Source organism: Nicotiana tabacum, chromosome 23 (genome assembly GCF_000715075.1).
Source record: "Nicotiana tabacum cultivar K326 chromosome 23, ASM71507v2, whole genome shotgun sequence".
Lineage (NCBI taxonomy): Eukaryota > Viridiplantae > Streptophyta > Magnoliopsida > Solanales > Solanaceae > Nicotiana > Nicotiana tabacum.
The window spans coordinates 91881846-91953934 of record NC_134102.1 but is presented as its reverse complement, the minus strand read 5'-3'; the positions used below and the strand labels follow the sequence as shown (position 1 = coordinate 91953934).

Genomic DNA, 72089 nt, shown 5'->3' with positions numbered 1-72089 from the left:
ATTATTGCTTATGGAGACTTGAGGTAGATCTGCTTACGTCCGCAGACCTTGGAGTCCCCTTCATCTCCCCTCTTTTACTGTTCATTTCATTCGAAACAGTTGTATTTATTTCAAATTCTATTTGTAGAACTTCTAGTAGCTCGTGTACTCGTGACTCCGGATCTTTGAGAGTAGATGTTATTACATGACTTATGCTGGTGTTGTGTTAGATTGAGTTCATATCTCTCGTTATTTATCATCACCTTGTTTAAACTGTTAAAATTTTGGCTATTTAACTATCTCACGTCAGCTTGCCTAGTAAATGGATGTTAGGTGCCATCACGACCTCGAGGTTGGGATTCCGGGTCGTGACATAGCAACATGCAAGTATTGTGAATAACAAACACCAGAAAACTTGCGCTTCGACTTTCCTGGAAAATAGGATTCATCCATCTTGGGAATTAAGATATTATGCATATCACAAAATGAGGAAACTACATCTAGCAAGGATTCCCATCCAATTTCCCTCATATCTTGCAATCTTTTCTTTGTAATATTAAGAAACTCTATTGTATTAACAATATATTGATCTCTCTTTTGTAGGATTTTGTTAATCACTCCAAGCACACGAATAATAGATGAGAAAATAACAATAAAATTATCTAATTTTTTAAAGTGTGATCCCCAATAAGTATCACCTGGTCTTTGAAGCCCGCATTCTTGATTTAATCCCCGTCCAGTATGAACTTCACCAGACTCAAGTAATTGGTCTAACTTTTCAGCTTGAAGATGACAAAACAAATCTCTACACTTAAAAGATCCTCCAACGTCATTCAATACGTTAGTAACATGGCAAAAGAAATCTTTAATATCCAAATGCTTTTTAGCAATAACTATAAGTGTTAATTGTAACTGATGAGCACAGCAATGAATGTAACATACCGATGGATTATCTTTCATAATCAAAGTCTTGAGACAATTTATCTCTCCTCTCATGCTACCAACTCCATCATAACCTTGTCCACGTATTTGTGATGGACTTAGTGAGAGCTCTGAAAGCAAAGAGTAGATTGTTTCCTTCAATGAGCATGCCGATGTATCACTAATATGGACAAGACCAACAAATCGATCTACCACTTTACCATTCTTATCAAAATAACGCAAAACAAGAGCCATTTGTTCTTTGTGTGAGATATCTTTGGACCATCAAGTAATATACCAAAGTAATCTCCATTCAAGTCTCCAATTATAGCCTTTAATATTTTTTGCACAAGCATTGATAAATCCTTTTGGATCATAGGGCAAGTCAAAGTATCATTTTGTGGAGCATTCTCTAATATTACTTTTCCCACATCCGGATGCTTATCCCCGTGCCATCATAAGAATCCTAGAAAGAGGAATTGATTTGCTAAAGATTTACTTTCGTCATGACCCCTAAAAGGTAATTCATACAACAATAGAAGTCTTGCCACATTAATTGATGCTTCTAAACGTATCTGATACCCACTTTTCAATTTCTCGGAGTGCTTATCAAAAACAACTTAGATTGATTGATGAAGATTTGATAAATCTAGCATCTCTTTGAAAATATTTATCATAGACGCTATTAACATTACCAACATGTAAACGGAATCTTACAAGACACTTATTCCAAACCCGAAAACCATTCTTTGTATAAATTTCACCCGCACTTCCATGAATAAATTCATTTTTGAACAAATAAAAACATAAGCAACATGCCGCATCTTTCTTCACACTATACTCCAGCCATTTAGAAAATTGACCATTGAACCAACTTGGAACAAATTGACGCATTCTTCCTCCTATTAGAGTTTATGGAAATTGATGCTGGAAAGGTTGACAAGGAACTTGTTGAATATAATGTTTCCTCACTTCATCTCATATTCGAGGGTTATATTTAGCAATAGGTATTCCTTCTCCTGGATCGCCTTTAAGTGACCCCAAATCAAGTTCATCTTGGTTCAAGAATTGACAACTAGGACTTGGTTGAGAATGGTCAAACCTCGTGACAAATTTATCCATTTTAATTCAATTCATATAAAATAAAATTTCATTCCAGTGAGAAAGCTTTCTCTGTAGCTTAGTAAATGAAAATAATTCAACTCCCTTCTATATAAATCTGTAATCTTTCAATATTTCTTTTGTGCTTTTTTCATTGAAAAGGATACTTCTTTTATGTTTTTCTGATCTGAGGAGTCATAAGCCCATATTATGAACTAAAAAATTATTTACAAAGATATGGATAACAAGATAAGACTAGGTCTTTCTACCACCCTCCCCCAAAACCAGGGAAATGAGGCAGCTTGATTTTTTCCCATCAAATCTGAATCATTCATCTTTCTTTTTTTGGCAATCTAGAAGCACATCCATGGAGGTTTGTTAACCATTGAATTAAAGTCTATATATATTATATACTACAATAGATTATGTATGTACTAAATTACCAATAATAAATCAAAAACAGTGACAACAAAGTTTACGAGATCACTAAAATCTAACTAAATACAACAAAAACAAAGCAAGAACATACATTTGATGGGGAAAAAAAGAAATAGCCATGTAGGGTTAAAGGGTAAACAAGAGGAAAAAACTGATGGATCTTACAATGGTGGACGTAGCAGCTAGAGCAATGAGCAATGAGGAGAGATGAAGCAGAAAAAGTGAGCAAAAGAGAAGGCGTCAAGCAAAAGCAAAAGCAACAAGCACGGCGAGCAGCAAGTAGGGAAAAGTGGTGAAAGGGATGGGTTTTTGTTTTATTGAGGTTTAGAGAGATTGGGAAAGATCCTAAAAGGATTCTAACTTTTTATTATTTAACAGAGAATATTCTATAAAAAATATTTTTACTATTATTTTATCCTAATACTAAAAGAAACAAAAAGTCAAACATTTAAAATAGAAGTCTGCCGTGTCAGTGTAAATCTCTTTAGATTGCAACTGAATGCAAGCCAAAAACAGTTTGCTCACGACCAGAGTCGAACTCTCGCCCAACGACCCAACTTTAGGAAAAGATGCACCTTTGCCACTAGCACTTTGGCCACTTTTATTCTACAGGTGGCATTTTAAATATATATACTATTTCTTATACATATTTACAGATACACATAAATTTTTTGCCGAAACTTGCGGGTGGCGTACCACCCCGAACTTGATGAATAGATCTGCCACTGACTCTAACTCTGCTTTGGGTAACTCTCCTGAAACCTCCATGGCACTACCATGTCTTAGGCTGCAATGGAACTAATTCGCCCCTTATTGCTTTGGATAGACTACAATTGCTCATATCACGCCATCTACTGGAAAAACAAGGGTGAAAATCGATCTTACCGGGCCAAAAATTTAATGAATTAGATGTGGCATTGATTGATTCACATAGGGAGGTGGAGAAGCTTAATCAAAATGTTGAATATCATAATATTTCAGACCTTTACTTCGAATGCAAAATGCAAGGTTGTTAGATGCTCAAAACAGGCTACAACAACATAAGGCAGACGGGCCTCACACTTTAGGAGTGACGAAGACTATCAAGGTTGGGAAGATGCTGGTGGAGAATAAAGAAGGTCGTATTAAGGTCAAAATAGAAAGAATAATAAGAAATGTTTTTAAGGAAAGGACTAAAGAAACAACTAGAGAACATAGAGCTTGAGCAAAAAAATAGTTCCAACACTTGGACTGCTTATTGCAGATAAGTTGGTATCCCCGCCACAAGACGATACCCAATGGAGGTTGTCCAATCTCAGACTCCAACAAAGTTAAAAGAGAAGGATGAGCGTTTGCACATAATGAAGATGGGATCCTATAAAGTTTCAACTAACAAGCTAGAAAAAGAAAAGCAAAAAAGAAAAAGGCTATTGTTATTACTTAGAAAAGGAAGACAACTAAGAAAATAATAGTGGCAGTCCCAAAATACTTGGAGGAACAGACCCTTCAAGTTGAGAAGGGATTGATCAATGTAACAAAATAAGAGAAGAAGAAAGTCCCTTCATCCTAAAGGAAGATGATTAATTCTAAAATTCCACCACAAACTTGTCCTCGTTGAGTGATAGTGCAGCAATCCCAGATGCACATCATTTTCAGTCCTGAACCTAAGACCTATGGAGGTTGTAGGGGATAAACGAAGCTAAATAATTTGGCAATAGAAGTTCAGGAGTTAATCCCTGGAAAGTCCCCAACCCAAAAACCAAAATTGTCACTGACCCAGCTATGGCAGAATGAGAACAACTAACAATAAGGATAGACAGAGCTCTAGAAACATATATATAGTGTCACCACCCCGATTTCACTTGTCGTGATGGCACCTAACCCAACCCGCTAGGTACCAACAATCACATAATATCAATTAAAATAGAATAATATGGTCTAATAACTCAACAACGGAAGAATATCATAAAGATATCTGAGATTAAAGAAAAAATGCTACTACAACCAACCCCAAAATCTGGTGTCAACAAGTACATGAGCACTACTGAATAACAAGGTACAAGTAAACTCCTCTAATACAACTGTCTGAATATAAGAACAGTAAAGATAAAGATAATAAGAAGAGTACTCCAAGGACTGCGGACGATATGGCAGCTACCTCGTAGTCTCCCAAAAGCTGGCACAACTCAAGTCTAAAAATCACCTCGACCGGATGTATGTATGAGTACAACCGACCCAATGTACTTAATAAGTAACAACACTAACCTTGGGTTGAAAGCAGTGAGGAGCTCAGAACAACAATCCAATGCCAATACCAATAATTGATAACAATTCAGAATATAAAGGATAAATTGTAGAAACAGTAGCTCAATAATATCAAGTTCAGCTTGTCCACATTTCAGTAATTTAGGCATACTTTCAAGTACAACAGTTAAAGCCCAAAACAGATAAAGCAGGTCAATTATCAGTTAGCATGAGGAAAGTACATCTCTATGCCTACATGTCTGGTATACATGTCAATCAACAGTATCACAGTGGATCCATCAAGAATATTTACACTTAGCACTGTATGGATGCTTGGCATAACTACCCATCATCAAGTACGTATACGGAATACTGTGCATGCACCCACTGATGGCATATCAGACTCCGGATGGGCGGATCTTGCCCAAGCGCTGATCATAATCATTTGGCCTAATAGTGAGGCTTGGGGCACACGTCGCCCCAAAACAATAACACTTAGCCCAATATGGGCATGGCGTACGCGTCACCTCAAAATCAGTACTAAACCGTCTCTTAGGCCCAGACTCAGGCATTTGCCGTTCAAGTCTCAGATAAACACATCTCAAATACTTATTTTAACAGAGTTACCCTTAAGCGGTATCAACATCATGTGAGGAATCAAATAAGAAGTACTGAGACAGAGATATCATACACGGATATAGTATCATGACTGAGAACATGTATGCAAATAAGGTGTATAACTCAGAACAACAAGGATAGTGGTATCAAGTCTCAAATTGTCACGACCCAAAATCCATTGTAGGCCATGATGGCGCCCAACGTCGCTGTTAGGCAAGCCAACACTTAATTATTTATTTTGTATTTTCATAAAATCATGAATCTTATTAAGATAGAGAGGTCAGTGCATAAAATAAATTGTAGTTATGTACTATTTAATTAAAATAATAAGTAAAAGCGTATCAATGTAAAACAATCAATAAAAAAATTCTAGAATACCCCCAAAACCTCGTGTCACAAGTGCATGAATATCTACTAGAAGGTACAATAACAATACAACATCTGTTTGGAATACAAGTTAGACAGAAAAATATAAATAATTTTGATAGAGATTCTATATGCTGCGGATCGTAACATAGGATGTAGCTTACCGTAAAGTCCCCGCAATAGTCGTGCCTTTGCGCCCCAAAAGTCCACCAAATATATATATATATATATATATATATATATATATATATATATATATATATATATACCTGCACAATAAGTGCAGAAGTATAGCATGAGTACGTAAATCAATGCGTACCCAATAAGTATCTAGCCTAACCCCAGAGAAGTAGTGACGAGGGGTCGACATCGACACTTACTAGTGGTCCAATAAATCAAATACAGTAGAAAGTAAACAAGTATGAGGCATGGTAAATAAACAGTGTGAACAAATATAGGTACGTGGTATGATCCTCCTCTGAACAGTAAACACAAGCTCTCAATTATCGGTTACCTCCTCAACCAGAGTATATAAAAAATGGTCACCACCAGATAGGTCGTCTGTCATGCCCCGACATTGGGGAGCGCGACCGGCGCTCAACCGAGATAACTCGGTCGAGCAAGCCTGTTAGATTTCCTTCTACCCAACTCATTTGTGAATAAAGAGGAGATATATTCTATTAATTAAACACTAAGATGATTTCATAAACAACCCCAACTCCATTACCATTAGTTACTCCATTTTTAAATCTCAGAATACAAACACTTTCATAGTTGAAAGTGGAACATGTGATACACAAACAACATTACTAGCTTGACTTTCCCAACACCAATACATAACCCACACTATGTCTACAGATCCTCTAACATATACAAAAGAGTACAATGATCGTACCGGCAATAGGCTACGGTTATACCTCAAAACATAATACACACGAAACAAAAGATACACCACCCCGAAATGAAGTGGGGCTCACCAAGTCAGCTGGGAAGAGAGTGTACCGCTATCACTGGTCAATGGCTCCCACTGTGAAACCACCTGCATCCATTAAAGATGCAGTGCCCCGGGAAAAAGAGATATTAGAACATGTCGAATAGTACTAGTATGAAAACCAAAACATATATTCAAGGACTTGGAAATACAACATGAATATGATGAATCATGGTAACAATAATAGTGTTAGATAGCCGTTAAAGTCAAAACAAATTTATTAAGAACATCCAATAACATTCATAAATTTCAAGTCGGGGATCCTCTGCAGCCACCTTTACACAAAGCGGCCCTACAGCCTCACCCCAATGTGTGCGGGTGGAGGTGTAATCACACTACCACAACTCTACACAAAGCGGCCCTGCCGCCTCACCCCAATGTATGCGGGTGGAGGTGTAACCACAATACCACAACTCTACACAAAGAGGCCCTGCCGCCTCACCCCAATGTATGCGAGTGGAGGTCCAACCACAATACCACAACTCTACACAAAGCGGCCTTGCCGCCTCACCCCAATGTATGCGGGTGAAGGTGTAACCACAATACCACAACTCTGCACAAAGCAGCCATGTTGCCTCACCCCAATGTATGCGGGTAGAGGTGTAACCACAACTTGGATTCTCAAAACGATAACAGTTTGTACAAAACATTTCCTTTCAAATCAATCCCTTTGGCACCTTTGGCCTTAAAAAAAATATGAGTTCATAAATTTTCATCATATAAGAAATAAATGTTTGATGATATTGATTTCATACAAGGTTTTCTTCCCAAAAGGGGTATAACATAATTAAGTCATAATAACACATGAGGGTTCGGACATGTTATGCAATTTCGGAATCAATTTACTAGCTTGAACATCCCACCTCAACAGTGTTTCAAGTTTGACTGTACATGATGGAGTTTTGCAGGGATTCGAGAATTCCGATACTAGAAAAAGAATTTAGCCTTCATACCTCAAAATAGCTTTCCTTGGTGTAACAATAACGTCCCGACACTTCTAACGATGTTAATCTATAAAAGAAGGGAGAATTACAAGCATGATTAGAGGAATTCGTATGGCAAGAGCTACTACACTAATGACCCATTCAACAACTTCCCCACAGTCTCTATTAGCTCATGCATGTGAAAAATCTACCCTCATCACCCATATTCAACCCAAGCCTGAAATTGAAGAATTGGGGGAAGTAATTCTTACCTTTTTGAAGCCCTAGCAAGTTCCTTTTGATGGAATTCCAAAGTATGATCGAAGTAGAGTAGTGAAATCCTTAGTCCTTCCTTTCCTCTCTCTAGAATAGATCTCTCCTCTCTATAAAATGTCAGGTAATCCCCAAAAATGAACCCTCGGGCTAGATAAACGAAATGGGGGTCGGGTTATAAAATTGGAAAAATGAAGCCCAGATGCAGATCTGCGGTCGCATATGTGACCGCATAACACTTTTGTTGTCTGCAAAATGGACCGCACAATGGCTCTCCAGAGCTGGGCATTTTTGCTTCACTCTACGACAGGTCTGCAGTCCGCAGACCAATTTTGCGGTCAAATAATGGACCGCAAAACCTCCTTCCGAAATTCCCATGTGAGATCCGTGATGGGATCTGCGGCCCGCATATCGGTTCTGCGGCCGCATAATGGGCTGCATAATGGTCATCAAAATTGGCAAATCTTTTTGCTTCATTTCGCGGCCAATCTGCGGCCCGCAAACTAGTTTTGTGGTCGCATAGTGGACCGCAGAACGTCCATGTTTTGCAAACTTTTTCCTTCAACACATAGATGCACTGAGCAACCCCATTGTTCCGTATCGCGGCGGTCTTGAAGAATTTCTACAATCCTCTAACACATTAGCTTACATCGGTACCACAAAACCTCAGATTCTAGGTGAAATTTTGTAGGGCCTTACATCCTTCCCCACTTAAGATCATTTGTCCTCGAATGAGGTTCTAAATCTGCCATTAGCATTTAATATGACCAGATTGTTACTTCACACACCAGCAGTTCCAAATTTTGACTAACTCCCCAAATTCCCAAAACTTTTGGCATAGTTTCCCTTGTAACTGGGCCTATCCACCTGCCAGAGAATCTAAAAAACCAATCCTAACAACATAACCATAACACAACGGTGTAAAACAATATGGAAACAGCACCGACAATAACGCCATAAATATTGCATTACCGAGAGGGAGTATCCTTAACATAAGTTGTACACGGGGAACATAATTTGAAAAGAAAATTAGCTCTTAACATCATTGATACAATTACATAGATATTCAAATAAATTTGGGTACTTCTTCTTCATCTCTTCCTCGGCCTCCCAGGTGGCCTCTTCAACCTGTTGGTTTCACCATAGTACTTTCACGGAGGAAATTTCTTTATTTCTTAGCTTTCGGACTTGCCTATCAAGAATGGCAACTGGAATTTCTTCATAGGCCAATTCTTCATTAACCTCAATAGTCTCAACTGGCACAATAAGCGACGGATCTCCAACCACCTACTTCAACATGGATACATAAAACACTGGATGCACTAAAGACATCTCTGGAGCTAGTTCAAGCATGTAAGCCAACTGACTTATCCTCTGAATAATTATGTGCGGTCCAACGTACCTCGGACTCAACTTCTCTTTCTTACCAAATCGTATTATGCCCTTCATGGGGAAAACCTTCAAGAATACCCAAGCATCCTCTTTGAACTCCAAATCCCTATGACATATATTCGAATAGGACTTTTGATGACTTTGAGCAGTTTCCAACCGATCCTTAATGATCTTAACCTTCTCCATAGCCTGATGCATGAGGTCTGGTCCTATCAATTCTGCTTCCCCAATCTCGAACCACCCAATGGGAGATCTACACATCCTACCATATAAAGCCTCGAACGGTGCCATCTGAATACTAGCATGATAACTGTTGCTGTAGGCAAATTCTATGAGTGGAAAATGATCATCCCAGCTACCCTTGAAGTCAAGAACACCAGTGCGCAAGATATCCTCAAGCGTCTGAATAGTCCGCTCTGCCAGCCCGTCAGTCTGCGGGAAAAAATTGTTCTAAGATTCACCTGAATACCCAAACCTTGCTGAAATTTCTTCCAAAAGTTAGTTGTGAATTGTGCCCCTCGATATGAGACAATAGAAACTGGAGTGCCATGCAACCTGACTATTTCCTTGATATACAACTGAGCATACTACTCCACGGTGTCGGTAGCCTTAACAGGTAAGAAGTGTGTTGGTTTCATGAGTCGATCCACAACCACCCAAATCGAGTCGAGCTTGCTAGGAGTGCGAGCTAATCCCACCATAAATTCAATATTGATCATCTCCCATTTCCACTCTATGTTCTGTGCTAACCCACACAGCCTTTGATGTTTGCCCTTTACTTGCTGACAATTTGGACACCTCACCACAAAGTCCGCTACAGTCTTCTTCATATCATTCCACCAGTAAACTTTCTTAAGATCATGATACATCTTTGTAGAGCCCGGGTGTACAAAATACCTAGAAATGTGAGCCTCGGTCATGATTCTTTCTCGGAGGCCATCCACATTTGGAACACATAGTCGCCCTTGGTACCTTAGTGTACCATCATCCATGCCGAGAAAAGGCCATAGTCCTATGTTTATGAACCGCCTCCTTCAATTGTACCAACAATGGGTCGTTGTACTACTTTTACTTGACTTCCATAACAAGCGATGATTCAGCCCTATTTTGCACAATCACTCCTCCTTTACTAGAATTCGCAAGACAAACTCCTAAACTAGATAACCGATGAACCTCCTTGGCTAACAGCCTTTGATATGCCTCCATGTGAGCCAAACTACCCATAGATTTCCAGGTAAGAGCATCCACTACAACGTTAGCCTTCCCCGGATGATACAGAATATCGATATCATAATCCTTGAGTAACTCAAGCCATCTTCTATGCCTCAGATTCAATTCCTTTTATTTGAAAATGTATTGAAGGCTCTTATGGTCCGGGAATATATCCACATGGACCCCATATAGATAATGACACCAAATCTTCAATGCAAATACCACTACTGCAAGCTCTAAGTCATGTGTTAGATAGTTCTTTTCATGATTCTTGAGTTGCCTAGAAGCATAAGCTATAACCTTGCCATGTTGCATTAATACCCACCCAAGTCCGATTTTTGAAGCATCACAATATACCACAAACCCATATATGCCCACTGGTAGGGTCAACACCGGTGCCATAGTCAATCTTGATTTTAACCCCTGGAACCCCCTTTCACAAGCATCTGGCCATTGGAACTTAACCTTTTTATGCGTAAATTTAGTCAACGGAGAGGAAAGAGTAGAGAGCCCCTCCACAAACTTCTTTTAATATCCAGCTAACCCCAAGAAACTACAAATCTCTGTTATGGTAGTAGGTCTAGGCCAATTATTCACCGCTGAAATCTTCTAAGGATCAACCTTAATTCCTTCTCTAGAGACAACATAACCTAAGAATGTGATAGATTCAAGCCAAAATTCACATTCCGAAAACTTCACATACAACTGGTGTTGATACAGGGTCTGTAAAACTACCCTGAGATGATCGGCATGGTCCTCTCGACTATGAAAATATACCAGAATATCGTCAATTAACACTATCACAAAGGATTCAAGAAAAGGCTTGAATACTCGATTCATAAGATCCATGAAAGCTGCCGGGGCATTTGTTAGCCAAAAGAACATTACCAGAAATTCAAAGTGCCCATACCGGGTCCTGAAAGTTGTTTTCAGAATATCCTGCTCCCTGATCTTCAATTAGTGATACCCGGATCTTAAATCGATCTTGGAGAAGTACTTAGCACTTTGAAATTGGTCAAACAAGTCATTTATCCTTGGCAGTGGGTACTTATTCTTGATTGTGACCTTGTTGAGTTGCAGATAGTCAATACACATTCTCATTGACCCATTTTTCTTCCTTACAAAAAGGACCGGTGTGCCCCAAGGCGACACACTCGGCCGGATGAAACCCTTCTCTAACAAATCCTTCAATTGCTTCTTAAGCTCCTTCAATTCTGCCGGTGTCATTTTGTAGAGTGGAATAGAAATAGGTTGCGTGTCTCGCATCACATCAATCCCAAAATCAATCTCCCTGTTTGGTGGGATCCCAGGGACCTCATCCGGAAAGACCCCTGAAAATTAATTCACAACAAGCACGGACTCAAGTGTAGGTGCCTCAGCATCGGTGTCCGTAACCCAGACCAAATGGTAGATACACCCCTTGTTAATCATCTTCGTGGCCTTAAGGTAAGAAATAAACCTACCATTCGGCACCACATCATCCCCCTTCCATTCGATCACTGACTCACTTGGAAATTCAAACCTAACGGTTCTGGTTCGACAATCAAGCTTAGAGAAACATGAATAAAGACAGTCCATCCCCATTATTACATCAAAACCAACCATCCCCAATTCAATGAGATCGGTCATGGTGTCCCGACCATGCACCGTGACAACAAAATCCCAATAAACCCATGCGGATACAATAGACTCTCCACCGGAGTAGATACAAAGAACGACTCATGGAGCTGTTCCGGTTCTATCCCAAATTCCATAGCAACATAAGGAGTGACATACGACAAAGTGGAGTCGGGATCAATAAGAGCATATACATCATGGGATTGGACAATCAATATACATGTGATAAGATCTGGAGAATCCACTGAATCCTGATGCCTCCGCATAGCATAAATTCTGTTGGGCCCTCCCGAGTTTTAGGTACCACCCCTAGCTGCACCACGCCCCGCGGGCGCTGGAGTGCCTCGAGCTGGAAGAGGTGTTGCGGATGTAGTAGTTGCAGAACTAGCTGCCTGTGCCGCACCCCTGCCCATGATCTGGCGGGACGAGCGGCAATCCCTCTGAATGTGACCCCTCATACCGCACTCGTAGCATATAGGTAGGTCCACGAAGAAGACCCCAATGTGCATCCTTCCACACTTAGGGCATAGGGGCCTCCGCTGCTGCTGGAATCTTCCTCTAGGCTGACTCTACTGGTGGGGTCCCATGTTGCCCTGACTGGGCTTGAAACGACTCCCCTGCTGCTGACTGGACCCTTTATGGATGTGCACTCATCGAAGACTGTGATGGCCCGATAGGTCATCTAGAGTTTTAAACCTTAATTCTGTGTTTTGAAAACTCAATTATCTCATTTTAGACTTCCTCAATTTGTGTGCATAGTCCGTGTCTTTTTTCGGGAGGCTTTTATGTTAAAAATTGATAAAATGTAAACTTTGGCCTTAAAGATCCAATTAAGTTGACTTCAGTCAATGTTTTAATTAATGGATCTGGATCTATGTTTTAATAACCCCGGTGGGTCTGTATTGTGATTTGGAACCTAGGCGTATGCCCGGAATCGAATTCGGAGGTCCCTAGCTTGAGTTATCGCATTTTGTCGAAAAAATTGAAGTTTAAAGGTTTAATGAATTTAAAGATTTGACCTAGGTTTAACTTCATTGCTACTGGGCCCGAATTTTAGTTCCAGAGCTTGGTATATGTTTATTACTATATTTATGACTTGTCTACCAAATTTGGTGAAAATCGTAGTTGGTTTGATTTGATTCAGACACCCAGTTGTTAAAATAGAAATTCTAAAGTTTCATTGAAAATTTCATTTGATTTGGTGTCTGATTCATAGTTCTAGGTGTTATTTTGGCGATTTGATTGTGCGAGCGAGTTCATATGAGGTTTTTGGACTTGTGTGCATGTTTGGGTTGGAGCCTCAAGGTCTCGAGTGAGTTTCGGATAGGCTACGGAAGGATTTTGGACTTAGAATCATAGATAAAGCCTTTGTGCTTCTCGTGTCTGCTGAAGACTTCCCATTTGCGAGGTCTGGCTCGTAAATGCGATCCTCGCATTTGTGAAGAAACCATCGCATTTGCGAGCCTGGGCATGGTAAGGGGGGTCCTCGCATTTGCGAGGTAAAGTTCGCATTTGCGAACTTGCCATTTCCGCTTTTGCAAAAGCAGAGTCGCATTTGCAACTCAGCATATTATTGATAATCTTCGCATTTGCAAAGAACAGGTTCGTAGTTGCGAGGGCATCGGGGTTCACATTTATGACCAATTTATCGCAATTGCGATTACTGGGATTCTGAGAGGAGTTCGCAATTGCGACCTCTATCTCGCAATTGCGACATTTGCAGCTGGGTAAAAGCTGAGTTAGACGAGAATTTTCTCATTCTTTCAAATTTCCAAACCTAGAAACCGTAGAGGCGATTTTTCCAAGAGCTCTTCTACCCCAATTCATTGGTAAGTGATTATAACCTACTTTCTTTCAATTACACATTACATTTTATAGGATTTCAACCTAAAATCTAGGATTTTTCATGGTAGAAATTGGGGATTTGGGTAGAATTAGGAATTTTTGTAAAATTAGAATTTAGACCTCAAATTGAGGTCGGATTTCAAAACAAATTGCATAACCGGGCTCAGGGGTGAATGGATAATCATGTTTTGGTCTGAATTTAGGGTTCGGACCAAGCGGGCCCGAGGGTTGACTTTTGTTGACTTTTTCAATAATGACCTAAATTGAACCTTTCTCATTCGTGGGTAGTTCTTAAGGCTTAATTTGAATCGTTGGTTGATAATTTGCTAGATTTGGTTGGCTCGGAGTCTTGTTCAAAAGGCAAAGCCGTGGTTAAGCTTTGAGTTAATATTTGGAGCGAGGTAGATCTGTTGGCGTCCGTAGACCTTGAAGTCCCCTTCCTTTTTCCTTATTAACTGTTCATCTCATTCGAGATAGTTGTATTTATTTCAGACTCTGTATGTAAAACCTCTAGAAGCTCGTGTACTTGTGACTCCAGATCCCGGTTGTACTAGATATTGGATTATTATGCTATTTCGTACTTTATTTTGGCTCCATCTCTGTTTAATTAGCTTTACTTATTTGAATTGTTTAAAAATTGGCTCGAGAATTTCTCTAACATTGGCTTGCCTAGCAAGTAAAATATTAGGTGTCATCACGATCCCAAAGGTAGGAATTCTGGATCATGACAAGTTGGTATCAGAGCACTAGGTTACATAGGTCTCATGAGTCACAAACAAGCTTAGTAGAGTCTGGAGGATCGGCACAGAGACATCTGTACTTATCTTCCAGAGGCTATGGAGTTTAGGAATAATTTCCCTTCTATTCTTCTATATCGTGCAATTTTATTCTCTCATTGATAATTGAACTCTTCTACTCTTATTCTCTCGCAAATGGCGACAACACGTACTGCATCTTCAGCTGGACAGCAGCCGGAGCCCCCAGTGGCAGCTCCTACTAGGGGCAAAGGACAAGGTCACACCAGGGGCCGAGGCAGAGGCAGAGCTCAACCTAAAGCTCGAGCAGCAGCACCGGCAGTGGAGCCTTAGGTGAATTTCGATGAGGGGATTCCAGCTCAGACTGTACCTGTTGGACCGGCTCAGGTCCTAGAGGGGTTCATCGCCACTCTGGTGCTTCAGGACGCCCTAGTCAGTATGGTGGGCCTTATGGAGAGTGTGGAACAGGCCGGTGCATTTCCTGTGGCACCAGCCATCTCTCAGGCTGGGGGAGGAGCACAAACTCCCACTACTCATACTCCGGAGCAGATGGCTCCCCAGTATCAGACTCCAACAACCCCGCCAGGTTGGGTAGTTCATCCGGTTGTTGCGGCCCAGGACGATGATAGGTACGCCATGTCTTCTGAGGCTTTATTGAGATTGGACAAGTTTACTAAGCTCTTTCCAGTTCACTTCAGTGGTGCACCTTCTGAGGACCCACATGATTATCTTGACCGTTGCTATAAGGTGATGTGGAACATGTGTATAGTTAGACCAATAGGGTCGATTTTGCTGTATTTTAGATGACGGGTTCCGCCAAGAGGTAGTGGAGAGATTATATGTTGACTATACAAGCTGGGTCACCTACACTTACTTAGTAGCAGTTCTCGGAGCTATTTCTAGGGAAGTTTCTCCATATCACACTCAGAGAGGATTACCGCAGGCAGTTTGAGTGCATCCGGCAAGGTAGTATGACTGTTACTCAGTATGAGGCTCGTTTTGTGGATCTAGACCATCATGCTCTTCTCTTGCTTTCTACTGAGAGAGAGAGAGAGAGGGTGAGGAGGTTTATTGATGGAATCACTCACCCTTTCAGACTACTATGTCTAAGGAGAGTGGGGGTGAGATTTTCTTTCAGACGGCTACAAATATCGCTGGGCATCCATCGAAATGGTTCTTGCATAAGAGAGAAGGCAGGAGTTTGATCAGAGGCCTCGTCATTTCAGTGGATTTAGTGGCGCCTCGTCTGGAGGCAGGGGTACTTTTGGTAAAGGCCATCCTCCCAGGCTGTTTCACTCAGCGCTCCAGGCATCTCACAATGCTTCAGGTGATTGCGGCCCTCATATGTCTCATACCGATCAGGTAGCCTACAGTGCACCACCAGCTAATAATAGTGCACCTCTACTCCAGAGTTTTTAGGGTGGTTACTCGGGTCGGCAAGGTCAGTTTCAGGGTCATCAGTCATAGCAGCCGAGGTCCTGTTATACTTGTGGTGATCCAAGGCACATTACTAGATTTTTCCCTCGGGCACCGGGCAGCTCACAGCAGCAGGATTCTCGTGCCATAGTGCCGGCACCGATTGCTTCACCGCCCACTCAGTCAGCTAGAGGTAGGGGTCAGGAAGCTAGAGGTGGAGGTCAGGACGTTAGAGATGGAGGCCAGCCAGTTAGAGGCCTTCCCAGGGACGCAGTTCAGAGTGGTGGGGCCCAGTCCTAATTTTATACCTTTCCAGCGAGGCCTAAGGTTGAGTCATCTGACATTGTTATCACAGGTATTGTCCCAGTTTGCCATAGAGATGCTTCAGTTCTATTTGATTCGGGATCTACTTATTCCTACGTGTCATCCTACTTTGCTTCATATGTGGTTGTGCCTCATGATTCTTTAAGTGCTCATGTGTATGTGTCCACACATGTGGGAGCTTCTATTGTAGTATATCGTGTCTATCATTTGTGTGTGGTTACCATTGGGAGTCTTAAGACTAGTGTAGATCTTCTACTTCTTGATATGGTAGATTTTGATATCATCTTGGGTATGGATTGGCTGTCATCTTATCATGCTATATTGGATTATCACACCAAGGCGGTGACCTTAGCCTTAGCAGGGTTGCCTCGATTAGAGTGGAAGGGGACTCCTGGCCATTTTGCCAGTAGGGTTATCTCTTATATGAAGGCTCGACACATGGTCGAGAAGGGGTGTCTAGCTTACTGTAGATCTGCCGGGGATGCCACCCAATAGAGATATTGACTTATGTATTGAGTTGGCTTCGAGCACTCAGCCTATTTCTATTCCGCCATACCGTATGGCCCCGCCAGAGTTGAAAGATTTGAAGGAGCAGTTACAAGATTTGCTTAATAAGGGCTTCATTAGACCTAGTGTCTTACCATGGGGTACGCATGTGTTGTTCGTGAAGAATAAAGATGGATCGATGAGGATGTGCATAGACTATCGGCAGTTGAACAAAGTCACTATCAAGAACAAGTATCCGTTGTCGAGGATTGATGACTTATTTGATCAGCTCCAGGGTGCCAAGGTGTATTTGAAGATTGATTTGAGGTCTGGCTACCATTAGTTGAGGATTAGGGCATCCGATGTCTCTAAGACAGCTTTTCGGACTTGGTATGGGCATTATGAGTTTCTAGTGATATTGTTTGGGATGACTAATGCCCCAGTGGCATTTTATAGATTTGATGAACCGGGTGTTCAAGCCCTACTTAGATTCCTTCATGATTGTATTTATAGATGATATCTTGATCTACTCCAGTAGTCGAGAGGAGCACGAGCAGCATCTTCAGATTGTACTTTAGACTCTAAAGGATAGCTAGTTATTTTCCAAGTCTTCAAAGTGCGAGTTTTGGTTAGACTCAGTCGCCTTTTTGGGGCACGTCGTATCGGTAGAGGGCATATATGTAGATCCTGAGAAGATTGAGGCAGTTCAGAACTAGCCTAGACCCACTTCAGTTACGGAGATCCGGAGTTTCCTGGGTTTGGCAGGTTATTACCGTAGGTTCGTGGAGGGGTTTTCATCTATAGCAGCCCTATTGACCAAATTGACCCAAAAGGGTGCCCTATTCAGATGGTCAGAGGAGTGTGAGTTAAGCTTTTAGAAGCTCAAGACTGCTTTGACTACGACGCTAGTGTTGGTGTTGCCCACAGGTTCAGGATCTTACATGGTGTATTGTGAAGCATCTCGTGTTGGGCACAGTGCAGTACTGATGCAGGATGGCAGGGTGATCTCATATGCATCGCGACAGTCGAAGGTTCATGAGAAGAATTACCATGTTCATGACTTAGAGTTGGCAGCCATTGTTCATACGCTGAAGATTTGGAGGCAATATCTTTACGGCGTGTCGTGTGAGGTATTCATAGATCACCGGAGTCTACATTATTTGTTCAAACAAAAGGATCTCAATTTGAGGTAGAGGAGATGGTTAGAGCTATTGAAAGACTATGATATCACCATCTTGTATCATCCAAGGAAGGCCAATGTGGTGGCCGATGCCTTGAGTAGAAAGGCAGTGAGTATGGGCAGCCTTGCGTATATTCCAGTCGGTGAGAGACCGCTTGCGTCAGATGTTCAGGACTTAGCCAATTAGTTTGTGAGGTTAGATGTTTCAGAGCTCGGTAGTGTTCTAGCTTACACAGTCGCTTGGTATTCCTTGTATGAGCGCATTAGAGAGTGGCAGTATGATGACCCTCAATTGCTTGTCCTTACGAACATGGTGTAGCACGGTGATTCCAAGTAGGTTACCGTTGGAGATGATGGGGTTTTGAAGATGCAGGGTTGTATTTGTGTGTCCAGTGTAGATAGACTTCGTGAGTTGATTCTTAAGGAGTCCCACAATTCTCGGTATTCTATTCATCCGGGTGCCGCCAAGATGTATCAGGACTTGTGGCAGTATTATTGGTGGAGAAGGATGAAGAAGGATATAGTTGCATATGTAGCTCGGTATCTAAATTGTCAGCAAGTAAAGTATGAGCATCAGAGACTTGGTGGTTTGCTTCAGAAGTTAGAGATTCCTGAGTAGAAGTGGGAGTGTATCACTATAGATTTTGTTGTAGGACTCCCACACACTCATAGGAAGTTCAACGCGGTATGGATCATTATAGGCAGGCTGATCAAGTCAGCGAATTTTATTCTTGTGGCAGTTACCTATTCTTCAGAGTGGTTGGTTGAGATCTACATCCGCGGGATCGTCCGTCTTCACGGTGTACCCGTGTCTATCATTTCTGATCAAGATACACAGTTTACCTTGCACTTATGGAAAGCAGTACAACGTGAGTTAGGCATGCAGGTTGAGTTGAGCACATCATTTCATCCTCAGACGGGCGGACAGTCCGAGCGCACTATTTAGATATTGGAGTATATGCTTGTGCTTGTGTTATAGATTTTAGGGATACTTGGGACCAGTTCTTGCCACTTGTGAAGTTAGCCTACAATAACAGCTACCAGTCGAGCATTCGGATGGCTCCCTATGAGGCATTATACGGGAGGCAGTGTCGATCACCAGTTGGATGGTTCAACCCAGGGGAGGCTCGCTTGTTGGGTACAGATTTGGTACAGGATGCCTTGGATAAAGTCAAGATTATTTAGGATGACTTCACATAGCCCAGTCTAGGCAGAAGAGTTATGCCGACCGTCGTGTTCATGATATTGCATTCATGGTCGGAGAGAGGTTATTGCTTCAGGTTTCACCCATGAAAGGTGTGATGACGTTTGGGAAGAAGGGCAAGTTGAGCCCTAGGTATATCGAACCCTTAGAGATTCTGGAGAGAGTAGGTGAGGTGGATTACAGGCTCGTATTGCCACCTAGTTTATCAGCAGTTCATTACTATATTTATGACTTGTCTGCAAAATCTGGTGAAAAACAGAGTTGGTTTGACTTGATTCAGATGCCCGATTGTTAAAATTAAAATTCTAAAGTTTCATTGAAAATTTCATTTGATTTGGTGTCCGATTCATAGTTCTAGGTGTTATTTTGGCAATTTGATCGCACGAGCGAGTTCGTATGAGGTTTTTGGACTTGTGTGCATGTTTGGGATGGAGCCCCGAGGTCTTGGTGAATTTCAGATAGACTACGGAAGAATTTTGGACTTAGAATCATAGATGAAGCCTTTGTGCTTCTGGTGTCTACTGCAGACTTTGCATTTGCGAGGTCTGGCTCGCAAATGCGAGCCTCGCATTTGCGAAGAAACCATCGCATTTGCGAGCCTGGCATGGCTGGGGGGTCCTCGCATTTGCGAACTTACCATTTCCGCTTTTGTGAAGGAAGATTTGCATTTGCGACTCAGCATATTATTGATGATCCTCGCATTTGTGAAGAACAGGTTCGCTTTTGCAAAGGATGAGTCGTATTTGCGACTCAGCATATTATTGATGATCTTTGCATTTTCGAAGAACAGGTCCGCATTTGCGAGGGCATCAGGGTTAGCATTTGCGACCAATTTATAACAATTGAGATTACTGGGATTCTGAGAGGAGTTCGCAATTGCGACCTCTATCTCGCAATTGCGACATCTGCAGCTGAGTAAAAGCTGAGTTAGATGGGATTTTTATCATTCTTTCAAATTTCCAAACCTACAAAACTTAGAGGAGATATTTCCAAGAGCTCTTCTTCCCCAATTTATTGGTAAGTGATTCTAACCTACTTTCTTTCAATTACCCACTATATTATATAGGATTTCAACCTAAAATCTAGGATATTTCATGGTAGAAATTGGGGATTTGTGTAGAAGTAGGGATTTTTGTAAATTTGGAATTTAGACCTCAAATTAAGGTCGGATTTCGAAATAAATTGCATAATCGGGCTCGGGGGTGAATGGGTAATCGGGTTTTGGTCCGAATTTTGGGTTTGGACCAAGCGACCCCGGGAGTTGACTTTGGTTGACTTTTTCAATAATGACTTAAATTGAACCTTTCTTATTCGTGGGTAGTTCTTAAGGCTTATTTTGAATCGTTGGTTGATAATTTACTATATTTGGTTGGCTCGGAAGCTTGTTTGAAAGGCAAAGCCGTGGTTGAGCTTTAAGTTGATTTTTGGAGTAAGGTAAGTATTGTGGTTAACCTTGACTTGAGGTATTATGACTGGTTTGCTTATTTGCTACGTGTTTAAATGTTGGGTACAATGTATATGTGAGGTGACGAGTACTTATGTGTTGTTGTTTGGTTAAAGCATGCGGTTGAAACTTGTTTCTTGTGATTTATTTCCTCCTTTGATTATGATATCCATGTCTAGACTAGTTTATCACTTAATTGGTCATTCTTTCCGTATTTATGAAGTATTTGTGATAATGGAATATTATTGGAAGTTGAGGCTCGGTATTGTAGAAACGTTGTTGACGTAAGGTTTATTCCTGATTATTCTTTCTCCCAAATGTTTATTTATATTGCCTCATGGTAAGGGAGAGAGTGTTAATAGACGAAGGGTGATGTCGTGCCGATTATTGTTCCATTTGTTGATATATGTAGTGATTAAGAGAGTTAAAGCACGAAGGGTGATGACGTGCCGTATTTATCATTTCATGATGAAATTGAGAGTAAAAGCATGAAGGGTGATACCATGCCATATTTATCATTTTATGGAGAGATTGAGAGTAAAAGTACGAAGGGTGTTGCCGTGCCATTATTATTGTTTCATGGTGAGGTTGAGGGTAAATGCACGAAGGGTAATGCCGTGCAGTTTATATTCATTATGTTTATCCGTTTCATTGGCTGAAGGTTTATTGACTGTTTCATGTTGTTATTCCCTGTTGTAGTTACCGTATTTTGTACCCCTTTTGCATGTCTCCTCCCAATAGTACATGTTAAATCCTTATTTGTTGTTATGATGTGCGTATATTTTCATCTGTATAGGTTTGATTTCATGGGTGTCCTATCATAGCCTCGTCACTACCTCTTTGAGGTTAGGCTCGACACTTACGGAGTACATTAGGTCGGTTGTACTCATACTACACTATGCACTTCTTATGCAGATTTGGCACTGGTCCCAGCTGTAAGTGAGGTGCATAAGCTCGGATTAGCATTTGGAGACTCAAAGTAGATCTGCTGGCATCCGCAAACCTTGAAGTCCCCTTCCTCTTTCCTTATTTACTGTTCATCTCATTCGAGATAGTTGTATTTATTTCAGACTCTGTATGTAGAACCTCTAGAAGCTCGTGTACTTGTGACTCCAAATCCAGGTTGTACTAGATATTGGATTATTATGCTATTTCGTACTTTATTTTAGCTCCATTTCTGTTTAATTTGATTTATTTATTTGAATTGTTTAAAAACTGGCTCGAGGATTTCTCTAACGTTGGCTTGCCTAGCAAATGAAATGTTAGGCGCATCACGGTCCCGAAAGTGGGAATTCCGGGTCGTGACAGAGACTGAGCGAATGATTGAGATGGCCATGATAACCCTCCCCTAAATGCCGACCTACCACCACCACCACCGGAAGAACCACCAAAGTTGCTCACGGACCGGGCCTTAGTGTTACCCTCTTGATCCATCCTATTCTTCAATTTGCGGGTCTCAGTGGCTCGAGAAAATGCCACCATCTTTCCATAGTTCATATCAAAATTCAAGGCAGCTGTTGCAACCTCATTTATAACCAAGGGGCCAAGGCCTTGTACAAATCGGCGCAATCTAGCCTCCATAGTGGGAAAGATGTGAATAACATACTTGGACAGGCGCGCGAACTCCATATGGTACTCCCACACATTCATGATACCCTGCTTCAGGCTCTCAAACTCACCGACACGGGCCGCCTTAGTCTCGGCAGGCAAGAAATGATCAATAACAGGCAAATCAAAAATTTCACTTCGAATTTCGGACCTCAACAAGGCATCGGTGAACTCACTCCACCTCGCCGGAGGGCTCCCCTCCTCACGGGACTCCTCCTACATCTCAAACCAAGAGTAGGACACCCCTTTCAGGTGGTAGGATTCCAACTCCACTCCCTCCTTCTCAGTAGCACGCATAACTCGGAGAGTCTTGTGCATCTCATCAATGAAGTCCTGGGGGTCCTCCTTAGGATCAGTACCTGTGAACACTGGAGGATCCAACTGGAGAAACTTGTTCACCCTAGAACCAGCGGAATCTCCTGACTGACTATAAGAAGTGGGTGCAACATTTGATCCCTAGGCCTGGGAGTCCACTATTTGAGCCAACATCTGTATGGCTCCCCTAAGATCCCCATCAGAAATACCGGGACCGGAAGCTGGGGCTGGATGTGGAACGGGAATATCAGTTGGAGGGACCATTGCACCCTCAATAGGTGTAGGAATTGGTGCAGTCTAATCAACTGTGGTAGAATCAGGCAGCGTAGAAACTAGGGGAATATCCTCACCCCTCAGGTGCTCACCCGCATCATCAAATATAGAATCAACTGCCACTCCTGGGGTGGCATTGGCTCCTTGGCCAGTTCTTGCCTTCTTCCTAGGCGTCATGTACTGAAAGTCAGAGCAATGCACGAGTTAAAGGAAGAACAATCTTACAATCAGCTTTATCGCACGATCGAGAACATCAAAGAAGGGTATTATTCCTAAATGTCAAAGTAGCCTCCTAATTATAGATGTGGTCGACAACACACCGATAAGAAGGACTCCACTAGACACGTCTCCGAGACATCCTATGACACTTTAAAACCTTAGGCTCTAATACCAAGTTTGTCATGCCCCGACTTTGGGGAGCGCGACCGGCGCTCAACCGAGATAACTCGGCCGAGCAAGCCTGTCCGATTTCCTTCTACCCAACTCATCTGTGAATAAAGATGAAATATATTCTATTAATAAACACTGAGATGATTTCATAAACAACCCCAACTCTATTACCATTAGTCACTCCATTTTTAAGTCTCAAAATACAAACACTTTCATAGTTTGAAGTGGAACATGTGATACATGTACAACATTACTAGCTTGATTTTCCCAACACCAATACATAACCCACACTATATCTACGGAGCCTCTAACAGATACAAAAGAGTACAATGATCGTGCTGGCAACAAGGCTCCAGCTATACCTCAAAACATAATACACACAAAACAAAAGATGTACGACCCCGAAATGAAGTGGGGCTCACCAAGTCAGCTGGGAAGAGAGTGTACCGCTATCACTAGTCAATGCCTCTCGCTATGGAACCACCTGCATCCATTAAAGATGCAGTGCCCCGGGCAAAAGGGATGTTAGTACATGTCGAATAGTACTAGTATGAAACCCAAAACACCTACTCAAGGACTTGGACATACAACATGAAAATGATGAATCATGGTAACAATAATAGGGCTTAGATAGCCATTAAAGTCAAAACAAATTTATCAATAACTTCCAATAACATTCATATATTTCAAGTCGGGGATCTTCTACAACCACCTTTACACAAAGCGGCCCTGCCGCCTCACCCCAATGTATGCGGGTGGAGATGTAACAACAATACCACAACTCTACACAAAGTGGTCCTGCCGCCTCACCCCAATGTATGCAAGTGGAGGTGTAACCACAATACCACAACTCTACACAAAAAGGACCTGCCAACTCAACCCAATATATGCGGGTGGAGGTATAACCACAATACCACAACTCTATATAAAGCGGCCCTGCCGCCTCACCCCAATATATGCAGGTGGAGGTATAACTACAACTTGGATTCTCAAAACGATAACAGATTGTACAAAAGATTTCCTTTCAAATCAATCCCTTTGGCACCTTTGGCCTTAACAAAAATATGAGTTCATAAGATTTCATCATATAAGAAATAAGTGTTTGATCATATTGATTTCATACAAGGTTTTCTTCCCAAAAGGGGTATAACATAATTAAGTCACAATAGAAATCTTTAACACATGAGGGTTCGAACATATTATGCAATTTGGGAATCAATTTACTAGCTTGAATATCCCACCTCAACAGTGTTTCAAGTTCGACTATAAATGATGGAGTTTTGTAGGGATTCGAGAATTCTGATACTAGAAGAAGAGTTTAGCCTTCATACCTCGAAATAGCTTTTCTTGGTGTAACAATAACGTCCCGACACTTCTAACGATCTTAATCTATAGAAGATAGGAGAATTACAAGCATGATTAGAGGAATTCGTATGGCAAGAGCTGCTATACTGATGACCCAATCTTCCCTCAACTAATTCAAGAACAAAACCACCCAAGATGGTTCAACAACTTCCCCACAATCTCCATTAGCTCATGCATGTGATAAATCTACCCACATCACCCATAATCAACCAAAACCCAAAATTGAAGAATTGGGGAAAGAAATACTTACCTTTTTGAAGCCCTAGCAAGTTCCTTTTGATGGAATTCCAAGGTATGATCGAAGTAGAATAGTGAAATCCTTAGTCCTCCCTTTCCTCTCTCTAGAATAACTCTCTCCTCTCTCTAAAATGTCAGGTAATCCCCCAAAAATGAACCCTCAGGCTAGAAAAATGAAATGGGGGTCGGGGTTATAAAATTGGAAAAATGAAGCCCTGATGCAGATCTGCGGGCGCATATGCGACCGCATAACACTTCTGCGGGCCACAAAATGGACCGCATAATGGCCCTCCATAACTGGGCGAATCTGCTTCACTCTACGACAGGTCTGCAGTCCGTAGACCAATTCTGCGGTCGCATAATGGACTGTAAAACCTCCTTCCAAAATTCTCATGTGGGATCTGCGGCCCACATAACAGTTCTACGGCCGCATAATGGTCCTCAAAATTGGCAAATCTTTCTGCTTCATTCCGCAGCCGATCTGTTGCCCGCAAACTAGTTCTGCGGTCGCATAGTGGACCGCAGAACGACCATGTTCTGCAAACTTTTTCCTTCAACACCTCAATGCACTGAGCAACCCCAAAAGTCTGTACCGCGGCGAGCAAGCTCACCGTGAAGAATTTCTACAATCCTCAAACACATTAGCTTACCTCAGCACCACAAAACCTCGGGTTCAAGGTGAAATTTCACGAGGCCTTACATCGTCACAACTCAAATCAGGAAAACTCACGGATACACTGGCTTTTTGTCAAATATTACGCATGAATCTGCCAAGGCGAACAGCCTGATCCTATTAGAGTGTTTCATGAAGTTGCTGAGGCGAATGGCCCTATCCCATAAGGGTATTTATAGAAATGCCGAGGCGAATGACTCGATCCTATAAGAATATGGTACTGCCGAGGCGAACGGCCCGATCCCATAAGAATATGATTCTACCGAGGTGAACGGCTCGATCCTATAAGAATATGATACTGCTGAGACGAACAGCCCGATCCAATAAGAATATGATACTACCGAGGCGAACGGCCCGATCCCATAAGAATATAATACTGCCGAGGCGAATGGTCCGATCCCATACGAATATAATCCTACCGAGGCGGACGGTCCAATCCCATAAGAGTGTGGTACATAATCCTGTCGAGGCGAACGGCCTGATCCCATTAGAATAAGAAGCTTTAACGGGTCCTTGACCCCAGTCACGAATATATGTGTGACTTATGAAATTTAAAGAATGTTTTCGATGAAAACGCACAACGCGAGAGAAATTCGCAAAGGAAGCACAATTATTCTGTGGCTAATCAAGTAGCTCATCAAATCTCTACAATAGCGAGTCTATCACTCTATGCAATCCTAGTCTCAGGTTGTAACGTGAAATCAAGTAACTAAGCAGGCAAGAGTAACTCAACTAGTACAAGTAAAGCATGGCATGAATCCTAGTCTACCCGAACATAATCAGGAATTCAAGCATGCGAACGGACACTCGTCACCTCATATGTACGCAGCTCCCACAACATGTAGCATATAACAAGAATAATACCTACGAGGTAATTTCCCACTCACAAGGTTAGACATGAGACTTACTTCGCTCTGAAGCTCCATAACCGGCTCCAATGCCTCTCTAACTATTCGACTCAAAGCCAAACGATCCGAAACTAGTCAAACAACGTGCAAATCAATCAAATTATACGCCAATGCTTACAATTTAACAATTTATAATGATTCCCAACTCCGCTCGAAAATTTAACAAAGTCAACCCTTGGGCCCACGTGCCCGGATTCCAAAATATTTCGAAGATATACATTAATAACATTATGAACTCAAATATATAATTTATTCCTAATTCCACTTTCAAAATCGTGGTCAAAATCCAAAATTATCAATTATAGGTTTTCTTCAAAATCCCACAATTTCCCACAAATCTACATGTTAAATCCTTATGAAATCCTTGAAATTAACTTACAATACGTGGAAAGTACTTACCTTGCAATAGATGATGAGAAACTCCTCTTGAAGAGCTCCAAAATTGCCCAAACCAAATAAATATGTGGGAGAAATGGGCTAAGTCTCGAATTAAAAGCACCCCATTGCCCAACGACTTTTGCATATGCGGTAAATAGTCGCTTCTGCGGCTCCTCCCCTGCGGAAAATCCATTGCATGTGCGGCTCCGGCTCAAGCCAGCAGCCTCCGCTTCTACGGCCCAAATAGCGCATATGCGCTTCCGCTTCTGCGAACAATAAGTGCTTCTACGCTCACGCACCTGCGTGACTAAGTCCGCTTCTGCGGCCCTAGGCCTTCTTGGCTAATTCTGCTTATGCGATCTCTTCTCCGCATCTGCGACCTCGCAGGTGCGGAATATTCCTCGCACTTGTGCTTCTAGATCCCTTCCACAAATTTCACACCTTCTTCAGCAACACCAACACTTCCTCAAATCCAAATTTCAGTTCGTTTTCAATCTATTTCAAACCCGTGGCCCCCGGGACCCCATCCAAACGTATCAACCAGTCCCAAAACATAACATGCACCTGGACACAGGCCTCAAATCACACCAAACAATATCAAAACTACGAATCGATGATCGAAACCTTTCTTTAAACTTTCAAACTTCCAAACTTCGACGAATGCGTCCGAATCATATCAAAATATTCCGGAATGACGCCAAACTTTGCGTATAAGTCAAAAATCATGATACGAACCTATTCCAAGGCTCGAAATCCCAAATGAACATCGATAACATAAAAGTCTACTTCAAACCAAACATAGGAAATTCTAAAACCTTCAAAAGGCTAACTTTCCACAATAAGCATCGAAATGCTCTTGGGCGACCCAATACTCAACTCGAACATACACCCAAGTTTGAAATCATAATACGAACCTATTGGAACCTTCAAATCCTGATTCCGAGGTTGTTTACTCAAAAGTTGAACCTTAGTCAACTCTTCCAACTTAAAGCTTCCGAATTGAAAATTTTCCATCCGAATCAACTCTGAACTTTCCGAAATTTGATTCCGACCATATGTACAAGTCCTGATACATGAAGTGAAGTTACTCAAGGTCTCAAAATATCGAACGACGTGCTAGAGCTCAAAATGACTGGTCGAGTTGTTACACAAACAGTTATTACATATCCTAGACATGATGTCTAACATGATTCACAATTCAAATAATCAAACAAGTAGAGGGAATGTGGGGATAATATGATATGGTAGCAAAACAAACCCGGTAATAGCCTAAAGGCCTCCCCAAACTATGAACACATCGGTGCACGTGCACACGCATGTCACCTAGCGCGTATGTCACCCAATATCTTTCATATAATGTAGTTCTTAGGGTTAAATACCCTCAAATCCAAATTTAGATGTGTTACTTACATCAAAACGCGCAACTCACTATCGGCCTCCGAATAACTCGAATCTTGTCACAAATAACTTAATATTATCGATATAATATAAACTATATGAATCAATTCCATACGATAAAGCTAAGGTCTTTAATCAAAATTAAAAAGTCAACCTTGGGCCCATGTCTCGGAACCCGACAAAATTCATAAATTTCGAACACCTGCTCAATAACGAGTCCAACTATACTAAAACTATCCAATTTCGATCACAAATCAACCCTCAAATCCCCAAATCTTACTCTCCAATACATACTCCAAAAATCCCCAAATTCTAAGTTAGATTCATGAGAATTAGGTGTAATAATCAATGGGTATTCAAAATTTATCTACAAAAGTGAATAAAGGTCACTTACTTCTTCAATCTAGGTGAAAATTTCTCCAAATATCGCCTTAGTCCAAACTTTAAAAATCCTAAAAATGAGGAAACAACTAAACCCCTCGATTATATTCTTCTGCCATCAATTCTATATCTGCGGACATAATGATCGCACCTACGATTCCGCTCTTACGTCAAAACTCATGCTTCTACGAAGTCCACTAGAAACCCGACCTGCCTCTTCTACGGGTCTGCTCCTGCGGTCCATCTTGCGCTTCTGCACGTCTACACCTAAGGAATCATTCCGCATCTGCGGTCCCCAGTCCCTCAATTGAAAATCTACTTCTGCGACTTCACGTCTACACTGGCGGTCCCAGGCTTCTTCCCATTTCTCGCATCTGCGTGCACCTGGCCGCTTCTGCGACTCCGCACATGCGGCCAAAACCTCACAGGTGCGGTTACACCAGAACTGATGCCAACAACTAGGGGTGTTCATAAAAACCCGAAAAATCGAACCAAACCAAAAACCGAACCAACCGACCAAAAAAAGGATACTTTTTAGGTTTGGTTTGGTTTTGATTTTGAATTTTAAAAACCGATCAAATTTGGTTTGGTTTTGGTTTTGATCAAAAAATAATCGAAAAAACCGAACCAACTCGACTAAAGAAATAACTATTTAAATTTATTATTACACCTATATATATGTATATTTTTATACAAAGTTTATAATATTTTATGGTACATATAAGTCGTTTGTATTTTTAGTCTAGTTCTTTGCTATTTTAATAGTCTAATTCTTTACCTTTACATTCTTGTTTGATTGGTAGTTTTCTTTTGCTAAGTACAATAATTTATTGCATGTTAAAAATAATCGATTTTTAATTGAGTACGTAAATTATTCATCACTATTTGATTCAATTATCATCAATATATCTTGGTAAATAATATATTTATCAAAGAGCAATTGGTTTGATAGTGTTACGTTAAAAATGTAGTCGCTGGAATATGTGTTTGGTAGTGTATGTCTCATATTTAAGAAAAAATCTGATAAAAAATCAAAAAAACCGAAAAACCGACAAAAATCGAATCGATAAAAAAATGACTTAACTGGTTTGGTTTGGTTCCAATATTTGAAGAACCGACTTACTTGGTTTGGTTTCTTTTTAGGGGGAAACCGATCCAAACCGAACCATGAACACTCCTACCAACAACATTTCTATAAGTCCAATTCCCAATCCGATTTCAGTCTGAATCACCCCGAGGCCTCTGTGACCCCATCCAAACATACCGACAAGTCCTAAAATACAATACGAACTTAGTCGAAGCCTTAAATCACATCAAACAATATCAAACTCACGAATCGTACCTCAATTCAAGCCTAATAAAACTAATAAACTTTCAACTTCTAAAACTAATGCCGAATCATATTAAACCAACTCTAATTGACCTCAAATTTTGTACACAAGTCATAAATGATACAACAGACCTATTCCAACTCTCAAAACCAAAATCCAAGCCCGGTATCAACAAAGTCAACTCTCGGTCAAACCTCTCAACCTTCCAAACCTTCAACTTTTCAACTTTTGTCAATTCAAGGCAAAATGATCTACGGACCTCCAAATCAATATCCGGACACACGCCTAAGTCCAAAATCATAATATGAAGTTATTTAAACCATCAAAATTCTATTTAGGTGTCGTCTATACAAAAGTCAAACTCCGGTCAACTCTTTCAACTAAAGCTTCCACTTTTGGAACCAAGTGTCCCAATTCACTCCGAAACTTTCTCAAAACCAATCCAACTACTTCGGTAAGTCACATAACCACGAATGAACATAGAAGAAATGATAAATAGGGGAATGAGACTAAATACATAAAACGATCGGCCGGGTCATTACATATAGGCATTAGACAACTGTAGGATGAGGAAGAAGTAATTCAATCTGATGATGAAATATGAAGTGGCCACATAGAGCCCCAGACTTTGGGGGGGAGGAGAATGTCTCGGAGAAAAGGGTTCAATAAAAATAACATAGTTTAATAACTTATCCCCAATGGAACTCCACAGCTCTAGCGGGGTAAAACGGGACCTTCACCAAGGGCTCCAAGGCGCAATAAGAAAGATAGAAAGGAACTAATCTCTAATGTTTCTAATTATTAACACACAATCATGGAACATTAGGGGAATAAAGTTCCAACAAGCTTCAAAGAGGTTTAAATATCTATAATTATAATACAAATTTCATTTATTTCTAGTCAATAACTGATGGTTAGGTTGTCAAAAATTGTGAGGTGCAAACTGTAACTTGGAATGCAATACTACTATATAAATTGTAAAAATAAAATTTGGTTGTTCTAGTCTTTTGAGTTAGGCACATACTAGAAGATATAGAACAACAAGTAACTTGTTCAATTTGGATACCTTTGAGTACAACCTTAGTCCATATCACAGTAGTGTATGCAAAGTGCACTATTCAGGAGAGAGGACAAGTATGAGATGAGCTAAGAGCATAGGACAATAAAATTCAAGGCCCTTGGTGGAAATAGGGGACTTCAATGTCATCCTCAGTATCGAAGATAAACAAGGTGACATAACTTACAGAGTTGACAAAAATATAGTCTTTCTTAATTGTCTAAGGACTGTGTTTTAAAAGATGCAGCTTTCTGTGAAAATAAATTCACATGGAGTGATAATATGGGATTTCCTAGAACTATTTGGAAGAGACTAGATAAGTTACTTATTACTTCTGAATGAGAAGACCTATATAGGGAGATCTCTGTTATTCAAGTAAGAGTGAGCTCGGATCATGCTTCACTATTGATCACACTAAAGACTTCAAAGATTAATGGGCCATAATATTTTTGTTGTGTTTGAATTTCTAGGGGAACATGAATTCCTTATCTCAGTGGTAAAAGAGAGCTGACAGAAAGTAGTTGTCGGAAATCCATTATGGGTTTTTACACTAAAAATTGAAAAGGGTATGCAACAGAGTGAGTGTATGGTCGAGGCAAACTTTTGGAGATATTTATGAAGAACCAAATCAATTGGGGAAACAAATATTAGGTTTTGAAGAAGTCTTGGTGCTAGATTGTTCACCAGAAAAGAGAACATAACTGAATAAATCTAAAACGAAGTATTTTCAATATTTAGTTACAAGATTATCTGATCATGCAGAAAACTAAGTCAAATTGGTTGAAGGGAGGGGATAAAAATGCATCATATTCCCAAAATGTCATAAAGGGAAGGAGGAAAATATTAAAAATCCAGAGAATGCAAGATTAAAATAGAATTTGGAGAAAAGAAAGCCAAGACATTTGCAGATGCAGCAATTCAGTACTTTCAGAAGATGTTTAGCCACGGGAAGGCATAAGAAGATTTATCACTATTGAACTGTTTAAGCACTAAAGTAACAAATATGGACAATAAAATGCTCATATCATCTCCCGCAATGGAAGAGGTAAAGAATATTATCTTTTCAATTAATCCAGAAAGTACACCGGGCTCGGATGGGTTGAATAATACCTTTTATTAAACAAAATACTAGTCAATAATTATCAAAATGTATATAAAGTTGTAGTAGATTTCTTTAAAGAAGTAAATATCCCCATGTTTTACTTACACATGTCTTGTTATGATTATAAAAGTGGTTTTCCCACATCAACTAAATAATCTTCGGCCAGTCAGTGTGTGTAATATCCTAAATAACTATTTTTTAAAGATATATAACGTAAGGTTGGCTCGAACTCTTCCTAAAAACATATCCCACAATCAATCAAGGTTCAATAAGGAGGTTGATATTCAAAAGAATATTACTAGCACAGAAAATCATTAAAGACAAAGAAACCACATAAAAGAGGCAATGTTGTATTGAAACTTGGTATATCAAAGGCGTATAATAGGATGACATGGCCATATCTATGTGAGCTAACATTCACACATATCTCAAATAGATGGTATTCATTAATTGTGAATGGTATTCATTAACATTCACACATATCTCCTTAGTTGTGCTCAGTGCAAAACTACTTTCAATAATGATGAATGAGATCCGGCAAAAGAGAAGATATGTTGGCTTTCACATGAATAGACATGGACCACATATCAACCAAATAGCACGTAGTTCTTTGCATCAGTGGAAATAAGAGAACTTTAAAGATGACAGTGAGAACACTGGCCAAGTATGAGAGGATCTCAGGGCAAAAAAGTGAACAAAACCAAGAGTTGTGTGATTTTAGTTCTAAAAACGTCTATGAATTTAATTGACAGGGTCACCAAATACACTTGCATGTAACTGAAAAAGTTTTCAGTTAAATATCTAGATTGTTCACTATTATTGTAAGACAGAGCTAATAAACAAGTGTTAACCAAGACTAGAGGATGGCAGACAAGGTTCTTGTCACTAGGGGCAAAACAATTATGATAAGGTATGTATTGTAAGGTGTCCCCACTCATCTAATGTCAACAATGCATTCTTCTAAAGGAGTATAAAAATTATATAGAGAAGATCTTTGTCAGTTTCTTTTGGAGGGAAACAAATGAAAATGTGAGATATTATTAGGGCTCATGGGAGTTCCAATGCTACCCATACCAAGAACGTGGAGCCCCAATTTAGAAGATACATGACACATATAAGGCTTTCACAATTAAATCTTGGTGGAATATCAGAATGTGTTACTCCCTATAGAGGGACTTCAAGATAGCAAAGTATGGTAGACGAGCACACCTCATAGTTACTTAATGGCACACAAGATAATTACATCACTGGAATATACTCTGCAAGATTAAGTTAGAGGCAAAAAATGAGAATAATATGAATACCTAGAGATGGGACTCTATCTTTTTGGTATGACAACCGGGCAGGAAAGGGTGCTTTAATAAGACACCTAGGGAAAGATCAACACCAAAAGATGTGTCTCTAACTAATGTCTATAAAAATGAATATTGGAAAATGGAGTCCTTGGACATAGACATACCCAACTCTGTTAAAGATGAGGTCTTGCAGCAAAGTATTCAACTCATGCCACGAGTATCAGATAAAGTGATCCAGACATCAAATGATAGCGACTCTTTCGCGGTAGCCTCAACTTGAGGCTATAGAAAAGAGAATAGTCCTCAATGTACTCTGAAATTTGACATAAACAAATACCATTCAAGATGGTATTTATAACTTGGAGAGTGATTCAAAGTAGAATACCAACAAATATGAAAATGTGTCAAATTTGGTTATGACCTGGTGGTTAGATGTCATTATTTTTCTCCTCATACTTTTGAACTGTTGATCATCTGTTTGGCTCTAGCAGCTTTGACCAAGCCATTTAGGCCAATTTTTAGATTTGTTTGGTATCACAACTAGGATAGATATTACGGGCAAATACTATTGCAATAGCGGAGCCACCGAAAAGTTAACACAATAGCCTCCTATATAGTCAAGATATCTTTCATGATCACATGAAAATTATGGAGCTCAAAATGTGTGGTAAGGTATGGCTCTAAGACTCTATCATTATACAGATCAAAGATACTGATATCATAAACACTATTTGATTAGTAGAGCAAATATTTGGCAAGCTAAGTTTGTAATACTCATAAGGAGATCTGCAATACGTAGTAGATCTTCTAATGAATCACGTGTCCTATAAGATAATGAGATAGACCAAGCCACACCCATACTATTATAAGTTAAACACATATGTGAGCTGTCAAGGGGGCAATTGTGGATCCAGAAGAATAACAAGGGATGGCAATGGCGAATTCCATTCTGCCTTACTCCTTCTTTCTTGGATCATGGACTAGCAACTAGGCCGAGATTAAGTTCATGTTCATCGGATTGCAATAATGTAAAATATATGGCAACATTATTGTAGAGGCGAATTCAATAATTCGTATAATGAGTACTAATGGAGGGTTTATTACTTCATGTAGGATGATACAAATAGTGGATGAAATTAAACAGATTATAAAAAGGAAGAGTCTGACAGCCCAACATTGCTATAGGGAGGAAAACAAAGTAGTAGATAAACTAGCGTCACTCAGTCACACTCATCAACAATAGCTTGTTGTTACCAACTTCGAATAGTTGCCAAGATTGGTTATAGGCTTGATCCAACTAGACAAATGTGAAGTGCTTCTATCAGAATAAGATAACTGAAGGCATCAAATTTTTGCTTTGATCCATCCTGACTGTATAGATAGAATTATTCTTAATTTTTTGTTCAGCAACAAGTAGCATAGACAAAATGATTTAGACGAAGATATGCCATGCTTCTCTAACAGTAGAGAGAGTACGCTACCTCAATATATATATTTTTTGATACCAACAACAACAAACAATTGAATGACAAAAAATTTATGCAGTTTAAAAACTGCTTCCAAACAAAATAGCTTCATAAAGATATGAAATTAGTTGGAAAAATGAAGAAGAAAGGAGAAAAAAACTTTCTTCACCAACTTCACAAGTTACAAGAGCCCAACTAATATTGTTGAAAAAAAAGAGTCCAACTAATAAATACACTTTTGATCTGATATTGGTGCTTGATCAAAAGTGGAGGACTATTGTGAGGATCGACACTTGAAGGAGAGAGGAGTTTTGGAAGAAAAATGCACCACCTTCGAATAAGAAGATAGTTAAGCTTAAGGGTATTTTAGTCCAAAATTCTTACATTACACTTAAAAAATATTATGTTTCAATGTCAAAAGTAAGGACAAAATTTAAATACAAGCACAAAAATATCATGTTTGTGTAAATCACCCGCCTGGAGGTGGCTCCATTTTTTGGTCCAAAAGTGAATTTGAGAAAGTCCAGATAAGATATAAATTGAAATTTAACTGAACTGGAATTAGAAAAATATAACTGGACAAGAAAAAATAAACTTTTGAGCCGCAATTGTAAATGAACTTTTGAGCAGCAAGAACAATTATAATTGTAAATGAACTTTTGAGCAACAATTAGTGCCCGACCAAACTTTTAAAAAATATTTCTAAGTATTTTTCTCAATTATTTTTATTTAAAACTTTTTTTCTTCTTCTACCGAAGTTGGGATAACCACTTTTTAACATGATATTTCTTAATTGGGATAGCCACTTTTTAACATGATATTTAATTTTTATCCAGTATTTTTAATGCTGAGCAAAAATAACCACTACTCTGTTAAAATTAATACGAAAAGACGTTGTTACCCTTTCTTCATGAGTGTTGTGTAAAATATTTACACTGCACACATGAAGTTAAGGACGTCGTGTCCTTAACATTTACACTGCACATATGAAGTTAAGGATATGATGTCCTAAAGTTTAACAACGGAAGGTGCAAATACAAGACACTTTGTCCTTAATATTTACACAACATTCATGAAGTTAAGGACACCATGTCCTTAATATTTACACAACACTCATAAAGTTAAGGACACTATGTCTTTGATATTTACACTGCACACATAAAGTTAAGGACACCATATCCTTAACATTTAAAGTGCACATATGAAGTTAAGGACATGAGGTCCTAAAGTTTAACAACAGAAGGGGCAAATACAAGTTAAGGACATTATGTCCTTAATATTTACACTGCACGCATGAAGTTAAGGACGCCATGTCCTTAACATTTACACTGCACATATGAAGTTAATGACATGATGTCCTAAAGTTTAACAACGGAAGGTGCAATTACAGTACACTTTGTCCTTAATATTTACACAACATTCATGAAGTTAAGGACACCATGTCCTTAATATTTACACAGCACCCATGTCTAGCATATGAATATTTTCGTCTGGACGGGTAAACATTTAATAAATACCGACTAAAGAGTAAATACATTTTAAACATTGGCTAAAGAGTAAAGACATCTCTAATTGTGCACTTCCACCTTGAAAATTGGGTGTGGGCCTTAAGGATTTCACATGGATTCCACAAATTAGCCCAATATCAAGTTTATTTCAAAATGAGCCCAGAAAAAGTGTTCTTCCCTCTTCATCACCAAACCTATCCAGCTCCTGCTCCGGTACTCCTTGTGGTCTCAAGTAACTGAGATTTTTTTCTCTTTTTCTTTTTCCAAAATCCAAAAATTTGAGCGAAACAAAACGAACATAACGATCCTTTTCAAACTTATGTTTCCTCCAAATGCCTCAGACAGAACTGAGGAGTGAGAAAATTAGGGTTTTAACTTTGAAAGGAAGCTTTTGATTTTTGTTGCCGCTACTTCCTCCCGCCAGTCGCCGTACCACTCGCCGACGGGCCTTCTCTGCCGGAGTTCCAAGTTCGTTGTTGCTGGTTTATTCTCGTTCCGGTAAACTGGTACACTAGCTCCTTCAGTCGTTATCCTTTAATCAAACTATGTTCTAAGAATTTACATTGGCATAATATTTCTAAGAATTTCAGTCTCTCATTATTATATGATTTGATACCAGCTCTGCTTTCCTTAATTTTTTTTGTTTGAAAGTTGATATTCAAAAATAGAAATTTAGAACGTAAGCTCCTCAATTGGATGTGGAGTGTAAGCTCTCTATGGGGTATTTTTCATAGGAGGAATGGCCTGAGCCATTAAGCGTGTTAGGAAGAAAAGTTAGAGCCATTAAGGTAGAAGGTTAGTGGATAGTTTTTAGTTGTTCACCAATAGTCTTAGTAGCATACATGTCCATTCATATTCTTAGATTTTTATTACGTTATGCGGTTTTGTTCGCCTCAGGTTCCCTATTGCTATTATTTGGTACTACTTATCTTTTATCTCTCCCTTTTTCTTTTCTCTTCCTTCTTTCTTCCTTCCTTGCTTTCCTCTTCTTCTTCTTGCCCTTCGTGAGCCGGGGTCTATTGGAATCAGCCTCTCTACCTGCATTAGGTAGGGGTAAGGTCTGCGTACAGACTACCCTTCCCAGACCCCACCTGTTGGGATCATACTGGGTTTTTTGTTGTTGTTGTTGTTGTTGTTGGTCTATTCTATTAAGAAACTTGAATAACGAGGTTGTTGCGTTTTATGTGTACCTAATAATGCGATCATTGATTGTTTTCAAACAGGAGAAGTCATTGAGGCCAAATGTAATGGTGATGTTTATAATGTTTTTGTGTTTAGCTGGTTATTAACTTTTTGAAATTTGAAATGTGTATTGAATGTTGATACCTGTTGCTCTGATTATTATTGTGTATTAACTTGAGGTCACTGTTCCAGAAGTCTGAATCGTGAACCCATTAAGTCTAAATCTTGGATCCAAATCTGTCCTCAACTATGATGACGAGTGGTGATCCTCATCAACATCAGCATCAGCAGCACCAGCCGATGCCACCGCAACAATTCCAGCACCAACACCAGCAACAACATCCTCCACATTTTGGAGAGTTTCCAAGGGGTCCTCAACCTCCACCAGGTCCACCTCCCATGATGCGGCAGCCATCTGCATCCTCCACTACTCTTAATGCTCAGCCACCTGGACCTACTCCTCATCCTTCTTATGATGGTATGTCTTGTTTACCAGTGTTTCATCCGCTCTTTTACTTCTCATATTTGAATTGACATGTTTTTTAGCATAGCGTACAACTGGTAGGACGTATTTGGAATCTAGTTGTTATGAACTTAAATTTTTGTTGGAAAAAAGAACTAGCTAAAGCTTTCTTTTTTCTTTTATTTGTTTGACCAGTTACCAAAATGCCGTTGTGTCATTGATTAATCTGAAAAAAAAATTCTTTAAGGGGTAGAAACAGAAAGTTGTAAATTGGAAGTAATTTGAAAGGGACAAAGGGAGAGACTAATGTTTAGTGTTATTTGGGAACAACCTCTTTAGTCGTTATACGATATAGTTTCTATCTAGTTGGAGAAGAAAGAAAATTTTCAGCTCACAGATCACAGTTGAACTATTAATACCAATTATCATTTTCACTTTGTAAGAGAAGCAAGATAAATGCAGAATGTTGGAAGCAGGAAGAAGGTTAATAGGCAATTTCCTCATCACTTCTCTGTTTCTTGTTATCTGATTCAGCAGCCAATTTTGATGTCCTTTCTCATCTTACCCACAAAACGACTGATAACAACTATGAGGCTATGATTGTCTCATATGATCAAATCCACATAGGACCTGCCATTTCTTATTGTTTAGGTAAGTGTAGGTCCAATCCACTTTCTGATAATAGTTGAAGAGAGGATGAATGTTACCTTGGTTCTTAGGGACTTACTTTTGCTTTGATGAGACATTACTGGACCGAATTATGATGGCTACTAATTTTTTATTCTTTTCCTTATATTTGCAGCTCATGCTGACAGTTTTGCTGCAAAGAGAATGAGAAAAATTGGTCAAAGAAGAGCAGTTGATTACACTAGTACAGTTGTAAGATATATGCAGGTAATAACTGTTGAATGTGGTCTTTTATCCAGAGACCTGCTTATGGGATGTGGTGCAGCAAATGTTCTTCTATATAGTACTATTATATAAATTAGCAAGGGGTTAGATTCATTAGCTGTTGTCCTGTCACATAAGGAATTACGGCAAGTGCAGGCTCATTTCCTCTTTTCTTTCTTTCAAGGGGATAGAACCACGAGCTGTTGTCCAGTCACAATTACGAAAAGTTAGCAAGATTCTTTTTAATCAATTTTAGTCTTGTTGCTATTGACTATATGGATGATTTGCTTCCATTATGTTATGTGCTTAGTTAATTTCGTATTGATTCCCAGAGATTATGATTTTAGGTCTACCTCGTTCCATTTTAACGAGTTCAATCATCATAGGTGTTGCACCTAGGGGTTGATGCACTTGATGCGACCTTCTCTTATTTTATTCCTTTTTTTTTGAGATGGAGCTTTCCTTCTCTTATTTTATTCCTATTTGCACTTTCCTTTGAATGTGATCATCTTGAATGCTGTCCATTTCTTGTATGATCACATATCTATCTTAACATCCTCTATGACGCTCAACTCAGGGATATGTTGGGCCTTAAAGACACAACAATCATCCCATATCACATTGTTGGTACCACATGATTCTATGGTATGAGTTTCTCTGTGTTAGGTTCTATGGAACTCGGGCGATATGATTGTATAATTTTGAAAGGAAGATACGTAGTACTACAATACTTATCATACATTGCTCTTCCAATGGTTAGAGTAGAAAGAGGATGGGATGTATAGTGTTTCGTTAGTACTAGTTCTCAAGTAGCAGTAAATATAGCATGTAGAGTGGTTTATTTGTCTAGTACTAGTATTAATCATACACTCAGGAACATTATAGAGCTTTGCACTAATTATCTTTCCAGAAGCTGAAATGCCACATATTTTTTGAAGGACTCCAACCTCTTTTCTAGTTCCAACTCCACAAGAACCAATTACATGGTTCTAATTTGCAGTAGCTAACACCCGTATGAGCTTTATTTATGTTCTGATATATTATAAGTTGTTGTGCTCTTTGGTTGCAATAGCTCTAGGTAATGAGATCTTGTATCTTAAAAAAGGAAAAGAAGTGAGAGCAGGAACTAAAAAGAAGAGAAATTCTTAAAATATTTTCCTCTTAAAAAGAGGTAGAAAAATGAGAATGAGAAACCAAAGTCGTCTTTATTATTTTGTCCATTAATAACTCCGGTTTTGGTCTTTTCTGTGGGCTTGACAACTTGGCAATGGTACTCATAATATTCTTTAACTTCTAAGGTTATTCTGGTCCAAAGTCAAGAACTATTGCTTTCCTGCAGATCCGCATGTGGCAGCGCGACTCGAGGGATAGGACAGTGTTACAACCTAGTCCAGCAGCAGCTGTTGATGTCAGTTTGCTCACTTACGATTTGGTCTTTGATTCTGCATAATTTAGTTTAGTTTCTATGATTATACGTTGTGATCTTCTATTACTGCTGATATCTATGATAAACTTTTCCTGAGTGAGAAGTAAAAAGAGAAAATCACCCCAACTATATAGTCCTTAAGTTCTTGGTTTGTGCAAAATTCTACCCAAAGCTATAGTGAACTGCCATTAAAGTAGCAGGAGCCAAAGAAATTGGCTATAGTTCTGTAGTTTTCAATATGCTTATGTTAAATTATTCAAACTTGTTATTCTGTATTTACAAACATTGATTTTCAAATAAAAAGAGCATGTGCCATGAGAATAGCATGTCTTTGGAGAACATTTTCCTTATCTGAGGAAAGTTTGAAGAATTGTAATCAGGCAATCTTGAGGAAAGTTAACCAAAACATACGTATTACGTGTAGTCTAGGAAGGTGATCATAGTTCAGTTTTACCTGCATATAATGCTAGTTATAGACTCCAAGAACTCAAGAAGATTCTAGTACCACCTAGTGGACAAAGTTAATTGTTAAGTTTGTAACTTAGATTTCCAAAAAAGTACCAAACTAACCCTTAAAGATAATTTGTGTATTCCACATATAATTAGAAGTTTGAAGTCTCCTACCGCTGAACATACTATTAAAGCTATTCTCCTGAAACCAGCAAAATAAATGCTAATGGTTCTACAGAAATTCCTGAAAATGTGTTTCTGGTTGCACACATATAAAAAAAATGAGCAAGGTTACATGTTCTTCTAATTTATTTCTTTTAATTATGATTTTATGTTTGTTCATGGGTGCAGGTATTGCCAGCAGTTGCCTATTTGGATAATCCCTCCACAAGTTTTGCTGCTAAATTTGTTCATACATCTCTAAATAAAAACCGTTGTTCAATCAATTGTGTTGCGGTGAGTTGAAGGATTCTTTTTGGCCCTCTATCATTCATTTGTACTTTTGTTGTGTATATCTTTGGTTCTGTGTTGGCAATTGAATTACTATGTCCAGAAGCACGCATGCAACTATGTACATATGCCCATGAGCTACTTGATACTCCTCCCGTCCCTATTAATGTGACACTTTGTCCTTTTTTATGACGTCCAAAATGTTTGACACTGTTCCATTTCTATACAACTCTCAAAACTGTCAAGAATTCAAACTTGTTAAATTTATCAGAGTTTAAATTTTGATGTTAATATCTTTCTATCAAACTAGCTTTTCCAACACTACTTGTAATACTCTGTTCCTCCGTCGCTAATATATAAGTCAAATAAACATATTAAACTGCATGTCCAATCAAATACCGCCATAGTAAAATGGAATGGAGGGAGTAATATTTATTAGTAAAATCGTTCAATCATGGTTTGTTCTTCAAAGCATCAAGTGTCTGAAATATTCACGTAGTTCCAAGGCCTTGATTAATTGCATGAATCGGGATCCTTGAAACATGATTTGTGCTATCGAACTCTCTTTGGGATGATTTTGTTTTTCACTGGGAAGTACTAGTTTCTTATCTTGGTAGAGCTCTTTGTATTTGGTTTATTCTGACAAGCAACTCTCTGGGAAGTAAACGGATAAAAAAAAACATGGAAGGATTTATCATGTCACATGTTGTAGTTTGAATTCTAATAGCCTCTTGGGGCCGCTTTTATGTCATTATCACTCTAAAGCAACTGTTAAAAGAATTAAAGCAGATCCAGCTAGCATTATGACACAAGATGTAGAACTAAAGTTTTCCGAGTCTCTCTCTCTCTCTCTCTCTCTCTCGGTTGTGTCACACCCTCTGTGCATTTCGTCTTCTAAATCTTTATTCTCTTATTCAAACATTTTCTCTTGAATCACATAGTGGACTCCTAGTGGGCGGCGCCTCATTACTGGATCTCATAGTGGTGAATTCACACTCTGGAATGGGCAGTCGTTTAACTTTGAAATGATACTTCAGGTATGAATCTGGGGTTGTGAATTTCAGATCTTAGTACGTGACAACCGAATTGGGTGGACAATGTAACATGTTTTATGTGCAGGCTCATGATCAAGCAGTTAGGTCAATGATATGGAGCCACAATGATAACTGGATGGTCACCGGTGATGATGGGGGCACAATAAAGTAAATAAATGTTTGGAACAATCTGCATTTCACACTGTCAGTATCTATGTCGTGTTTTTCTTTCCCATCCGTGAATTTGCGTCTGTATCATGTGGCAGGTATTGGCAAACCAATATGAATAACGTCAAAGCCAATAAGAATGCACATAAAGAATCAGTACGGGGATTAAGGTAATTATTCTAAATGATGTGACTTGGTTTTAAAAGATTTTATGTATAACTTGGGTTTTAATTACATTTTAGTTTTCTCTATCAGCACATTTGCATCATTAAATGTATTTTTAGGGTATATATGATGTTAGGTGGCTTGCTAAGTCTTATGTTTTTTGAACAGCTTCTGTAGTACAGATTTAAAATTTTGCTCCTGTTCTGATGACACAACTGTTAAAGTATGGGACTTTGCAAGGTGCCAAGAAGAGCGCTCATTATCTGGTAATGTCCCTCAAGCTGTTTATTAAAAAGATTGTAAATTCAAGCTGAAAGTGATGGTTGACTGCGTATCAGTGATACTATGCTAAAGCGACATTTTTGGTTTTATAAATAACATGCATACTGCTGTAATGCTTTTACCTGTCAGATGGCGCTCTGCCTTCCATTACGTCTTACTTCTGTAATCACTGTTATGACATGTTTAAACATGTGTTCTGGTAAAAGTTTACTATTAATTGGAAATTTTGTTCCAAAGAATGCACTAGCAATAACTCTTCAATTTTGCCATCAACACTTATGTACCAGTTAACTTAAGCGTGAGTGGCCTAAGAATAGTTCCTCATGTCACTTGAACTCAGGCAGGCCATGGTTGGGATGTGAAGAGTGTTGATTGGCACCCTACAAAGTCTCTATTAGTCTCAGGTATATGCATTTTTCTTCTCCTTTTCTTTGGAACTGTTCTGAGCAGTTACTAACTTACAGTCGTTCTTTGATTCTTTGTTTTGTCCTGCTTGCAGGTGGAAAAGATAATCTTGTTAAACTTTGGGATGCCAAGTCAGGGAAGGAGCTTTCCTCATTGTCAGTCAAAAACTGCTCTCCTTAAATCTGCAATGTTACTATTTCTATCCACTTGGGACTTTATAAAAAAGAAGAGCTATATTTTTTTAGCAATAACATGGATGCTGTGTTCTGTTTGCAGTCACGGGCATAAGAATACTGTTCTCTGTGTAAAGTGGAATCAAAATGGTAACTGGGTCCTTACTGCTTCCAAAGATCAAATTATCAAGGTAGGTTGTTCCATTTCTTCCTTTTCCAGGAGGTGCTAATGCAGTTAAAGCAATTACGATGAGATATTTTAATGGCTGGTTTGTGAATAATATAGATCTTTTTTCCTGATTTGCACGTAATGATGTGTGGTGTAAATTGGTTGCTCATGAGCATATTTCTCGAACTTTGTTTCACAAATTCATTATTTTGAAATTGCATGGCAATTGACAAAAGTATTAAACATATTACTTGTTCCATAAATAGATTTGTATGTATAGCTACTTCGGTCTCACATTTGAATTTCTCTTACATTCTATGTTCCCGAAATGGATCCTGTCAAATATTTCACATTTTCTATTACTAATCTCTATTTCAGGTATTCGGGGAATCCTCCTTAATAGACAAAATATTCCTATTATGTCAATGCCAATAATCAATGTTATTATCTGTGAATTCGAACTTTTTGGTATTTTCTGTTTCTTCAGATGATATGTTGAGTCAATCATTAAGGGTCTCCTATCCCTCTCATTCCAGATTGTCCCCGAAAAAAAAGACTTTGCAGCACTATATTTGAGTCGTAGTTGATCTCGAAAAGTTTTACTCTTTGTTTCTCATTTTAAGATTACACAATCAAATCTCATTTTCGCCCCCTAAATCTTGATTTTATTAGGTTTCACTTACTGGTAAGAGTCTTGCCACAAGAATAAGGATCAACTTGAAGTTGCTGATTTCAGTTGAAATGTTTATTTTGTTTTTTTCCTTCTATTGAGTTGTGCTCTGAGGTATTTGAAGTTTTAGGGTCGTGTGATTTTTAGCAGTGGTTCAGTCAGTTTCTTTAAATCTGTAACTTTGGGATTTGAGAAGGCTTGCTAAAATCTCTTTTTAGAGTGTCGGCAGCAACCAACTAGCATTTCTAGCTTATTTTTTAACTGCAACTACTTCTTCACAGCAAGTGTATTGCTACTTATTACTTCTCCGGTTCTAGCTGCAGTATTCATTTTCTTATTTGGTTAGGAAGGAATAACAAAGCTGACATTCATATGAATGTTAATCACATGCTTATGAGAAAACCTGCAAATGGTGTAGATTATTATCATGTCAAGTCAAGTATTTGTGTGCAAGGGTTTGTATTCTGTCATTGTAACATTCTGTTTATTTCAGCTTTATGACATAAGGGCTATGAAGGAGCTTGAATCATTCCGGGGACATCAGAAGGATGTGACATGTAAGAATTACCTTTTTGTTTGTGTATATATCTTATGCAATGCATACAGCACGAGCATGTCAAGTAGCGACCAGGTTATGGATTCGGATGAAAAATTTGTAGTTAGTATACTGGTATTATTCAGTAAATTTCACCAAGGTATTATTAGAAAAAGAAATTTCAGATCACGTCGACTAAAAGCAAATAATATAATTGGAGATAGTTGCTGAATTGTTTTTTCTGGATAAAAATCTGGGTTGTTAATCGCGTTTAGTTTTTCCTACTATGTCATGCAGAAATCTTAATGCTTTATTTTGTCCCTTCAGATAATAATCACTCTTATTGTTCCACTTATTGTCTTGTTCCTCCACCATGCTTCCATGGTCGACTTTCAACTGTTTGTGATACTTGATAATTGCCTGTTTATTTTCATGTAACTGTGACAGCATTGGCCTGGCATCCGTTTCATGAAGAGTATTTCGTTAGCGGAAGCTTTGATGGTTCAATATTTCATTGGCTTGTGGGGTAAGTTCCTTGAAAATTCTTTCTCTATCATCTGTAAATCAGTTTGTGCTATCTCCTTTAGTTTTTGGGCATCTCTTATGCGTTCAAAATATCGTTATATGACCTGGTTTAGAACATTAATCTTGATATTTTTTACTTCTGTCAACTGTGCGCCATTGGAATGACAGTTTTTATTTGATGAAGTGACAGGATACCTAGCTATAGATTATAAGAAGTGTTACTAATTGCTGTGCCATAACATTAACCTTTTCTTTGTGCACTTTTGGCACCATTTAATAAAACTGAAGTTTGGTACTCCTCGCACTTTTTGGCTGGATTCAAGTTGGGAAGAATGACAAATGACGATTCAGAATGAATGTTATTGCTAATAGCCTAGACTTGTCAAGGAAACTTATGAGATGAAAAATTCTAGGTTATTCTTGGCAACGAGAAGTGGACATCGGAGATAAGATAGGGAACTTAGTTTTCTCTTTCAATTGCTCCTCTTAGCGCATATCTTTACTTCATCGAGCTGTCATAACTTATAAAAACAAAAAAAATTGACATATATGGTTGTTCTATGTGAAGTTGTAGAATGGTTATTCTCCGGTTTTCCTTTTCTCCTCGGAAAGTGTCAGATCTGTGTCGCGAACTTGTGCGCTCTGGGAAGAATCATCTCCCTTCACTCAAATCTTTTTTATTTGCTATTCCCGTAAGAGGTGGACTTGAATATTTTGTCATATGAATGTTGCCCTATTTTTATTGAATAAACACATGTTTGCTTCTTTCGCTTCAAATCAAAAAATTCTTTCTACCCAGTATTGAGTCAGTGCAGGATCATCCTACAGTTTCTGTAAACTGTGGGGAATAAATGAGCCATCTGGGCTACTTAGTTTGTCAACCTCAACCAAACATGTGATGAGATAGTTTGGATTATGATTTCTCACTTATAAAATGAACCCATAAAGGCAATTAACTTTTATTAGTCTGATCCCACCATTTCCCCCTGTTATCAGTGATTCAGATAGCTTCTAATGATTTTGTCTCTCTTGGCTTTTTGATGCTCTACCCACAGGCATGAAGCTCCTCAAGTTGAAATTACAAATGCACATGAAACTGGTGTTTGGGATCTTGCATGGCACCCCATTGGCTATCTCCTTTGCAGGTTATACTGCATTTTCTTAAACGGCAGCTCTGTTGTTAAGTGACGTTTATTACGTTAGTACTTGTCTCCACTTGAACAAAACAATATTCTAAAATGCTAATTGTTAGAATTCTTCTCAAAAACTGGTGTGCTTTTCTTCTATGCCTTGCATATTTAGGCATCTGGTCGATCCATTGTGGTTGTTACTGGATATTGTTTTGAAGTTTTTTGTGTTAGTGTTGCTTGGACCTATGGTGCTGAATCTGCTGCTTACTATGACAAAAATAAGCTGAAGCTGATTTCGAGAACATGTTATATTTACCCTGCAATTCTATGCTCCTGTAAAAATACGAAGCATTCCTGAAATTTTGCTCTTTTCCCGTTTTCTTATAGAAGAGGTTCTTTAAATTCTGTTTTATTTTCTCTTTTCATCTCTGATAAGCTACTTGTAATCTTATACTATGCTTGTTCTTTCCACCCAATGTCTATTTGTTTTGAATTGTTCTTTTACTGTGGATAGACCACGTGTTTGTGAATAATTATAGTTGTACATCTGACTTTGTCTTTTATCCGCACTAAGAAGTTTATCGGTCATAGGCCGTGGGGATGACGGCTTCTGCTGTTGTAGTTCTTAAGTGTTTATGCGGGCTCTCAACTTTCTTTCTCCGTTAAGTTCATGTAAGTCTGAAGTTATATTGGTTATGTGTATGTAATTTAGTTGTGTGTTCGACTATGGCCCTCGCTTATGTAGTAACTTCCTTTTGCTCTCATGTATCTTGGCTTTAACTCCCATCAAGGGAACTTATCAAGTATATGTACAATTAGGAATAGCTTTTATTAGGCAAAATGGTCTAATGGCCCCTAAACTTGCACCGGATTTTAACACCTCAACTCCTGATTTTTCCATTTTGACACTTCAACTCAATTGATTGCATATAAATAAACGCCTCTTACCGTTGACTATGCTTATGTGGCATTGGTCCAAATGATGTGGCTAAAGTGCGTGCAATTCAGACTTAAAAGGAGCGTGAGTGTGATAATTTATATTTTAAAAAGGTTTAAATTAGGGGAAAAAAATTATACATAGCAAGAAAAGATAAGAAAATAAAAAGAAAAGAAAAAACTTGCCCCCTCCCCTACCCCTCACCCGTTTATGTTTCTTTTCCCTTCCCCATTCTCATCCGCCCCCAACCTCACCCAATTTTTTCTCTCTCCAACCCCTTTCTTCCCCCCACCCCTTTTCTTCTCGTTCCATCACCAACGGTATTAACGCCACTCACCACTACCACTAACAAACTCCTCTATAAAACCCAGGCAACAAAGAAAAATAACGAGGTTTGGCCGGAAATTTCTCTGTCAATTCTCTCTCACATCAAGTCCCCTCTCTCATTTCTGTATCCATCTCAGACTGGAAAATTGTCGAGTTTTGGCTGGAAAATTGCTTTTTTTTGTTTCAGTCCTTCCTCTTCTTGATTTATTTTGGGTATTCTCGCTTTCTCTTTCTCTTGAACATTAATGGATCCAAGTTCTTGAATTCCCTCTGCTTGAATCACTGAAAGTTGGATGCTTTTGTTGTTTTAAGGAACAGTACTTTGATAGCAAATCTCAATAGGTTTATATTGGTTGTATTCTCTCTATTATATTAACTACTATTAGTACTAAAAGGTTTGATTTTCCTATTTGTAGCTGAGATTAGGCATGTGGTGGCTGAGATTTTTTATTTCGCGATGGTGGCTGAGAATTGAGATTAGGGGTGAAAGATCGTTTCCCGTGGTGGTATGGTTTACTGTGTATAGGTGAAAGGGGTAGAAGATAGTGAATGAAATTAACGAAGAAGAAATTAAAATTTTGATAACTTAATTTTTGAAAAATGGGACTCACAAATGACAAATGTCAAGTATAATGGTCTAAGCATACGACCTGTACTTCATGTCTGGCAATTGAGCTACACGCTCTGAAGAAGGGGTTTATTATGTGTAGTTTTATTGAATTGAGGTGTTAAAATGGGAAAGTTGAGAGTTGATAAACCGGCTTTTTAAAATTGGTGCAAGTTTAAGGGGCAATTAGGCCATTCTGCCCTTTTATTATAGTGTGTCAAATTTGAGGCACTTATAGTTACGCTGAAAATAGTTTTGTTGGAAGATGTTAGAAAAGGTGGTAAGTTATGTATATTGGTTTATCTAATGTCATTTTATTGAGTAAAATTTATCATATATCCAAAGTAGTCAATTTTTCTGGATAAATTATTTCATAAGGTCTTCTTTCCAGAGCAGCCCCCCCACCCCCCTTCCCATGTCACCCTGTTTCCGCCTCAGTCTCAAAGAAAAATAAAAACTAAAAGAGTAGGGAATGGTTATCTTAAGTGCAACATGAATTGAGAAAAACTGAAACGTTTTCTTTTTCTTGGTAAAGGGTGAAGTTGTGGTTTATATTGAACACCATTTTTCTAGTACAGAATCGATGCTGAACTCTGATATGAAAGTGCATTATTGACTATTGATATATCATTTGTTGCAAAAAATTCATTATTATCCTAGAGGTAAATAGATTCTCCAAAGTGAGCTATCTCATTTAGATTTTGTTTCAACCTTTCTTGGGCAGGTAGCTTTATGTGTGCTTACTTGTATTTAGCTTTTTAGGCCTGATCGTGTTTATATTTATTTAAATCTTGCAGAACCTCCATCGGGTGGAGTTATATTTTCTCCCTTCCTCTCACATCCCCCCACAACTAAAAAAATATCATCAATTGCATTATGATATTACAATATTTCAGTTATTGTTCGGTTTGGGCGGTTGCTTTCACTTTCTTGGATTTTTTTAAGCTTCTCCATTACATAGTATTCTGCATCTCCACCAACAATAAAACATTTTACTGAAGTAGCCTATGCAGCTAGCTAATTGGTCTTGTTGCTGATGCAGTGGCAGCAATGATCAGACAACAAAGTTTTGGTGCAGAAATAGGCCTGGGGATCCAGCTCGTGATAAATTCAATTTGGGACAGCAAGGTTTTACTAATTCCTGTCCGTGTAAATGTTATCTTTAATTTTTTTATGCTAGTTATTGTGCTTCAGATTGTGTACCAGTGTTATCAAAGGCGAAAAGCGCAAAAAAGCTCTAAGGTCCATTGGGGCTTTAAGCGCAAAGCGCAAATAAAGCGTGGGCTTTAATGAAAAAAGGCGCAACTGGAGAAAAAGTAAAAATATGTATATGTAGTCCAAGACCAATAATTATAAGCATAAATAACAAATATATGAACAAATAAATTGAAAAACAATTACAATAAAGTGAAATATGAATTGTTTAGTGTCGCCTTTTCGGGATCACACTCGTTGGCAAGGAAAAGTATGCCTTAGAGCCTTGATGTGACACTGAAGCGCCCACAAAACGAGGCGAAGCGCTCAACATGTTTTGAGCCTCGCTTCAGGGCTCAAGCGCACTTTAAGCGCGCCTTTGACAACACTGTTGTGTACCAGTTTGTTGTACATATATCGAGATTCGAGAGCATAGGGCTTTGTAGTCGTGGGGTAAAATCAGCTTTGATTTTAAATAAATTCTTGAAATATTATAATCTTTCTTTTCTGTAGTCATTGTTAATATTCTTAGTTTGACTATCTTTCAACTACCAAAGTATACTTCTTAAATAGCCTCAGCACAGGTTTTGTGGTTGATTTCAGGTTTGGGTGATCAAAACAATGTTCTTGGTCGCATGCCTGGTAATTTTCCAGGTCCTGAGCCCCCATCAACTCCTGGAGCATTTGCCTCTGGCTTGTTACGAACTGAGGGTACAATACCTGGAGTTGGAGCTGCATTGCCACTATCGCTTGATTCATCTCAAGGAGAACAGAAGTCTTCCATGCCAGTTTCAATGCCTATAGGAGCTCCCCCTCTTCCTCCTGGTCCACATCCATCTCTTCTTGCGGGTAATCAGCAGCAAGCATATCAACAAAACATGCAGCAAGCTCAGCACCAGCAGTCACTACCTCAACAAATGACTTCTCATCCTTTGCAACCATCGAATTTGCCACAGCTACAGCCTCCACATATGCCTCTAATGCCACATCCTCATTTGCCTCGGCCACCACACCAACTACAACAAGTAAACATGCCTGGCCTTCCGTCTTCAATGCCAGGTTCTGGACCCATCCAAGCAATGCCTATCCCTGGTCCAATGGTATGTATCATATTTCTGCGGGTCTTTGTGTCTATTTGCAGATGCATCTTCTTCCCCTTTTTTCCTGTAGATGTGCCGTGCATATCTTGATTCATCACCTCCTTGGTGCATCTTTAAGTGTAATGCTCTTGCTAATCAAATGGAAACAAATAAGCGTTAATGTATTTTTCGTGTAACATGCATTCTGATTTGTATCTCTGTATTTATGTTTGCTTATCTTGATAGATTCTGAATTCATCTTCATTCGAACTCCCCCCTTTTAGTGAGAAGCCTTTTCTTCTTTGTAGATTTTTCAGATTCAAAAGGCAGCCTGGTGCACAAAGCATCCGGCATTTACGCAGGTCGGGAAAGGGCCGCACCCCTAGTGGTGTGATGTAGGCAGCCTACCCTAATGCAAGCATTAGTGGCTGCTTCCATGGCTCGAACTAGTGACCAATAGGTCACACATAAAATAAAAAGAATTCGATATTTTGTGTAGATTTTCCAGATTCATTTTGTGCGAAGTGCTTACAAAACTTTGATATTATAAAATTAGTGTTATGAAACAGAGATTATCTTTTTGTAGGATTCCAGCTTTATTTTACTGTTATTCTAGGTTAAGGCCATAATAATTTCCGAGGCATTAGTCATGCATTTGTATTGAGATGGGAGTTGTAGCCAAATGGTTAATTTTTCTTTGCACCTGTTGCAGATATAAAATAAATTAGTAAAAGTGTCCCCTATCTGAGAGTTTAAACTTTTAAATTAGACAGTTCACACAGTTCAATGTGGTATTAGAAAAGGCAGAGGGTCCTCAAGTCTTGCCGCCATCGATCTACAAATATTTTCATGTGCTTGGCACAAGGGGAAAAAATCAGGGTTGCATGTGAGAGGGCAAGGTTTAGTGACATAAGATACATTAATACATGTGTCATGTTTCTAACTGCTAAAGCTTTACACGAGATGGTTCACACTTGTCAACTTGCAGGGATCAAATTTCACTAGCATCTTCGTCTCTTCTTGAATAGAGCAGAATTGGTAGCAACTCCGACTACTTTGGAATTGTGGCATATATTTGATTGATTGATACGAAGTGCATTTGCTTGAAGGAAATACATCGAGAGGATCAAGAGGTTATTCAGCGTCACTGATTGGCTGTCTTCTTATTTTCAGGGGATACAAGGTAACATGAATCAGATGGTTCCTCCGATGCCTCAAGGTCATTTTGTGGGCATGCCTTCTGGATCTGGACCACAGGGCAATGTTCCTCCAGGTGGAATGCCAAATGGACTGCCAAACATGCAAGGCCCTCAAAACCCAGGAGGTAATCAGATGTTTCCACCAGGACGAGGCTTCAACAGGCAACAAGCTGGACAAATGCCGCTCATGCCTGGACATAATCCTTATCAGGTGAGTGGCATGTAAATTAGTTTAACAGACCTAAGAGTGCAAAGGCTATAAACTTTGAGCACCTTATTCATTTTTATTCTGTCAGGATCCCCTTTTTGATTTTGGATTCTTGGTTTCAGTTAGATGTATCAAACCTTTTAGTTAAGCTATTTATTACCTAGGTTTCCTATTTATTGTTGATTCAAGTTGGGTAGTCGATAGCTGGATTCAAGAGATATTTACAGATTAAAACTTATTGTTAGCAATTGTTGTCAGTACCTTCCGAAGCTATTCTCAAAACAAAAATTCTAGACTGCAACTTCAACTTATGCTAGGGAACTGCAGTTTAAATCCATTTCTATAAAAGGACTAAAGGTGGCCACTGGGTGTGAAGACAAGTAACCTCAGTGAGAATAAGATAAGTAACCCTAGTGAGAGTAAGTCAATGATGTCGTGTTTGGAGATGATTTAGTGCTGGTACTTGTAATACTACTATGATGCCCAGCATATCAAAAGCGGGAGTTCTGGATGATATGAAATATTCTTTGTCGGAAAAAAAATTAGGTACCTATACCTGTCGGCATGGTCGGATCTAGGCGGGCGGAAGGTCCGTACCCCCTTTGCCGGAAAATTATACTGTATATATAGGGTTAAATTTGTTTTCATGGCTATATATTATATGTTGCATGACTTGCATCCCGTTGGCACAAGCCAAAATCTTAGCTCAGTGGTCAAGGGGTTCAAGTTTTCTATAATGTCGCATGTTCGATTCCCACGCAGTGCAGGATTTTTTCTTTCTATTATTTTGCACGGGGTTTTAGTTGGCGTCTGCCTACATTCGTTCATTCTTCCTTTTAATAAAATAAGGTCAACTTAAGCACACAGTAACTCGTGTAGGTTTTAACCTGGCTATTGTAAAAAAATTAAACGTCAAAAATAAATTATTTTATGTGTATATATTATATGTTGAATTCTCTTGACACAACCCAATAGTAACCCATATATTTTTCCTTTTGTGTGTATGTATTAGTAATAGGAAAAATTAGTTAGTGCTTTGTTATGTTTTGGTTGAAAATTTGTATCTGAAATCCTCTACATCAAGTATACTGTTTTAATACTTTTAATTAGGATTATTTATTTATTAGTTATTTCTGCAATCATCTTTAGTTCATTTTTTGTTTATTATATTATGACCTTTTTTTGTTGCTTTTTATTCCTTAAAATGCATTTTACTTTTTTCTTTTGAAAATGATTACTTCAAAACAACGTAATTCCGTATTAGTTTTGATCCAACATATTTTTAGTTAAATTTTTAATGGTAGTGTAGTTTAGGTTTAGATTTAAATTTTTTTGATGAACTCATTTGACGAATATTCTACTGTTCACTTCTTTAAAATGTTGAACCCCTTGCTCAGAATCATGGATCCGCCACTGCCTGTGGGCTTGCGCAAGCGGCACATAATGGAGTAATAAGAATGGGTCTGACTGAATTTGCTGAAGATAACATCTTCTCATAGTTAATTTGCTCTTCTTGTAGTTGTGATCGATTGCTGGGAATGTTAAATGTATTTTTTAAGAAGGTGCTGGGAATTATTCAATTTTGTGCCAAAACTGGGATAGTTATGCATAAGAGGGAGAAGCTTTGGAGTTTTAAATGCACATATTTAAGTAACTGTATATTTTTTTAAGGACATTTTTATACTTCTGGTGTGAGATAGTTGGGTGAATAATGAATTAGCTCATCTTTGACCTTATGGATTGTATGAGCTACTGATGTAATCATGCTTCTTGCACCATCTTTTGTACTTTTCACCACCTCTGTGGTACTCTTCTTATTGAAATTATTTTACCTTTTAAAAAGTTCTTGCAAGGTCATTTTCTGAGCGTGAATGCGGATTGCCCTACTTTTCTACGATTTTTACTCAATTAATTTAATCTGGTAGATACAGTTTTGATTTGTTTCTTCTATTTTTAGGGGGTGGACCTGGGCAGTGGAGAGGGTTTTGGGGTAGGCGATGTTATATTCTTAGGTGGGGAGACTTCAACTACCATTTGGAGTGGCTGTCTGGTTTAAGACCTTCAGACCAGATATGTGTAAACCATTGTGGCTTTCGCATGACCATCTGTCAACTAAAACTGGGAGAGAGAAGGTTATTTTAGAGACGTGCCTATTCAAACTGCCCACAGTGCTTCGGGCTAGTAGTAAGAGTGCAGCGTGTGCTGTATGATTAGACTCATGAGTTGGAACCATGCCACGAACAAAAGTCTAATATTTAAGTAGAGAAGGGTAGAGGGGAGGGTCCACTGTGCACCAAATTTCGGCCTTGCACCAGCTGGCCCTTTGGGATTTCTTGATTATGAATAAATATATATTGCCTGCTCAAACTATCCTGTAAAGTGAAAAAGACTTTACTGTACAATGTATTTACGGGGGAAGCCCAGCAGTTGACACTTTAAATAATTTCGCTCTTCCTGCTAGAACATAAGATTGTCCATACTGAGACCTGAAACTCGAGGTCTACCCATTTTTCTCTTCAAACCAGCTGTTTCTTTGCTTGTTTTTCTCATCCTATCTTCTGATACACTGTTCAAAAGCCAACAAAGATAATGATATCGAAGGAATGTATCCTATCGTGCATGTGAAATGTTGAAACCTAAGGAGGATTAATGTGTGTACTTTGATGAGCTTCTATCCTGCATAAATTCTCTCTTTTTTCTTGGTACAACTTGTTAGTACTTAATCTGTGAGATAATTTATTTTCTGAGTCTCGTAGCTGCGTATGTTTTAACCGACTCTAATGTGAAATATTGGTTTTGACTTTGGAAACTTGAAAATTTGTTTTATGGGCTATATGAATTCTCCAGTTACATGTCATTTTCTTTCTTTTTCTTTTTTCTCTTTTTTCTCTTTCCAGCAATCTGGAAATCCAAATACACCTGGAATGCACATGCAGTCAAACTTCGGTCTTCAATCTGGAATGCCTCCGCCATTGCCACCGGGGCCGCCTCCACATAATCAAGGACATCAATAGGCCATTGTTTATAGTCTCTTTCAAGTGTAACGAGCTTTGTTCAAGTTGTCTGTTGAAATTATTGTTCTCTGCACTAGTTTGAATTTCATTGGAAACTATTAGATAGCATCTCTGTATTTTCTTAGATGTATTTTTAGATAATTTACTGAATTTTTAATTCGGTAAAATATGTTGAGCACTTTAACTTTACAAATTCTTTGTGATGCTTGGGTTAACATTTTCAGACTTGCAATGAAAGCTTTTCTGTTAGGTTTAATTGACAAACCATCAGATTGAAGGGCATAGTGAATCCTTTGTTTTTATGGCTGTCCTGTCTGAAAGTTGTGGAACTTACGTATCTGAAAAATCCAGTTTAAGCAAGGACTGTTCTTAAAGGTTAAGTATAGTAACACAAGCTGAAATTGTAAGTTTTGAATCAAAGATATCCTTTTTGCCTTTTTATTGGAAGTCCTAACCTTATATAGATCCGCTTATCCTACTACATTTAGAATGCATGTAAGATCTTGAGTCAAATTTAGCTATTTTTCTTCTGCCATCATCTTTTAATTACTTCTACAATTTTGCCTTTCCTCATCTCATGAGTTCAATTATGTATCGTCAAAACATGATCAATCAAAAAGTCACCCACTATCCAGCAAAAACTGTATGTCAACTAATTCATTCTAAGCTAAGCGCTCTCCACCTTCTTCATATAATCATATTCTAGAGCTTTTTCCATTGTGACAAATCCATTATACGTGAAAGATCTACATTTTCTTTAAACTATCAGTCATCAAAACTGTTCTCTTCATCTTCAACATTGAGTATGCAAGAACTAAGGACGAAAGCGTATTTCTTGTTGACCACCGCCTGTTAAAAAGTGTATGCAAGAAAAAGTATTGTGTGTTAATCATTACCTGCCCAAGAAAAAATATTCCGTCTAACACACATAATATTAAGCACGAATGTTTTATTTTAAATATTAAACGACCAAAATATCCTTGCAATATTGATTAACTTTTATACCCTTTAAAAACTAAATTATTTTTTCATGTAAATAACTCCATGTTGATAGGATGAGAAAATTTACTATGTCGACAAAAAATTAATCACTATATACTTTCTCGTAAGTGAATTTTATGTTGGATAACATTGTAAGTACATTTTCTAATAAACAAAATTTGAAAGAAAATTTTAAAAAATGCCGATTTATTGCCCCCCCCCCCCCCAAATACAACTTTTCTTATTAAAGTTTAGGATTCTGCAACTAATTAGGATTTATTGTAGGTTTAGGATTTGTTGACAATTTGGTTTTATTGCCGTACGTGTCTTTTAATTATTTATATATATTTAGGTTTAGCTTCTTATCTATGTTTAGATTTAGGATTCAATAATATTTTTAGGAGGAAAGACCATAAAACTGTTTTTAGGTTTATTGACGCTGTTAAAGAAGTCGTGCCACATTCTTTTCATAAACTCGTGAGAGTGTCCAGGTGTGCGGAGGTAAACTAACTTATGATTTAAGGTAAACTTTCTAAACTTTAGTCTGTTCTTGGAGCTATATAATAATAGACCTTCGTCTTGATAGACAATGTTTCATATAGATTGTTAATTCAAAATTGATTATTTATAATTTTTGTATGTATAGATTGTTTGGATCAACGCAGTCCGTGACAAAAAATAGATTAGTCATTTTAACTCATATCAGCTCTTATTAATTCAAGATTACTTTTGCCTATATTTTATAATTATAATTACTAATAGCTATGCCAACTCAAGTTGCTCATATGTATTATGTAAGATAAAATAAATTTGACTAATCTAATTCAAGTACAATTGATACAAAAAAGGTGACCGATATAAGAAAAATTGCTTCTAACTTTTGTTATTACTATTTTAGAAAATATTTGCTCGCTATTTCTATCATCAGCTAGGTTTATGTTACCTCTGCATAGAACTTTAGTTTTTTTTATTTTATTATATGGATGTTTACCCGAAAAACGGATAGAGTTGAATTTATACGCAATTCCAAGGATACGTGGTATAAATTGGTACAAATCAAAAAAATAGGTGGGAATATATCGAATATTGATTGTAAAAAAAAATGAATACAAATCCAAATTGAATAGATAATGATTTATAAGTAAACAAAATGAATCAATACCCAAAGAACAGGAAAGGACTATATTTACTATTTGTTATGTAAATCTCAATGGTCTCTGAATGTGAGAAGTGTATGAATGTGTATGCCAGTCTGTGAATCAAATATATCCCTCTTACAAATGGCAGCTACTATAATATAATGAAAAAAATTCTATTTTATATATAATTTAAAATACATAGTGGGGATCCCATGATGGATTAATCAATTAGCTTTTCCTTGATTTCTGTCGAGATTCTCTCCCTTAGTGCGGCCATAATGACTTTGTTGACCCTTGACTCGAGCTCGATCGGTCTCTAGGTCTCGAGCTCGATATTGACTCGAGCTCGATAGTGACTCGAGCTTTGGTTTCGAGCTCGAGTTTGACTTGGTCTCGATATTTGATCGATCTCTGGATCTCGACCTCTAGCTGGGCTCGATGTCGATCTCGGCTAATCCCGACCTTGATCGGTTTCTAGGGATCGAATGCCCGACTTCACATCATAGCTCGATATTACAATGACGGACCTCGGACCATCATGCCCCAAACTCGATCAGTCATACGGGGGGCATACTCGGTTTAGACCGTATATAGATAGTCCCCTCGTTTCTCGAAAAGAATGTGGCGAGAAACGATATGATTTTTTCAACCTCTGACTAGATAAATACTGACGTCTGCGTTAAGCTCGATTGTGACGTATGTGAAAAATATCCCGTCGGTCCAGTTACCAAGGCATTAAATGTGTGTCGGACGATGGTCGGCCACTGCTGATTTTGAACCGTCATTTCCAAACCTATAAATAGCTCCCCTTCATCATTATTTTAACCCTTTACCTTTAACTCTTCTCATTCCAACCTTCACAGTTCTTTGTCTTCTCCAAAGTTCTCTATTTCTAGCTTTAAGAATTTCTTTGCTTGTTCTTTGTTAAAAAACAAAATATTTTAATTTCCCATCTTCTTTGTTCTTGAAAATTTAGATGGCCAAGATTTCTAAAACCGTTCCTCAGAAAGAGGTTGCTTCCTCATCTGGGCCGGCCGGTGAGAAATCGGTGATGGAGCCACACCTTGAAAAGCTTGTTCCTAGGGGATGCGTTATTGATTCTGACTTTAAGGTCGATAAACCATCTTCGGTTGCCGGTCGATGCGAGCCGGGTCCTCGATTTGGTGAAGAAAGATTGTAATTGGGTAAACAAAGAGGTCGTGATACCGACACCGGAGGAATCGATAACTACCCACGTGGAAGGGTATCTGAGTGTTTACACTTACCCTTTCACGCTGGGTCCCCTCGATCCAGTCATCATCGACTTTTGCAAGAAATATCAGGTGACCCTCGGCCAAATTCATCCTTCTTTCTGGAGGATCGTGATCTTGATCCGTTTCTTTGTGAGCAAAATCGATGGGCTTTCCTTCACCCTCGTACACCTCGTAAGGTTATACAGCCCTCGACTTTACCGAGGCGGGCTGATAAAGCTTCAACGTCGTGCCACCAAGCTGTTTACCTCGACTATAGATGAAGACTGGGATCGGGGCTGGATGGGCCGATTTGTTCGAGTGAAGACCTCGGACTTGATCCCGGCTGAGAGCATGCTGTTTCCTGATAAATGGAATATGAAACGTAAGTATAATCCCATTTTAAATTTCTGTTTATTGTTTTACTTCTTCATCCTTTCTTATTAGTGTTTTTCTTGATGCATCCGTTGCTTGGATGCCGGGTGTGATTCCCTACCTCGAGAACTGGGTCAAAAACCTAGTCTCGACGTCATCATTTGCCGAGTGCTCATGGCGTGATTTATCGAAGGGTCGATAGGAAGCTCGTACTCATGGTAAGATTTCATCTTGGCTCACCAATCTGTTCAAGTATTTTTTTCGGGCATTAGTGTTTCTCACTTTCCTTTCTTTGTAGGTCTCAGAAAAGATGCGGTTATGAGACTCCCATCAGTTGATGAAAAAGATTCTATCGCCTATCTCAAAACCAGAGAAGGTGGTTAAAAGAAAAAGGGCCTCAGACTCCGAGGGTCAAAAACCCAAAAAGAGAGTGGCTCGAAAACCCAAGGTGAACATAATCCCTTTGACTATGGAGTCGGTCCTCAGTCTAAGGGATGAAGAAGAAGAAGAAAGCGATTTCGTGCTATTGGCTCGTGCCAGGCTAACACCGATACTCAGAATACATCGGTATCAGTGGGAGTTGATACTGCTCTAAATAGGCTTGATGAGGTCGAGGAGGGGACTTCGACCCAAGTTTTCGAGCCTTTGGAGACCGAGGATCTTTTACCTGGGGGTAAAGAGACCGTCGAAGAGGCGGTGAATGCCGGTGTTCAAACTGAGCTTGGGGCTCCCGAAGACGGAGGCAGTGCCCCAAAAGACCTACTCGGGGTGATAGAGATCGGGGATTCCCCCTCTTTCCCTTCTTTCTCCCAATTGATGATACGTGACGCTCAAGCTGTGGAAACTTGTCACGGGGAAAGAGCCCATGCAGGGGAGGATCCTTTCCATGGTTATTTTATCGGTATAGAAGATATCATCGGTCCGAGTGACTCGGAGGCTCCGAAAAAGAGCTCGAGCGAGGTGGGAGTGCCTTGCCTTTTTAACGAAGCCCAACAAGCCCTGAACCGGGTAAGTTCATATTTTCTTTGCCAATTTTCATACTTGTGTTTTCCTTTCCTTGCATAATCCCTTCTTATTTTTGTAGGCTTCTGTTCTTCATCACGAGGCATTTTTTCAATCCCGCGGGGAGCTGAGCCGGTACAAGGCCGAAGTTCGATGGCTTACTGAGGAGAGAGATGCCTTAAAGATTCTCGGTGGGCAGAGAGAAGGAGAAGTAAAAAGACTTCAGGCCGAGCTAGAAGTATCTCGAAAAGAACAAACTGAGCTGACCGAGCAGGTACAAAGAATCTTTGGTTTTAATGATATTGACTTGGAATCGATGGCTAATAACTCGGTCCCGCAGGTTGAGCAAAAGTTCGATGTGATTAGGCAGCTTCGTGCTGAAGTGGATGTAGTGAAATCAGAGGCCGAGGAGTGGAATAAGAACATGGACCGCCTCGCCTCAGAGAAAGAGACTGCCCGAACATAACTGGCTTCGGCTGAGGTCCAACTCCGAAGCTTAAAAGAGAAAACCTTGGTGCAAGCCAAGCAAATCAAGGAGTTACAGTCTCAGTTGAGCTCAGCAATCTTTGATCGAAAGAGGTTGGCCACAGAACTTGCAGCGGTAAAAATGGAGGTTGAGAAAACCACGGCTAATGCTGATGCAATAGTGGCCATTTTTTGATATGATGCCGAAGCTTCTCAAATTCAAGCAAAGGAGGTTGCTGATGCTGCTCAGGCTTGGGCAAGATGGGTTGCCGAGCATGCTAAATGCCAGTCTCGAAGGGGGACTCTTGAAGAGATTCATGCTCGTGGCTTCGATCTAACAGCCGAGATCAAAAAAGCTAAGGAGCTTGAATCTGAAGCCAGAATGCCAGCCTTTCCCGATGATGATGATACCGAGAGTATGAGCGGATCTGAAAGCGAATGGGGCCTCAAGGGCGAAGACGCTGCTCCCGCAGAGGACTAAGTCTCTTAGTATATTTTTTGTGTTTCTTATAAGACCATTTTGGTCTTTTGTAAAGAAATTTGATCGGGCCGTCTTGCCCTTGTAAATGATTTTTACATGTATATAAAACTTTCTTCCTTTCATAGCTTCTGAATCTCTCACCTTTTTTTGTTAATTTTTATAAAGGTCAAATTTTGAAGCAAAATAGCCTTTTAGGCTTGATATGTAGCCCTCGATTCGGGGCAATAGTTCGATCTTGAATCAATGTAGCCTTTGGGCATTGTGGTTGAGTGAGAATGATTTTTCGGACTCGAAGTAATGTAGCCCTTAGGCTTTATGGTCGAGTGAGTGTTTGCTCGAACTCGAGTAAAAGTATCCTTTAGGCTTAATAGTCGAGTGAGCATTTGCTCGAACTCGAGTAATGTATCCCTTAGGCTTAGCGGTCGAGTGAGTGTTTGCTCGAGCTCGAATAAGAGTAGCCCTTAGGCTTAATGGTCGAGTGAGTGTTTGCTCGAACTCGAGTAATGTAGCCCTTAGGCTTTATGGTCGAGTGAGTGTTTGCTCGAACTCGAGTAAGAGTAGCCCTTAGGCTTAATGGTTGAGTGAGTTTTTTGCTCGAACTCGAGTAATGTAGCCCTTAGGTTTTATGGTCGAGTGAGTGTTTGCTCGAACTCAAAGTAAGAGTAGCCCTTAGGCTTAATGGTCGAGTGAGTGTTTGCTCGAACTCGAGTAAGAGCAGCCCTTAGGCTTAATGGTCGAGTGAGTGTTTGCTCGAACTCGAAGTAATGTAGCCCTTAGTCTTTATGGTCGAGTGAGTGTTTGCTCGAACTCGAGTAAGAGTAGCCTTTAGGCTTAATGGTCGAGTGAGTGTTTGCTCGAACTCGAGTAATGTAGCCCTTAGGATTTATGGTCGAGTGAGGGTTTGCTCGAGCTCGAATAAGAGTAGCCCTTAGGCTTAATGGTCAAGTGAGTGTTTGCTCGAACTCGAGTAATGTAGCCCTTAGGCTTTATGGTCGAGTGAGTGTTTGCTCGAACTCGAGTAAGAGTAGCCCTTAGGCTTAATGGTCGAGTGAGTGTTTTGCTTGAACTCGAGTAATGTAGCCCTTAGGCTTTATGGTCGAGTGAGTGTTTGATCGAACTCAAAGTAAGAGTATCCCTTAGGCTTAATGGTCGAGTGAGTGTTTGCTTGAACTCGAGTAAGAGTAGCCCTTAGGCTTAATGGTCGAGTGAGTGTTTGCTCGAACTCGAAGTAATGTAGCCCTTAGGCTTTATGGTCGAGTGAGTGTTTGCTCAAACTTGAGTTAATGTAGCCCTTGGGCTTTGTAGAGCTTGATCTCATCGATTTTTCGGGTGTCGGTCCCCGATTTATGGGGTACTTTTTCAAACTTTGGTCATGGTCAGCTCTTAAGCATGTTTATATAATAGATCGGGAACATGAAGTAGAAGAATCTTTCTGAGATATGAAATATCAATAAAGAAGAAATTTCTCTTTATAAGTCATTATACATGTGTTCATGTTTTGTGCCAGGGCTTGAGCAAACTATGCGGGTATGGTTCATTTGACAATTTAGCCCTTACAAATTTATCCTATCGAGACCTTGTTGCCACGAAGTAACTTTCTTGCATTGACCTTGATATATTCGAGGGCAATGCCCCCAGTATTCGAGGTTGATTTTAAAGAGGCTTCGGATACTGTTGAATTGTTCTAAGTTAGCACAATCAATGGTTGCCTCATTAAAAACCTTGCCAAAAAACCCATTTGGGACAAAACCGGTCTAAGGAAAAAAGAGTGCAACGCATGCTTTCAGACCTAAAGGCTTCGAGTTGAAGAATCCATCACCGTTTCTGGTTGAACACTTGCAAGGGTTAATTTTGAAGTACAAATGAACATGGGAGGATCGTACCTTAGCAGTAGTATCATTTTAAGTGCGACACGTTCCAATTGCTTGGTAGTTGTTTGCCATTTATCACACCGAGCTTGTAGGATCCTTTTCCGACAATTTCGAGAACCTGATACGGTCATTTCCAGTTCGGACCCAGTTTCCCTTCATTCGGATTTCGGGAGTTGAGGGTGACTTTCCTTAGCACCAAGTCCCCGATTTTAAAATGTCGAAGATTGGTTCTTCGATTATAGTACCTTTCGATCCGCTGTTTTTGGGCGGCCAATCGGACGAGAACGACTTCTTGTTTTTTGTCCAATAATTCTAGGCTTGTGCTCATGGTCTCGTTATTCGACTCATTTCTCGCATATCGAAACCTGATGCTAGGTTCTCCTACCTCAACCGGGATAAGAGCTTCAGCGCCATAAACCAAAGAGAATGGTGTTGCTCTGGTATTGGATTTCGATGTTGTGCGGTATGCCCATAGGACTTCGGGTAGTATTTCTCTCCATTTTCCTTTAGCATCGGTTAATCTTTTCTTAAGATTTTGGATGATGGTTTTTTTGGTCGATTTGGCATGTCCATTCCCGCTGGGATGATAAGGTGTTGATAGGATTCTTTTGATTTTGTGGTCCTCGAGAAATTTAGTTACTTTGATGCCGATGAATTGCTTTCCATTATCACATACAATCTCGGATAGCATCCCGAATCGAAATATGATGTGGTTCCAAATGAAGTCTATTACTTCTTTTTCTCTGACTTTCTCGAAAGCCTGTGCTTCAACCCATTTAGAGAATAATCAGTCATAAACAAAATAAACTAAGCCTTAACTATGACCGATGGGAGGGGGCCAACGATGTCCATCCCCCATTTCATGAAAGACCATGGAGATATGACCGAGTGGAGAAGTTCCTTAGGTTGATGAATCATGGGCGTATGCCTTTGGCACTTGTCGCATTTTCGAACGAACTCCCTCGCATCCTTGTCCATATTGATCTAATAATATCCTGCTCTGATTATTTTATGGACCAATGAATCGGCACCAGAATGATTTCCACAAGTGCCCTCGTGAATCTCATGTAGGATGTAGTCGGTATCTCCCAGTCCCAAACATATTACCAGTGGTCCATTGAACGTCCTACTAAATAGCATTCCGTCTTTGGATAAGGTGAACCGTGTTGCTTTTGTGAGCAGAAACCTCGATTCTTTTGGATATGATGGAAGATTCCCATTCTTGAAGTACTCTATATATTTGTTTCTCCAATCCCAGGTTAAACTAGTGGCGTTTATCTTGACGTGTCCTTCTTCGATCACCGATCTTATGAGTTGTACGACATTCCCCGAGTTTAGTTCGTCATCTTCGACCGACGAACCTAAGTTTGCAAGAGCGTCGACCTCGTTGTTCTGTTCTCGGGGTACATGTTGCAAATTCCATTCCTTAAATCGATGTAGAGTCACCTGTCGTTTATCCAAGTACCTCTGCATTCGATCTTCTCGGACTTCAAAAGTCCCATTAGCTTGGTTTACCGCTAGGAGGGAATCATACTTAGCCTCTACGACCTCAGCTCCTAAGCTTCTAGCTAATTCGAGACCTGCAATCACGGCCTCATACTCGGACTCATTGTTAGTCAATTTTGTAGTTATGATAGACTGTCTAACTACATTACCTGTGGGCGATTTTAGTACGATGCCCAGTCCGGACCCATTCGCATTCGAGGCACCGTTAGTAAAGAGTCCAGGCTCCCGAAGAGGAACCCAATTTTATCAGCAGTTCTTTTTCAATCTCGGGTACGAAGGCCGGCATAAAGTCAACCACGAAGTCCGCTAAGATTTGAGATTTGATTGCGGTACGGGGGCGATACTCAATATCGTACCCGCCGATTTCTATGGCCCATTTGGCCAACGACCCGAAAGCTCGGGTTTGTGCAAAATATTCAGAAGAGGATAAGTTGTTACAACATGTATCAGATGGCACTGGAAATATGGTTTTAGTTTCCTAGAGGCGCTTATTAAAGCAAGCGCAAATTTTTCTAAGTGTGGATATCTAGTTTCAGCCTCGCCTAAAGTTCGACTGCCATAATAAATAGGGAATTGCGTACCTCTTTCTTCTCGAATCAGAACTCCACTTACCGCTATCTCCGAGACAGCTAAATATAGATAAAGTTGTTCGTCTACCTTCGGGGTATGAAGCAACGGCGGGCTCGATAAATACCGTTTTAGTTCTTCCAAAGCCTGCTGACATTCCGGAGTCCATGCAAAGTTGCTTTTCTTCTTAAGCAGAGAGAAAAATTGGTGGCTCTTATCTGAGGATCTTGAAATGAATCGTCCCAGGGCGGCTATCCGTCCCGTTAGCCTCTGTACGGCCTTTACATTATCTACCACTGTGATGTCCTCGATAGCTTTGATTTTATCGGGGTTGATCTCGATTCCTCGATTGGACACCATGAAACAAAGAAACTTGCCCGAGCCAACCCTGAATACACATTTTTCGGGGTTGAGCTTCATATTGTACTCCCTCAGTATGTCGAAAGTTTCATGCAAATGACTTAAATGGTCCTCTGCTCGCATGGATTTAACTAACATGTCATCAATATAAACTTCCATTAATTTTCCTATTTGCTTTTCGAACATTCGGTTTACTAGGCGTTGATGAGTTGCACCAGCATTATTTAGACCGAATAGCATCACGTTATAATAATAGGTACCGTACTTAGTGATAAATGAGGTCTTTTCCTGATCCTCCGGGTTCATCTGTATTTGGTTGTACCCGAAATAGGCATCGAGAAAAGTGAGTCTCGTGGCCGTCCATGGCATCGATCATACGATCAATATTAGGCAAAGGAAAATAATCCTTAAGGCATGCCTTATTCAGATCTTTATAATCTATACACATTCTAAGTTTGTTTCTCTTCTTAGGGACTACTACCACGTTCGCTAGCCATTCGGGGTATTTTACTTCCCGAATGGATCCTTTTTTAAGAAGTTTGGTTACCTCGTCTTTGATGAAGGCATATTCGACCTCGGACTGGGGCCTTCTTTTTTGTTTTACCGGATGGAATTTTGGATCCAAGCTTAGTCTATGAGTGATGATTCCTGGTGGGATCCCTGTCATGTAAAGATGGGACCTAGTGAAACAATCCATGTTAGTTATAAGAAATTGAATGAGCTTTTTCCTGAGCTCGAGGTCTAACCCCGTACCCAGGTATACCTTTCGCTCGGGCAGATGTTCGATTAGCGTGATTTGCTCTAGCTCTTCGACTGTTGATTTGGTAGCGTCGGAATTATCGGGAACCATGAAGGATCGAGGGATCCCATAATCATCATCTTCGTCAGTCTCCTGTTTCTCTAGTTGGGTCGAGGCTAGCATTTCTGATTGCTATTTGGTATCCCGTTTCACCTTCAAACCTGATCCCTTTGTTGATGATAATGATGGTATCAGAATCACTTCATTGACGACAAACATTTCTTTTGCGGCCGGTTTCTCCCCGCAGACTGTTTTGATTCCCTCTGATGTCGGGAATTAAACCTGGTGCAGGGTCGAGGGTACTGCTTTCATGTTGTAAATCCATGGCCTCCCGAACAGGGCGTTATATCTCATGTCGCCTTCGATCACATGAAACTTTGTTTCTTCGATGGTCCCGGCTACGTTAACTGGTAGAATTATCTTGCCCTTAGTAGTTTTACATGCCATATTGAATCCGTTTAGTACCGAGGTTGCGGGTACGACCTGGTCCTGTAGAACGAGTTGCTTTACGATCCTCGATCGAATGATGTTGGCCGAGCTACCCGGATCAATTAACACACGCTTAACTTGAGTTTTATTCATAAGTACAGATATTACCAGTGCATCGTTATGGGGCTGCATAATTCCTTCTGCGTCTTGGTCATTAAAAGATAAGGCTCCTTTAGGTACGTAGTCCTGAGTTCGAGATCGCTTGTCTCTTATGATCGACATCTTAGTGCGCTTAAGCACTGGCCCTTGGGGGTATCGATCCCTCCGATGATCATGTGGATGATGTATTGTGGCTCTTCTTGTTCATTTTGTCTATTGAACTCTCTGTTTTTGAAATGGTTTTTGGTTCGGTCACTTAAGAACTCTCGAAGGTGCCCTTCATTGAATAACCGGGCTACCTCCTCTCTCAACTGCCGACAATCTTCCATTCTGTGGATATGAGTGCCATGATACTTGCACATTTGATTGGGATTTCTCTGGGATGGATCGTATTGTAGAGGTCGAGGCCATTTAGTATCTTTGATGTGTCCGATAACCGATACGATAGCGGATGCGTCAATGTTGAAGTTATATTCTGATAACTGTAGTGCTTCCTTGGGTTCGGTGTGTCTATCGAACTTACTCTTGTTCATCAGCCCTCAAACCCTTGGCCTCGATCACTTTTCCTTTCGCCTCGTACGGGGTTACATCCCGGCTCTCCCCCCTACGATCTTCGTTATACGGCCGGTATCGGTCCCTGTTCGACCTTGGTTCTTGGTTGGTGCCTCTTTTGATAACGGACCCAGAACCCAACTGGTCATCTTCGACTCTAATCTTTGATTGATATCGATTGTGTATATCGACCCAAGTAACAGACGGGTACTCAATCACGTTCTGCTTTAACCGTCGTGAAGCCATCAAGCTTCGTTCGTTTAGTCCTTGAGTGAAAGCTTGAACAGCCAAATCGTCCGTGAGAGGTGGTAGATTCATTCGTTCCATTTGGAAACGAGATACGAATTCTCTTAGCATCTCGTTATGTTTTTGCCTTACCTTGAAAAGGTCCGACTTTCTGGTCTCGACCTTTATGGCTCCGGCATGTGCTTTTATGAAAGAATCTACAAGCATAGCAAAAGAATCGATAGAGTTAGGCGATAAATTATGATACCATATCATTGCGCCCTTTGATAGGGCTTCACCGAACTTCTTTAATAACACGGATTCGATCTCGTCATCTTCTAGGTCGTTCCCTTTAATGGCACATGTGTAAGAGGTGACATGTTCGTTGGGGTCAGTCATTCCATTATATTTGGGAATTTCAGGCATGCGGACCTTCTTGGGGATCGGTTTGGGAGCCGCGCTCGGACAGAAAGGCTTTTGTACAAATTTTTTGGAATCCAAGCCCTTCAATACCGGTGGTGCCCTCGGGATCTGATCAAGCCTGGAGTTATAAGTTTCTACTTTTTTGTCATTCGCTTCAATCCTCTTTTCTCCTGACTCAATTTGTTTTGTCAGTTCCTCGAGCATCCTAATAATTTCGGGATTAGTCCTCGATTCTTGTTCATTTGATCTTACTATAGCTGGCCCCGTTTTGTGGGTGACTTCTCGGGGTGTACCGGGCTCGGCCCTGCTTGGTGCCTGGGTTTGGCTCTGCAACTGAGCTATTGCTACCTGTTGAGCTTGCAACATTTTGAAAATCATACGCAGGCTGATCTCGTCTTCTCCAACATTTTGAGTATTTCGAACTACAGATCGAGTTCCACCACGAATATTGTTTTCAAGTTCGGAATGTTGGTTCGCTTTGATAGCCACATGTGAATTAACGTCAATTGGATTTACGGCCTGAGTTCCAACGGGATCGACGAGTGGCCTTTCACCCCCGGTCGCCAGATTGTTGTTCTCATCTTGAAGGACAACTTCGTTGTCGATAGGTAGGGCCATTAATTGAGAGTTCGTCGTTTTTAACCTGGAATCAAAGATACTTCCAAGAGCAAGTGTAAAATGGTGTGTTTTGCAGAGATTCGTGCCAAACAACCGCTCTTATCCTCAGCCCCACGTGGGCGCCAAACTGTTTATCCAAAAAACGGATAAAGTTGAATTTATACGCAGTTCCAAGGATACGTGGTATAAATTGGTACAAATTGAAAAAATAGGTGGGAATATATCGAATATTGATTGTAAAAAGAAATGAATACAAACCCAAATTGAATGGATAATGATTTATAAGTAAATAAAATGAATCAATACCCAAAACCCAGGAAAGGACTATATTTGCTATTTGTTATGTAAATCTCAATGGTCTTTGAATGTGAGAAGTGTATGAATGTGTATACCAATCTGTGAATCAATATATCCCTATTACAAATGGCAGCTACTTTAATATAATGGAGGAATCTTACTTTAGATATAATTAAAAATACATAGTGGAGATCCCATGATGGATTAATCAAATAGCTTTTTCTTGATTTCTGCAGAGATTCTCTCCTTTAGTGCGGCTATAATGGTTTTGTTGACCCTTGACTCGATCTCGATCGGTCTCTAGGTCTCGAGCTTGATAGTGACTCGAGCTCTGGTTTTCGAGCTCGAGTTTGACTTGGTCTCGGTATTTGATCGGTCTTTGGGTCTCGACCTCTAGCTGGGCTCGATGTCGATCTCGGCTGATCCCGACCTTGATTGGTTTCTAGGGATCGAACTTAGCAATCCGACTTCACATCATAGCTCGATATTACAATGACGGACCTCGGTCCATCATGCCCCAAACTCGATCAGTCATACGAGGGCATACTCAGTTTTGACTGTATACAATGGACAAGCACAACAATACATGTAATGCTTCCTCTTTCTACTTTTGATTTTACCAACCACTTTTCAATGTTTGTTGCATGCTTGATATGATATATAATATTTTATTCATTGGTTGTAAGGGTGGCATGTGGGCCGGTCCAGGCCCGGGACCGCGGACCATGTGTGCTTCTGGGCCTAAACGGTCCTTAACCGGTTAGAACCGGGACCGTGAAGGTGGGCCCCATCTTATGGGTCGGTCCTTCACAAAAAGATCGCAAGACCGGAACCGTTTGAGATCGGGACCGGACCGGTCCTTGGCGGGCCTAAACGGTCCCAACGGTCATATTTTTAATTTTTTTTTGCCCGTTTGGGCATTTAAAAACTAGATGTTTGGTCTGCCAAAATAGCCGTTGGCTATTTGCAAAATAGCCATTTAACCCCCCAAACTTTATTTTAACCCCAAACTTTTTATAATTGCACGTTTTCCCTATTTTTAACTATAAATACCCCCTCATTCTTTTATTTTTCTCACAAAATTATTAATCTCTCTCGAATTTTCTTTTATAATTGCTACTATTGCTTACTTTATTGTTTCAATTTGTGAAAAAATTGTGAAGTTGGTGAATTAAAGTCTTCAAGGCTTCAACGATAATCAATTTTCAACAAGTTGTTCGTCAATTCGGTAAACTTGTTTCAACTCTTAATTTTTAATATTATAGTTTTGTTTGTTTTAATTTTTATTATTTGATTAATTAAGATGACTTCCTTAAAAAACCTGTTGGTAAAAATAAGGGAAAATGCAAGAGTGGCGAATCTAGTGGCCAATTTGTTCCTCCTCCACTTCCCCCTGCTCCCTGACCCAAAACCCTATACCCGTCCTCCACCTGCTATTCTTGATAGTGATAATAGTTTATTACAATTTACTGAGAGTCAATTTTGCCATAATGTTGGAGCTGGTGAACAATTAGACCATGAATTAATGAATGCTCTTTATTCTAATCCAACTATTGATGAAAATGATGAGGAGAAAATAGATTTTGATGAAACGCAACCGGATGACGATACACCCACTAGTCCTGCTCCTGAAGTTAATCCAACTAATGATAATCCAAATGCTGACCCTCCTGTTACTACCCCTACTTTTTCTAGACAACGTACCAAATGGATAGAAACATCTATTGTTTGGCCTTTTTTATTCAACTAATTTCACAAAATAAGGCTAAGTGTAAAACTTGTGGCAAGAAGTTTGCTTTTAAATATTTTGGAGGTCCGGGGTGGGGGAGGGGGGAGGGGGGGAACTTTGGCTAGACACATATTGATACACCCTCAAGATAAAGTCAATTATCTTCGTATGAAAGCCTTGGCCGAGGGGACAAGTGTACCTACTCCTAGTCAGGCTGACCCTAATACCGGGTCAAATCAATTTCAACCTGGAATTAACACTGTTACCGGTGGTATTTTATATTATGATCCAAAAAAAGATCGAGAAGAATTGACAAAAATGGTTACTGTTATGTGCTTACCCTATAGTTTTCCTTCTAACCCTCACTTTGTGCATTATATTAGAATTTTTTTTTAATCCTACTTATAAAGTCTTTCCTCGCACAACCGTAAAGAGAGATATTTATAAATATAAACATGAATATGAATAATATTTGAGCTATTTATTTACTCATATAAATTATCGTATTGCTATTACAACTGATATTGATAGAAGTGGTAATGATTGTGATTACCTTACTGTTACCAGTCATTGTATTGATGAGGATTGGATAATGCAAAAGCGCATTATTGCTTATAGAATAATTAATTCATGTCACACAGGGCAGTTTATTGCTAGCACAGTTATGAATATTTGTAGATATTTTTGCATTAGTGATAAAATCATGTCAGTTTCAATGGATAATGCTACTAGTAACACAAATGTTGTAGCCTTGCCACTACACTAAGTCCTGCATTTAGTAATATTTTTCATATTAGATATATTTGTCATATTTACCATTTAATTCTGGAAAATATTATCCTATTATTTCTAACTGTTTAGTTTATTGCAGAACTTGCAAATTTGTTTGCTCATTTTTCAGAGGGTGGGAAAATTTATCAACTTGCTATTGATTCTATGAGAAAAAAGTTTAATTTTTTTCCCTATTCCCCCTTATTTATGGTGTTGCTGACTTGTTAAATCCTACTATGAAATTAGGAGGTCCTCAATTTTGGTATGAAACTGTTTATAATGATTTAGCACCTGAAGAAGAGGAGTGGTCTAAACTTTTGGAAGCAATAGCCTCAATTAAAATAAATGCTTAAACTATTTAAAATGCTTATCAAGTTGAATTAGATCAGGCTAAACCAAATGTTCCAACTCCTTCTTCTTTTGATTCTCAATCATCTAAAAGAAATGCGGGAGTAAGAGCACTTAGTGCTTGGGCGGGGTTCAAGGGTTCTCAAAGTTCTACTACTAGTGATTTTTCACAACTAAATGAGCTTGAAGTTTATTTGTCACAGGGAATTGAGGAAGTGAATCCCGACGGCTCCTTTAATATTTTGGAATGGTGGAAGGACAAAGAAAAATATTTTCCGATTCTTTCAAGGATGGCCCGAGATATTTTAACTATTCAAACTTCAACAGTGGCATCGGAGAGCGCTTTCAGTCAAGCAAGACTTCAACTCGATGATTATAGAGCGTCTATGAGGGAGAGTTTGGAAAAATCAGTACTTTTCAGATATTGGATCCGTTCGGAAAGAAGAAATTTTGGACTTGCTGAATCACAACCAGAGGTAGACGAAGGTTACGAAGAAATGCTAGCTGAACTTGCGGAGGATTCTATTTCGCCTGGAAGCGGTGATGACCAAGCTTCTTTTCCGCCACCACCAACAGAAATTCCTCCGGACCTTAATGGATTTATGAAGTTTTTAAGAGATACCATGTAACTTGTATGAACAAAAATTAGTATGTATTATGTAACTTGTATTTTGGCACATCTTGATT

At 39.4% G+C, this 72089-nt stretch overlaps 2 protein-coding genes across 12 annotated transcripts in view; one reads left to right on the top strand and one right to left on the bottom strand.

The window, feature by feature from the left end:
- Positions 1 to 1155, bottom strand: part of LOC142177271 (uncharacterized) — a 16863-nt gene extending 15708 nt beyond the window's left edge. The window contains exon 1 of the mRNA XM_075245743.1: positions 387 to 1155. Within this exon, the coding sequence (XP_075101844.1) occupies positions 387 to 1155 (769 nt within the window). The remainder of the gene's footprint in view (positions 1 to 386) is intronic.
- Positions 1156 to 36547: 35392 nt separating this feature from the next.
- LOC107787003 (flowering time control protein FY) lies at positions 36548 to 55269 on the top strand. Of its 11 annotated transcripts, none has more exons than XM_016608517.2 (19): positions 36548 to 36899; positions 37768 to 38053; positions 38841 to 38932; positions 40269 to 40337; positions 41157 to 41261; positions 42197 to 42292; positions 42375 to 42457; positions 42556 to 42627; positions 42791 to 42888; positions 43249 to 43308; positions 43404 to 43464; positions 43586 to 43673; positions 44815 to 44878; positions 45304 to 45382; positions 46437 to 46526; positions 49425 to 49510; positions 50180 to 50676; positions 51829 to 52065; positions 54960 to 55269. In XM_016608517.2, the coding sequence occupies exons 2-19, from the start codon at positions 37825 to 37827 to the stop codon at positions 55074 to 55076; spliced, it is 2223 nt and encodes a 740-aa protein (XP_016464003.2). In that variant the 5' UTR covers positions 36548 to 36899; positions 37768 to 37824; the 3' UTR covers positions 55077 to 55269. The 11 variants fall into 11 exon arrangements, with proteins under 11 accessions (XP_016464003.2, XP_075102957.1, XP_016464006.2 ...); XM_075246856.1 differs by having other exon boundaries at positions 49425 to 49525; XM_016608520.2 differs by lacking the exon at positions 54960 to 55269 and adding an exon at positions 53460 to 53904.
- Positions 55270 to 72089: the final 16820 nt, after the last annotated feature.

Excerpts from the sequence above, each read along its gene's own strand:
- LOC107787003 (XM_075246856.1), top strand. The coding sequence starts at position 37,825 with ATGATGACGAGTGGTGATCCTCATCAACATCAGCATCAGCAGCACCAG. Across the intron at positions 42,458-42,555 it reads GATGATGGGGGCACAATAAA|GTATTGGCAAACCAATATGA; the intron begins GTAAATAAATGT and ends ATCATGTGGCAG. Across the intron at positions 46,527-49,424 it reads ATTGGCTATCTCCTTTGCAG|TGGCAGCAATGATCAGACAA; the intron begins GTTATACTGCAT and ends TTGCTGATGCAG.